Source organism: Schistocerca nitens, chromosome 1, assembly GCF_023898315.1.
Source record: "Schistocerca nitens isolate TAMUIC-IGC-003100 chromosome 1, iqSchNite1.1, whole genome shotgun sequence".
NCBI lineage: Eukaryota > Metazoa > Arthropoda > Insecta > Orthoptera > Acrididae > Schistocerca > Schistocerca nitens.
Genome location: NC_064614.1, coordinates 188,718,823 through 188,790,911, shown reverse-complemented (window position 1 = coordinate 188,790,911; position 72,089 = coordinate 188,718,823). Strand labels below are relative to the sequence as shown.

The 72,089-nt window shown below is 42.3% G+C and overlaps 1 protein-coding gene across 2 annotated transcripts; it reads right to left on the bottom strand.

The window, feature by feature from the left end:
• Positions 1 to 29,091: 29,091 nt before the first annotated feature.
• On the bottom strand, positions 29,092 to 55,183 carry LOC126234955 (shematrin-like protein 2). 2 transcript variants are annotated; one of them, XM_049943697.1, is made up of 5 exons: positions 55,051 to 55,183; positions 37,860 to 37,976; positions 33,519 to 33,626; positions 33,326 to 33,485; positions 29,092 to 29,221 (listed from the first exon to the last, which is right to left on the bottom strand). In XM_049943697.1, exons 1-5 carry the CDS (start codon positions 55,112 to 55,114, stop codon positions 29,206 to 29,208), a joined length of 465 nt encoding a protein of 154 aa, XP_049799654.1. In that variant the 5' UTR covers positions 55,115 to 55,183; the 3' UTR covers positions 29,092 to 29,205. The 2 variants fall into 2 exon arrangements, with proteins under 2 accessions (XP_049799654.1, XP_049799662.1); XM_049943705.1 differs by having other exon boundaries at positions 33,326 to 33,501; positions 33,544 to 33,626.
• Positions 55,184 to 72,089: the final 16,906 nt, after the last annotated feature.

Here is a 72,089-nt window from a genome sequence, read left to right as displayed (position 1 = left end):
CAAGTGTGGGCGTGAAGGGGACCCACTTAATATTCACAAAACATGTGAGCACAGGCTTCAGTCTAGAACTGCACTTTCACCTCCAGCACACGACATTTCCCCTACAGCCTTCTGAGCGACCCCCCACCACTGCCGCTGTCACCACTCTTTCCCAGCAGACTGCGCATCTAGTGGCCACGGCATTTTGCGAGCACTATACTTACTGCTTTGCACTTATTAAAATAAAGATAGCCCAAAAACAGTACACTATATTAAAAGCTTCTAAGTTTTTATCTTTGAGGACAGTTGCGACAGGTATTACAACAGAAAATACACTCCTGGAAATGGAAAAAGAACACATTGACACCGGTGTGTCAGACCCACCATACTTGCTCCGGACACTGCGAGAGGGCTGTACAAGCAATGATCACACGCACGGCACAGCGGACACACCAGGAACCGCGGTGTTGGCCGTCGAATGGCGCTAGCTGCGCAGCATTTGTGCACCGCCGCCGTCAGTGTCAGCCAGTTTGCCGTGGCATACGGAGCTCCATCGCAGTCTTTAACACTGGTAGCATGCCGCGACAGCGTGGACGTGAACCGTATGTGCAGTTGACGGACTTTGAGCGAGGGCGTATAGTGGGCATGCGGGAGGCCGGGTGGACGTACCGCCGAATTGCTCAACACGTGGGGCGTGAGGTCTCCACAGTACATCGATGTTGTCGCCAGTGGTCGGCGGAAGGTGCACGTGTCCGTCGACCTGGGACCGGACCGCAGCGACGCACGGATGCACGCCAAGACCGTAGGATTCTACGCAGTGCCGTAGGGGACCGCACCGCCACTTCCCAGCAAATTAGGGACACTGTTGCTCCTGGGGTATCGGCGAGGACCATTCGCAACCGTCTCCACGAAGCTGGGCTACGGTCCCGCACACCGTTAGGCCGTCTTCCGCTCACGCCCCAACATCGTGCAGCCCGCCTCCAATGGTGTCGCGACAGGCGTGAATGGAGGGACGAATGGAGACGTGTCGTCTTCAGCGATGAGAGTCGCTTCTACCTTGGTGCCAATGATGGTCGTATGCGTGTTTGGCGCCGTGCAGGTGAGCGCCACAATCAGGACTGCATACGACCGAGGCACACAGGGCCAACACCCGGCATCATGGTGTGGGGAGCGATCTCCTACACTGGCCGCACACCACTGGTGATCGTCGAGGGGACACTGAATAGTGCACGGTACATCCAAACCGTCATCGAACCCATCGTTCTACCATTCCTAGACCGGCAAGGGAACTTGCTGTTACAACAGGACAATGCACGTCCGCATGTATCCCGTGCCACCCAACGTGCTGTAGAAGGTGTAAGTCAACTACCCTGGCCAGCAAGATCTCCGGATCTGTCCCCCATTGAGCATGTTTGGGACTGGATGAAGCGTCATCTCACGCGGTCTGCACGTCCGGCACGAACGCTGGTCCAACTGAGGCGCCAGGTGGAAATGGCATGGCAAGCCGTTCCACAGGACTACATCCAGCATCTCTACGATCGTCTCCATGGGAGAATAGCAGGCTGCATTGCTGCGAAAGGTGGATATACACTGTACTAGTGCCGACATTGTGCATGCTCTGTTGCCTGTGTCTATGTGCCTGTGGTTCTGTCAGTGTGATCATGTGATGTATCTGACCCCAGGAATGTGTCAATAAAGTTTCCCCTTCCTGGGACAATGAATTCACGGTGTTCTTATTTCAATTTCCAGGAGTGTAGTAATAAGAAACGCTGAAATGGAAAGAAGAAAAAATGGGTAATGAAAGAGATTTATGAAAGGCTACTGAGACGAGTGTTGTGTCTATGTCAATTAAATATCACGTGTGTTTGTGAAGAGACAATAGAATTCTATGTGTAGTTTCCCATTCGCACTATCTTCTACCCGTAGTCGATCCAATACCAAGTGGACGGTTTACCACCAATATGTGTCTTGTATACAGTAAATCATTCGGGCGCTGTGTTTATAGAAATGTTCAGTTGCCCTTCTCTACGGCACGCCGTGATCCCTCTTAATTCGAACATAACAGAAATGAATAGCAAAAAATGTCATTTAGACGAGGTAGCAACTACATCATGTAACAGCAGTGTAACTATAGCTTCAGCCAGCCTACTTACTCGATCTGAAACCAACAGAGTACTTATTCCTTCTATGCCTCAAATAATTTATTTCAGGAGACAGGTTGGTTGGTTGGTTGGTTGGGGGTATAAAGGAACCAAACTAGAGGGTCGTGAGTCTCCAGGAGACAGGTCCTGAGCATAGAGACGGACTGTTCGTAGGAAATGTAGCAGAACAGCGTCCACTTCTTTCTGATACCGGTGGAGGTTATCGCGTCTTTAACATAACGGCCAAGTCATCCACTTTATTACAGCAAATCGCTTACAGAAAGATCAGACTCGTTAGTTGACTCAAGCTGCGCTTGTCCCCCTCTGGCTTGTCACGAACTTGAAGAGTAAAAGGCGGAGCAAAAAGCAGCAGACAAGTGCTGGTTTACTCCCGGTTGTCGGAGACAATAACCGTAAATTGAGGTGGTGCCCTTTTGATCTGTGCCATGAGATTGCCGTAACCGCAAACCACCTTCTGCAGCAGATTTGCCTCGGAAAATGAGATTCCTGCCCGTTCATTCAACTTGTTTATAATGTGCTATTGTCTTGCCTGTAACGGTGCTTACCGCAACACAAACGGTATTGAATGGAGATTCCCCTGCAAGTAGTGTTTAATTGCGCATTACCGCCAGTGGAGAAATGTTACCTATAGAACGTTGGCAGTAGTGTGAATATTTATCACTTTTTTTAAAAAAACTGAGTATCTCTATTGTTACTGTGGATTAACAAATCCGCGTTTGAGTTTGTAAAACGAGTATTTATAGCGCATTGTATCAGTTAACTAATAATAAAACCGTATTCTTCAATGTTAATTGACGAGTAGAGAATTAAGACAGTTTCGAGTTTTCTAAGAGGCACTCTTCAAAAAATTCATATATTTACGACATTATTTGAATTAGAACAACATGTTTAACGACTGGTCGAAATGTTTAGTTTACCTCAATGCTTTACAATCACAATGATTTGTTAAAAGCAAACCTCTCATCTTCGTTCTTGAAAATGAATCGCAAGCGACCGCGAAATAATGTTGCTTCCATGACAGATTTTTTAACACTGAGTTTGTATATGTGTTACGTAAGGAATTTCAAGACTTGAAATCTGATAAACAAGAAACGTACAACATCGTTCTGCGAAGTGTTAGACTATGCTTGATCGCAAGACATGACCTAAAATCTGAAGAATAAGTCCTGAACATTGATTAAACTCATCATAGTGATGGTTAGTACCATATACAGGTACACGGAAGGTGAACCTTATGTGCACAAAGCTTATGTTGACAGATATTCAGAATAAGGAGGAAAAACATCGATTGGCCAAAATGGCTGAATGACTGTAGATCAGGCACACTCTCAGATCACTGGTGTGGACTCTCGAGAGGATACAAAAATTTGGTCGAATAATTTCTCTATCTACACCTATGTGGGTACTCTGCAAATCACATTTAAGCGTCCGGCAGAGAGTTCATCGAACCACCTTCACACTAGTTCTGTATTATTCCACTGATGAACAGCGCGCGGAAAAAAAAAAAAAACGAAAATCTATATCTTTCTTTACGAGTTCTGATATCCCTTATTTTATCATGATGGTCTTCGTATGTAGGTAGGCGTCGACAAAATGTTTTCGTATTCAGAGGAGAAGAGTGGTGATTGAAGTTTTGTGAGAAGATCCCGCCGCAACGGGAAACCCCTTTGTTTCATATAGTTCAAGTGGTTCTAAGCACTATGGGACTCAACATCTGAGGTCATCAGTCCCCTAGACTTACAACTACTTAAACATAACTAACCTAAGGACATCACACACATCCATGCCCGAGGCACCCCTTTGATTCACTGATGTCCACCACAAATCATGTATCACAAATCGTTGAGTTTCACTCGATGACTTTGTGTCAAATACTACGGACTGTGACTTCTCTGATAGAAAGTCACAAATCCAGTCTGAGACGATATTCCACAAGAACGTAATTTAATTACAAGCTGCTTGTGAGGTATGGTGTCAAAAGCCTTTGGGGAATCTAGAAATACGGGATCAATTTGAAATCCCTTGTCGATAACACTAAGCACTTCGTGTGAGTGAAGAGTTAATTGTGTTTCACAAGAAGTATGTTTTCTATATCCGTGTTGACTGTGTGACAATAGACCGTTTCCTTCGAGGTAATTCATAATGTTCGAACACAATATATGTTCAAAAATCCTGCTGCATATTGACGTTAGCAATATGGGCCTATAATTTAGTGGATCACTCTTACTACTTTTCTTTCCGAAATGGAAACCCGGTAAATGGACATGCATATAGAAGAGCACGCTGAGATAGGGCTTTTCTAATTTTATACATAAGACTCCAGAAATAGCTGGCATTTAAAAGTTAGAGTGAACGGTAAAGATTACACTGGTATCTAAAAACCAATTTCCCACTGGAAACGACAACCAAAAATAATAAGCGTTCAATATGTTAAGAAATTACGATTCGAAATTTATATTGCGTGTATGAGTCGAAACTGTGTTTAAATTTATCCTCTGAACAAGTTCGTGATGGATCCGGAAGAAATATTATTCTTAAAAAATACAGAATAATAAAGAACGGAGAATAATCATAACATACTGCTTCAAAAATTAGAAAATATGTAATTGTGTCCATTCTTTTGCAAATGTGTAAAGAACAGACGCAGTTATGAACCCACAGCCACTATGAATCAGTCAAAACACAAAGGAATGAGCGATATTAGCCGTTAGTGGGCGTTGATCTAAATCTGTGGGGAAAGCTGAAAATAGGTGTCGGACATGTCCGCAAGGCCGACCGATGTGGCCGAGCGGTTCTAGGTGCTACAGTCTGGAACCGCGCGACCGCTACGGTCGCAGGTTCGAATGCTGGCTCGGGCATGGATGTGTGTGATGTCCTTAGGTTAGTTAGGTTTAAGTAGTTCCAAGTTCTAGGGGACTGATGACCTCAGATGTTAAATCCCATAGTGCTCAGAGCCATTTGAATCATGTCCGCAAGATCAAACACAGTAATGATCCTGTAGCCCCTATGAATCAATGAGGACACAAATGAGTGAATGAAATTAGCTGACAGCGGGCACTGACTTAAAAGAATAGTAAAAGTTGAAAGTTTGCGCCGGACCGAGATTCGAACCCGCGAATAATGAGGACAATGGTCAAGGGGCACTACATCTGTAATGAATGGATAAGTTGAGAACTTGGGTCTGACGGGAGACTTGCGTAGGTAGTTCGCGCACTGCTAAGACTACCGTGTTCGGATGACGCAGTGGTCAGCGCATCTGCCTAGCAACCACGAGACCTGGGTTCGAATACTGGCCTGGTACACATCTGCAACTTTTCCAATTGATTTAAATCAATGCCCAATAGCAGCTGGTGTTATTCAGTCCTTTGTGTCTTGAAAAGCTTGAGTCCGGAACCGCGCGACTGCTACGGTCGCAGGTTCGAATCCTGCCTAGGGCACGGATGTGTGTGATGTCCTTAGGTTAGTTAAGTTTAAGTAGTTCTAACGTCTAGGGGACTGATGACCTCAGATGTTAAGTCCCATAGTGCTCAGAGCCATTTGAACCATTTTTTGTCTTGAAACAATTTATTTGTAAGACAAAATACTGTTACACAAACCATTTCGAATAACATTTCAAACCATTGACGTATAGTTTTCTCTGAAAATGAAGAGACTACAGTGAAAAAAACATACAGCATAAATCATAATCAAAAATAGTAGTGAAGAACCTTCAGCAATACATTACTGTTTATTATTTTGAGTAAACTGTTTGATAACACACGTCGATATTCATTATATACTCTGTCTAAGCAGTTTGGCCTGGGCAGAGCTTAGTTTACTTCTTTTATCTGAATATTCCGTGGACAATAAGTGCGATGTGTACACACACACACACACACACACACACACACATACACACACACACACACACACACACACACACACACACACACACAAACACACACACACACATTGTGCTCTTACATATTCATAAATGTTTCTACGCAGCTGAAGGAGTTGTCATCAGGTATGATTTCCGTTTACGTTTGGAGTTAATTTTATTTTCTACCGAATTATACTTATGACAGTGTTAGTGGTCAAAGATTTTTTGTCTATAAAACTCACTTTTTATGCGCCACACTAAGTCAAGTGTTCTGTAACTAACTTAATCTGTTTGTTTCATATGGACTCCAGAGTTTAGTAACTCATCACTCTAACATTTTTTGATATTTTAGAGTTGTGACTGATTATGAACAATTATGAGAGAAGTAAAGTATTGTGAGACTGATGAAAGAATGCTCAAGTCTACAAAGAGCTTCTGGAGTTGACATCATATAATATTACCTTTATTCCACCCTTCTATACAGCAAACGCTTTGCGAGTTACCTTAGTTACATACAGAGCAATGTCAGCAAAGAGGCTTGATGATGAACATAAAAGACGTAAACATAGTTAGTTAGTTACCTGTTCCATAGATAATTTGAACGGATTTTTTATCCAAATGATACGCAATGGGTCAGTTTACGGATGTATGTAAACATGATTAACTTCACTGGATGGCTACATGCTGGCCATTACACGTTCCTAAATTGCACAATGGCTTAATTTAAAATTAATGAACATATTGTTTTTCGGTGCTACACATGCATCTACACTTGAAGCTAGGTTTTTATAGGCTACCATATCTCAAATAAAAAACAGACGTCGTTTCAAGAACAGAAGTGGTTTCAAGTTTAGCTTAAAACTTGCTTTAATACTTGTCAGACATTTTATGTTACTGGGAAAAATGGTCATACATTTTGTTGTTGCATACTGAGCTCCTTTCAGGGCAATTGACAGCTTTAATAATGAGTAAAAAAGGTCATTTTTTTCTTCTGGTGTTTTATATATGGACGTCCCTATTCTTGTCAATTTGTGCTTTATCTGTTACAAACTTCAGTTATAGATGTTGTGAAGGTGCAATGAAAATACTTAACTGCTTGAGGAGTTAATTACTGGTAGTCTTTAAGCTAAAGATAGCATTTAATGGATTTATTTCGAAAGTAATTACTTTAAACACCTCTCGAAAAGATATTACGGTGAATTTCTTAAAATTGTTTTCGCACTGGTATTGGTACTTCTGGTGTGTGGCAGAGAAGTGAGCATCAGAAAGCGGTGAGAAGTAGGAGGCTCCATAGCAGTGGTTCCCAGCCTGCGGGTGATTATTCCTCTGAGGCGAACATTTAATTTCCTGAGCACTAAAAACAAAAGGACTCAGTCGTGTTTCTATCACAAAGCTAAACTATTTTAAAAGATAATTATCATTATCATTACTTCATAAGACTGTAATACTGATTACATAAGTTCCCAAAACTACATTGTTTTTCAAATAGCAGCATTAACGTGAGACACAATTTGGTTACATCTTTTAAAATTAATGTATGAACATATCTCCCCAACATATCTACCCACTACACATATACTTCGTGATCCGTACTATCTGTTACAGTAAAACTGAGACATATACCTCACATATCCTTAAATGTCTCATCAAAATGACTTTTCCGTGTTGCAGGTAGTTTCTGCAGTGAGGGAGCGAAGAAAGGAAGGAAGATTATGGTTTAACGCCCCGTCGACATTGCGGTCGTTAGAGATGGCTGGAAAGCTCGGATTGTTTCAAGGATGGGGAAGGAAATCTGCCATACCTTTTCAGACGAAACATCCGGGAATTTGCTTGGAGTGATGTAGGGAAATAACGGAAAGCCGAAATCTGGACTGTCGGACGCGGATTTGAACCACCGTCCACCAGAATGTGAGTCCATTGTGCCAATCACTGATGGGTGTCGTTCGGTTTCCAGCAGTGGAGCAGATGTTGTTTCATTATCCACTTCGCAACAGATGGACGAACTAATTGACAGCACAACGCAACAGCAACTAATTCCTACTATACTGCTGTAGGGTTTACACTTATTATTATTATTATTATTATTATTATTAGTGGCAGTTGTCAGACACAAACTATTGGTAGCTTGAAGTCTTCCAATGCCTGCCAATTTAGAAATAAGGAGTCCAGGAACCAAATGATGTACAAACAATAAGTTCTTCTTCTTCTGTAGCGCTGAAGTCCATAATGAACCTTGGCCTTTCCAACGAGCTTCCGCCATCCATCACAGTCACATGCTACCCTCCTCCAGATTCTGCATCCGAGCTTCCGTACGTCTTCTTCCACTCCATCCAGCCATCTTGCTCGAGGTAGACCCCGCCCTCTTTGTCCTCCTAGACTACCAAAGAGAATCTTCTTTATCACCTCAGACTCCTCCATTTTTTCCACATGACCTGCCCATCTTATCCTTCCTGATCGTATGATTTTTGTTACAGGAGCATCAGTATATATAGTGTACAGTTCTGCATTGTACCTCTTTCTCCATTGTTCTCTCTCATACACAGCGTCAATTATTCTCCTCAAACCTTTCTCTCAAATCCGTTCGAGCAGCCTTGCATCGGTTTCCGTCACGGGCCATGTTTCTGAAGGGTAAGTGAGAACTGGTTTAACAAGGGTTTTATAAACAGTGAATTTTGATTGGCGCCTGAGGAATCTTGACCGGAATAAATTACTCACGGTGAAATATGCCTATTTTGCTGATATCAGCGTAATCTTAATTTCAGTTGAGATGTCATTAAAGCAAGTAACTGTGGAACCAAGGTACTTGAAGCTATCAACTCTTTCAAATGTGTATCCATTCACACTGAAAGTTGACGGCATATTAGGTTGATACGCTTTCCCATAGGTCATGTATGTAGTTTTATCTTCATTTATCATAAGACCTATCTTCTTACTTGCTTGACTTAGGCTGTAAAAGCTTCTTTCAGTGCTGGTACTGTCCGTGCTATGATGTCTACGTCATCTTCATATGCTAAAATCTGCACTGACTTGTTAAAGGTAGTCCCCCTAGTCTGTAGGCCTACTTCCCTAATCACCTTCTCGAGTGCTACATTAAATAATTAGCATGCTAAAGCATCTCCTTGACGCAGCCCATTTTTATTTCCAGGGTTCAAATGGTTCAAATGGCTCTGAGCACTATGGGACTCAACTGCTGAGGTTATTAGTCCCCTAGAACTTAGAACTAGTTAAACCTAACTAACCTAAGGACATCACAAACATCCATGCCCGAGGCAGGATTCGAACCTGCGACCGTAGCGGTCTTGCGGTTCCAGACTGCAGCGCCTTTAACCGCACGGCCACTTCGGCCGGCCTATTTCCAGGGGTCTGAGTAATTTCCTCGAACTCGAATGCAGCTTCTTATGTCAGACATCATCATTTTAACCATTCTCAGGAGTTTTCCATGCATCCTCATCTCCTGTAAGGTATGAAACAACTGGTTCTATTGACGCTGTAGTATGCAGCCCTAAAGTCAATAAAGAGGCGGTGTGTTCCAATTCTGTATTCAACAGTTTTCTCCAAAATTTGGTGCAGGTTGAAAATCTGGTCTACTGTTGACCTTCCTCGTCGAAATCTGCTTTGGTATATTTCAATTTCTTTATCCACCTGTGGGAGTAGCCGATGAAAAACAATATTAGATAACACCCCGTACCCTAGGTTCAGAGGGGTGATTCCACGATGGTTTCTACACTCCATTTGGTCGCCCTTTTTTATGTATGCCCCATAATATTCCTGCATTCCATTCATTTGGCATCCTTTCCTGTTTCCACATAGGAGTGACAAGTTCGAACAGAGATTGCTCTAATGTTGCTCCTCCACATATTAGCAATTCTGCAGGAATGCTGCCAGTGCCGGGAGCCTTATTGTTCTTCAGTTTCCTTAAAGCTTTTTTAACGCCCTCTAACCCTGGGCCATACAGTGGCTGTTCATCACCCAATCCTTGCTCACAATCATTAGAGATATCCTCTGCTTGCTGTATCTCTCGATTCAACAGGTCATTAAAGTATCTTCGCTATCTTTCCAGATTCTGCTATTCTCACTTATTATGTTTCCTTCTTCACCTCTAATGAAGCTGGTTATTGGAGCAAATTATCTTCTTCCATCCAGTGCACACATTTTAAGTTGTGTTGCTTTAAATGGGCCTGCAGATTACGGATGAACCAAGTGCCGCTAGGGATATAACTGGTGCACAGAAAGAATATTTTGTAACAAGTGTCCACCGTCTTTTCTGAGAGGGTGTTGTAGGTAGCAATCGTGATGCTCTGAGATCTGCTTCACTATTCTAAAGGGAAAGTTTGTCAGATATTAGCGGTAGCAGTTGTCTCATTAGTTCTTGGTTTAATAAAACGTGTATAAAACTAAATACCGTTTATCTTTGGTCATTTTAAAAATATCAATGAATATGAATTTAAAGACGGTGGTAACAACATTGAAGATGACATGTCCATTTTCAATTCTGGAAATAAAGGAATAGTTCTGGACATTTTAGAAGAAACTGAAATATATTCGAGTAGTCAAGTAGACAAATAACTTATAATAAATGAGGAGATTTCAAGCAGTCGTAAGTTGTTCTTTGATTTTTCCAATAATTTACTTGCAGACAGGAAAGAAAGGATAATGGTGTCCATCCATCTATTCTTCATTTTAACTTTCTTAATGTTTTATGGAATTCTTAATGATGACTTGTCACTTTTTTCAGTGAATTTTTTTTTTTTTTTGCTTAAGTAATATTGCAAACGTTGAGATGAATGTAACAGTATGTCTGTTCTATAATATCTGCACTACTGCACCGTGATCCACGGTTGACTTTCTTGCACAACTGTGGCGCTAAAAACGAAACAGTTATTTTAATTAATTTTGGTTTATTGAAAAACTAGTCTCTTAAATAACTTTGTATTAGATGTGATGCCCTCTACTGAAATTATAAACAAATCATACACAGTGTGGTGTATACGATACTGTTGTAAGTGGTATATCTTGTACTATTACACCGTTTTTGCAGTTGACCTTCTTTCACGTTAGTGCTGATTGAGTTTTTTATTACTTAATATTAAATTTCTATTTTATATGTCATCAGAAGTGCTGCCATCTGGCAATACGAGCTTACGATATTTCTCTGCTAGCGGTGCACTGACATTGTAACTGTAGTCAGCTACTGGTAGGGTCTAATTACTGCATACGACAGCAGATGTTTTGCTTGACACTTGGACGGTCATTATTCAGCGTCCTTTCAGTGCATATAACGATCCTACATGGTATGTATGTACACTGATCAGCCAAAACATTATGACCACTGCCCATCGTAACGTCGGATGCAGGCACGTGACGAGGTAACAGAAGCACGTAAGTGGAGCTGACACGGACGGGGGATCACCCTACCGAAGATATGGGCTAAAAACTGGGAAATCGGTGGAAATGAGCAACTTTGACAAAGTGTAGGTTATTATTATGCAGATCCTGAGGACGAGTATCTCCAAACCGGCGAAGCAGGTCGAATGATTACGTGAGCATCTACGGAAAGATGTAGGATAGTGAAAATACCGTTGGCGCTAATTGGTGGGACGTCCACTACTCTAGACAGAATGTGGGGTTCTAAGACTTGACTGCTCCGTATAGTGGGACAGATGGTGATCTGTGGCATCTCTGCCGAAAGAGCGCAATGCCGTTGCACGACAAGTGTTTCTGAGCACCAAGTTCATCGTACATTGTTGAACATGGATCTCCGCAGCAGACCAACTTTACGTGTTCACATGTTGACCCAACGACGTCGTCAGTTACGTTTGCAGTGGGCACGGGACCACTGGGATTCGACCTTCGACCAATGGAAAGCTGTCGGCTCTAAGCTACATTAGATCGATGGTCGTCTCCATAAGCATAGCCATCGAGGTAAACGGGTGCTCAAAACGTGCAGCGCGTCACGGACGTAAGCTGGTGGGAACAGTACTACGGGAGACATTCTCCTGCTCTTGAACTATGACAGTAATCAACGACACGCTGAGAACTGCGAACTACCTGCATCCCTTCATGCTTGATGTCTTCCTTGACGTCGATGTCATCTTCCAGCAGAATAATAGTCCGTGTCTCGGAGCCAGAACCGTGTTACTGTGATTTGAAGAGCATTATAGTGGACTCACGTCTATGTCTAGGCGACTAAATTCACCTGATGTAAATCCTATGGAACCCATCTGGGTCGCTATCCGGCGTCGTCACCTCATGCGCAAATCAGCGGCCCATTATTTACGCGAATTACATGACCTGCGCGTAGACGTCCAATACCACATCTCCACAAACCTACCAACAAACTGTCGGATCCATGATACGCAGAATCAGTAATGTATTTCGTTCCATAGGCACACAAACAAGCTATCAAGTAGGTGGTCATAATGTTTTGACTCATCAGTGTACAGGCTCTTCAGAATTGTGCACAATTAATTTTATTTGAGATTTATATAACCTCATTTTTTTGTTGAAGCTGTATTGGATGATGTCATTATACGATCTTTATTATTCCTTACGAGATCATTTGATGATGGGATATGCCCAAAACGCACCATGAACGCAATAAAAGATTCAATACCATCTAGATCTATTTACTTTCTCAAGTTACCAGCATTTTTCAATTCACTTTCATAGTTACTGTTTGAATATCAAGAGCTAAAATGGAAACACAGTTCTAAGCAAAGAAGGGAAACCAGAAAGATGAAAGGAGTATATAGAGGCTCTGTACAAGGGCGATGTTCTTGAGGACGATATTATCGAAATGGAAGAGGATGTAGATGAAGATGAAATGGGATATGTGATACTGCGTCAAGAGTTCGACAGAGCACTGAAAGACCTAAGTCGAAACAGGCCCCGGGAATAGACAACATTCCATTAGAACTACTTATACCCTTGGGAGAGCCAGCCCTGACATAACTCTACCATCTGGTGAGCAACATGTATGAGACAGGCGAAATACCCTCAGACTTAAAGAACAATATAATAATTCCAATCCCAAAGAAAGCAGGTGGTGACAATACTAACACGAATTCTTTGCAAACGAATGGAAAAACTGGCAGAAGCCGACCTTGGAGAAGATCAGTTTGTATTCTGTGGATATGTTGGAACACGTGAGGCAATACTGACCCTACGACTTATCTTGTTGTTGTTGTTGTGGTCTTCAGTCCTGAGACTGGTTTGATGCAGCTCTCCATGATACTCTATCCTGTGCAATCTTCTTCATCTCCCAGTACCTACTGCAATCTACATCCTTCTGATCTGCTTAGTGTATTCATCTCTTGGTCTCCCTCTACCATTTTTACCCTCCACGCTGCCTCCAGTACTAAACTGGTGATCACTTGATGCCTCAGAGTATGTCTTGCCAAACGATCCCTTTTTCTAGTCAAGTTGTGCCACAAGCTCCTCTTCTCCCAAATTCTATTCAATACCTCCTCATTGGTTATGTGATCTACCCATCTAATCTTCAGCATTCTTCTCTAGCACCACATTTCGAAAGCTTCTATTCTCTTCTTGTCTAAACTATTTATCGTCCACGTTTCACTTCCACACATGGCTACACTCCATGCAAATACTTTCAGAAACGACTTCCTGACACTTAAATCTAGACTCGATGTTAACAAATTTATCTTCCTCAGAAACACTTTCCTTGTCATAGCCAGTCTACATTTTATATCCTCTCTACTACGACCAACATCAGTTATTTTGCACCCCAAATAGCAAAACTCATTTACTACTTGAAGCGGCTCATTTCCTAATCTAATTTCTTCAGAATCACCCCATTTAATTCGACTATATTCCATTATCCTCGTTTTGCTTTTGTTGATGTTCACCTTATATCCTCCTTTCAAGACAGCTGCCGTTCAGCTGCTCTTCCAGGTCCTTTGCTGTCTCTGACAGAATTACAATGTCATCGGCGAACCTCAAAGTTTTTATTTCTTCTCCAGGGATTTTAATACCTTCTCCGAACTTTTCTTTTGTTTCCTTTACTGCTTCCTCAATATACAGATTGAATAGCATCGGGGAGAGGCTACAACCCTGTCTCACTCCCTTCCCAACTATTGCTTCCTTTTCATAACCCTCGACGCTTATAACTGCAATCTGGTTTCTGTACAAATTGTAAATAGCCTTTCCCTCCCTGTATTTTACCCCTGCGACCTTCAGAATTTGAAAGAGAGTATTCCAGTCAACATTGTGAAAAGCTTTCTCTGAGTCTACAAATGCTAAAAACGTACGTTTGCCTTTCCTTAATCAATTTTCTAAGATAAGTCGCAGGGTCAGTATTGCCTCACGTGTTCCAACATTTCTACGGAATCCAAACTAATCTTCGCTGCGCTCGGCTTCTACCAGTTTTTCCAATCGTTTGTAAAGAATTGGCGTTCGTATTTTGCATCTGTGACTTATTAAACTGATAGTTCGGTAATTTTCACATCTGTCAACACCTGCTTTCTTTGGGATTGGAATTATTATATTCGTCTTGAAGTCTGACGGAATTTCCCCTGTCTCATACATATTGCTCGCCAGATGATAGAGTTTTGTCAGGACTGGCTCTCCCAAGGCCATCAGTAGTTCTAATGGAATGTTGTCTACTCCCGGGGCCTTGTTTCCACTCCGGTCATTTAGTGCTCTGTCAAACTCTTCACGCAGTATCATATCTCCCATTTCATCTTCATCTACATCCTCTACAATTTCCATAATATTGTCCTCCAGAACATCGCCCCTGTATAGACCCTCTATATACTCCTTCCACCTTTCTGCTTTCCCTTCTTTGCTTAGAACTGGGTTTCCATCTGAGCTCTTGGTATTCATGCAAGTGGTTCTCTTTTCTGCAAAGGTCTCTTTAATTTTCCTGTAGGCAGTGTCTATCTTACCCCTCGTGAGACAAGCCTCTACATCCTTACATGTGTCCTCTAGCCATCCCTACTTAGCCATTTTGCACTTCCTATCGATCTCATTTTTGAGACGTTTGTATTCCTTTTTCCCTGCTTCATTTACTGCAGTTTTGTATGTTCTCCTTTCATCAATTAAATTCAGTATCTCTTCTGTTACCCAAAGATTTCTATTAGCCCTCGTCTTTTTACCTACTTGATCCTCTGCTACCTTCACTATTTCATTCCTCAAAGCTACCCATTCTTCTTCTACTGTATTTCTTTCCCCCATTCCTCTCAATTGTTCCCTTATGCTCTCCCTGAAACTCTGTACAACCTCTGGTTCTTTCAATTTATCCAGGTCCCATATCCTTAAATTCCCACCTTTTTGCAGTTTCTTCAGTTTTAATCTACAGTTCATAACCAATAGATTGTGGCCAGAGTCCAAATCTGCCCCTGGAAATGTCTTACAATTTAAAATCTGCTTCCTAAATCTCTGTCTTACCATTATATAATCTATCTGAAACCTTGCAATATCTCCAGGGTTCTTCCATGTATACAACCCTCTTTCATGATTCTTGAACCAAGTGTTAGTTATGACTATTAAATTTTCGTCTCCCTTCACTACCTGAATAATTTCTTTTATCTCATCTTACATTCCATCAATTTCTTCATCATATTCAGAGCTAGTTGACACATAAACTTGTACTACTGCAGTAGGCGTGGGCTTCGTGTCTATCTTGGCCACAATAATTCGTTCACTATGCTGTTTGTAGTAGATTACCCGCACTTTTTTTATTCATTATTAAACCTACTCCTCCATTTCCCCTATTTGATTTTGTATTTGTAACCCTCTATTCAACTGACCAAAAGTTTTGTTCCTCCTGCCACCGAACTTCACTAATTCCCGCTATATCTAACTTTAACCTATCCATTTCCCTTTTTAAATTTTTTAACCTTCCTGCCCGATTAGGGATTTGACATTCCACGCTCCGATCCGTAGAAATCCCGTTTTCTTTCTCCTGATAACTACGTCCTCTCGAGTAGTCCCCGCCCGGATATCCGAATGGGGGACTATTTTACCTCCGGAATATTTTACCCAAGAGGACGCCATAATCATTTAATCTTATCTTAGAAGATAGATTAAGGAAAGGCAAGCATATGTTTCTAGCATTTGTAGACTCAGAGAAAGCTTTTCACAATGTTGACTGGAATACTCTCTTTCAAATTCTGAAGGCCGCAGGGCTATTTACAATTTGTACAAATTCCAGATGGCAGTTATAAGAGTCGAGGGTCGTGAAAGGGAAGCAGTGGTTGGGAAGGGAGTGAGACAGGACTGTAGCCTATTCCCGATGTTATTCAATCTGTATATTGAGGAAGCAGTAAAGGAAACAAAAGAAAAGTTCGGAGAAGGTATTAAAATCCCTGGAGAAGAAATAAAAACTTTGAGGTTCGCCGATGACATTGTAATTCTGTCAGAGACAGCAAAGGACCTGGAAGAGCAGCTGAACGGCAGCTGTCTTGAAAGGAGGATATAAGGTGAACATCAACAAAAGCAAAACGAGGATAATGGAATGTAGTCGAATTAAATGGGGTGATTCTGAAGAAATTAGATTAGGAAATGAGCCGCTTCAAGTAGTAAATGAGTTTTGCTATTTGGGGAGCAAAATAACTGATATTGGTCGTAGTAGAGAGGATATAAAATGTAGACTGGCTATGACAAGGAAAGTGTTTCTGAGGAAGATAAATTTGTTAACATCGAGTCTAGATTTAAGTGTCAGGAAGTCGTAGCTGAAGGTATCTGCATGGAGTGTAGCCATGTGTGGAAGTGAAACGTGGACGATAAATAGTTTAGACAAGAAGAGAATAGAAGCTTTCGAAATTTGGTGCTAGAGAAGAATGCTGAAGATTAGATGGGTAGATCACATAACCAATGAGGAGGTATTGAATAGAATTTGGGAGAAGAGGAGCTTGTGGCACAACTTGACTGGAAGAAGGGATCGTTTGGCAAGACATACTCTGAGGCATCAAGTGATCACCAATTTAGTATTGGAGGAGGGCGTGGAGGGTAATAATTGTGGAAGGAGACCAAGAGATGAATACACTAAGTAGATCAGAAGGATGTAGATTGCAGTAGGTACTGGGAGATGAAGAAGATTGCACAGGATAGAGTATCATGGAGAGCTGCATCAAACCAGTCTATGGATTGAAAACCACAACAACAACAACAGATCACACCATTGAGCCAGTTGCTACATATTACGTCCATTTAACATTAAAAAATAACAGCTTTCAAGAAATTTTTTGTTCATTTAAAAGTTCAGTTTGCTCAAATGCTGATGACTCGGTGGAGGGGGCAGGGGAAGGGCAGGGGGGATATTACCCAACAAGTGTTTACACTGACCGCTAATGGTCTCGTGTATGGTGGGAATCACAGCCGTAGAGTGAAGCCTTTGTCGGCGCCGGAGGTGCCTCCAGCTGCGCAGAAGGTCACGGCCGCAGCTGACGCGGCGAGTGAGGCGCCGCGGCCTGGAAGTTCATCAGCCCCAGCCTTGGCCCTCCTCTCGCAGAGACCAGAGACCGTGGCCTCGCCGGCTCTGCGCGCCCGGCCGTCTACCGGTTCCGCGAGCAGCCTTGAGCTTACTGCGCGCAGCCCGGTAATCACGGAAGCTGCCGCGTAATTGCGAGGTGTGCGTACTGACGCGGAGGACCCTGTTCTTCCCCGCAAAGGACTCATTTAATAAACGCGATAATAAACCGTGACTTGCACGAATTGGCCACTTTTTACCACACATCTGTAGCTCCTTCACGTTTTTTTGTTTCTTTTATTCAACTTTTTTCAACGATCTCATTCACCATCTCTTATGAAAACGTTACTCAGAACACCACTACTCTTGTTAATTTATCATACTAAAAGTGTTAAAAAGCCATTATACAGGGTGGACAGAAACAGTCTGGAAAGGTTGTAAGGGTATTCAGGATAGGTTGCGCCGAGACATAATTGTTAAGAAGTGAATTCTACACGTTGCACCGTTTCAAAGTTATTTAGGGTTGAATTTAGTCAAGCAGGTCGTTGTATACTCAAATTCAAGTGGCTCACCAGGGACAGTGTCGCTAAACGTGTTGTTCTTCGTTTGGTTTCCTGAAACCTAACAAGAGAGGGATACAAAAACACGACATGGGCAGTAATAAGGATCGAAGCCCATAAGGATTCGAAGCCCGAGTCAAAAGCTGAGCAGTCTCGTGCGCTATCATTTATGCTATAAGAAAAAGATAATAAATGTACCTGGCGGGCCGGTTTAATTGGCGCAAGTAACGGCCTGTCTGCTCGACCTCAGTGCGAAAAGTCATAGGATACCTTCCAATATCGATTCAGACCTCCTTTTTCCCAGCGTAGTGGGGCAAGTCGATGTGGTGCGGACAGGTCGTTGGAAGACCCCTCCAGAAATACTGCACGCTGTCTCTGCAGCCGTCCATAACTGCGAAAGTGCTGCTGGTGCAGGATGTCGTGCAGGAACTGAGCCCTATTATGTCCCATACACGTTCAGTGTGATTCGTGTCGGTGATCTGGTTGGCCAGATCATTCTCTCGAAATGGTTCAAATGGCTCTGGGCACTATGGGACTTAACTTCTGAGGTCATCAGTCCCCTAGACTTAGAAAGTACTTAAACCTAACTAACCTAAGGACATCACACACATCCATGCCCGAGGCAGGATTCGAACCTGCGACCGTAGCGCTCGCGCAGTTCCAGACTGAAGCGCCTAGAACCCCTCGGCCACACGGCCGGCCGTTCGAAATGTCCAGAATGTTCTTCGAACCAGTCACGAACATTTGTGATCCGGTTACATAGCGCATTGTTTTCCATAACAATTCCATCGTTGTGTGCAACATAACGTCCGTCCAAGTAGCCGAACATTCAGAGCACCCAGTCCATTCCAAGGAAACACAGCCTACAACATTATTGAGCCACCACCAGCTTGCGTAGTGCCTTGTTAACACCTTAGGACAACGGCTCCGTGCAGTCTCCTCCATCAGCGCATACCAGCTGAAACATGGACACATCTGACCAGGCCACGGTTTTCCAGTCGTCTAGGGTCCAACCGTTATGGTCACGAGCCCAGAAGAGTTGCTGCAGGCGATTTCCTTGTGTTAGCAAAGGTACTCGCGTCGGTCATCCGCCGCCACAGCCATTATCGCCAGATTTCCCCACACTGTCCTGGACTACGTTCGTCGCGCGTCTCATATTGGTTTCTGCGGTTATTTTACACAGTGCTGCTTGTAAATCTCTGTCTGACAACTCTACGCAAACGCCGCTGCTTCCAGTAGTTGTCCGTGCTGAGAAGTAATGCCTGAAATTCGGTATTCTCGCCACACTCGCTAGGCTATGCCTCGCAGAATAACTCATTCGCTAACGATTTCACAAATGAAATGGTCCATACGTCTAGCGCCAATTGCCACTCCGGGTTCAAAGTCTGTTAATTCCCATCGCGCGACCATAAGCACGTCGGAAACCTTTTCGCATGAATCACCTGAGTACAAATGACAGCTCCGCCAGTGCATAACCCTTTTATAGCCTACCTTGTGTACGCGATGCTACCGCTATCTGTATATGTGCGTATCGCTATCCCACAACTTCGGTCACCTCAGTGCCATTATATTTTAACGTTATTTGTTTATAGCTAGCGCATGTTGCGAAAATGAAGAAAAGAAGATTACAGCTTAGATTCCTGTCGACGTGGAGAACGCTGGTGAAGCAGCACTAGCTTAGTGGAAGGAAGAAAGCATAGAATTTAAGGCTTTGACGAACCGTCGACGACGTGGTCACTAGAGTATAAGCAAGAGTTCTTAAATTAAAAAAAAAAATATGTTTCCATTTCCAATTTATGAACTAGATTTTGTAAAAGTAAGAAGCTACAACAACAAAACAAAAAACACTTGCCGAGACACGCGGTCAACGGCGTGATCGGATGTGGGCGCCGGGTGGAGCTGCTACTCAGACTTACTAGGGTCCCATACACCGATCACTGCGGCCAAGAGGCAATAAATGACCTACGGTAAGCAATCAGGTGGTGGGTCAGTAAAAATAAGCAGCAAGTGAAAAATAAAAATAAAGTTCGGACTGGGGAAGGATGAGGAACGAAACCTGAAGTGTCCCTTTCAGTGAACCATTTGACCTTTGCGGTTTTGGAACACCTGAATCAAGATGTAACTGAAAAATGTAAACTGCCGCTACCGAAAAATGTCACAATTAATAAAATATTGCGGACTGTTATGCCGTGATCGAATGGATTTCACATTCAAACCTAATATTTCCTTCCCATCTGCGGTGGACATTTCCAAGGGCGATCATATCTTCTTTGAATCATTCACACCATTACTTGCTGCTGTGATTTGCGAGCCAGGGTGTGAATCGGACATTCAAGGAGATACGACTCCTCTTGAAACTGTCCTCCGCAGATGAAGAAGTAATGTGGTTTTATATTACGTGTAATCCGTCCGACCACGGCATATCAGCCCGGAATATTTAATTAAATGTGGCTAAATCAAGATGACTGAACGGGGTTTAAACTGCTTTCCTCTTGATTGTGAGACCAGTGTCTTACCACAGCGATAGTTCGCTCGACTTAGACAAGAAGACAATTTCAGCAAACAAGTCGTTACTTGCTTCAGATGGTTTATAGGAAAGACGGTAAATGTATATCATCACATCTGGAGGGCATTTGAATCTTTCAGAACCGAAAAGCGAAAGGTTTTCTCGCCCTGTATCACATATTCCGGATGAGGTTTCAGAACATTTCGGCAGCAGAGGTCTTGGAAAGAATGAAGTAAAATGGTTAGAAATTTTATACTTTCTATAATGATCTGCTGTTATCTCAACAGCAGCAGAAAATGGTATATGGGGAGAAGGATTCATTATGAATAGGAAGATAGGGCAGAGAGTGAGTTACTCGGAACAGTTCTGTGATAGGGTTGTTTTCATCAGAATCTACAGAAAACCAGCACTGCCAACAATCGTTCAGGTATATGTAACAACGTCGCAAAGAGAAGATGAAGAGATAGAGAAAGTACATGAGGATACTGAACAGCTAATTCAGTACAAAACCCAGATGAAAATCTAATACTCATGGGAGACTGGAAAGCGATTGTAGGGACAAGAGTGGAAGAACGGGTTATGACGGAATATGAGCACAGAAGCAGGAATAAAGGGGGCGAAGACTAATTGAATTCTGCAATAAATTTCATCTAATAATAGCAAATACTCTCTTCAAGAATAACAAGAGGAGGTGGTTTACTTCTAACAAGTCTGGAGGTACGGGAAGCTTACAGTTACAGTTAGATCTCTGAGGCTATAGATTTTGCAATAGTGAACAGCTCAATTAGCATTTCAATTGAAGAGGAATGGTCACCCCTAAAAAGGGCAGTCACAGAAGTTGGAAAGGAAAACATAGATACAACGATGGTAGCTGAGAATAAACCTCGGGTAACAGAAAAACTACTTCAGTTGATCGAGGAAAGCAGGAAGTACAATAATATTCAGGATATAGAAATACGAGTCACTTAGTAATGAAATAAACAGCAAGTGCAGGGAAGCTAAGGCGAAATGCATGCAGGAAAGATACGAAGAAATCGAAAAAGAAATGACTGTTGGAAGAACTGACTCAGCATCGAGAAAAGTCGAAACAAACTTGGGTGAGATTAAAAGCAAGGGAGGTAGCACTAAGAGCGCATTGGAAATTCCTCGGTTAAATGCAGTGGAGAAAACGGATAGGTGGAAAGAATACAAAGAAGATCTCTATGAGGGCGAAGACTTGTCTGATGACGTGGTAGAAGAGGAAACAAGAGTTGATATAGAAGGGATAGTGGATCCAGTATTCGAATCTAAATTTAAAAGAGCTTTGGACGAATTAAGAACAAATAAGGCAGAAGGGACAAATAACATACCACTGGAATCTCTCAAATCGGTGTGGGGATTAGCATAAAAAAGAAACGGCTATTCACGTTGGTTTTTAGAATGTGTGAGACCGATTACATACCATCAGAATTTCGGAAAAACGCCATCCACACAATTCCGAAGATAGCAAGAGCCGAAAAATGCGAGAATTTTCGTACAGTCAGCTTAACAACTCATGCGTCCAAGTTGCTGACAAGAATAATATTCAGAAGAAAGGAAAAGATTTATGTGTTAGAAGTCGATCAGTTTGGTTTTAGGAAAGGTAAAGGCACCAAAGGAGCAGTTCTGACGTTGCGGTTGATGGTGGAAACAAGCAAGATTGAAGAGAAAGAAATATACCTTCATAGGATTTGTAGATATGAAGAAAGCGTTCGAGAATGTAAAGTGATGTAAGAAGTTCAAAATTCTGAAAAATTGGGATAAGCTTTAGGAAAAGACGGATAATATAAAATATGTACGAGACCTAAGAGGAAACAATAAGACTGGAAGACCAAGAACGGGTTAAAACGGGTGTAAGACATATATGTAGCCTTTCGCCCCTACTGTTTAATCTACAAACCGAAGAAGTCGAGTCAGAAATAAGAGAAAGTTGTGTGAAACGATATCAGTGACATGATTCGCTGATCACTGCTATCCTTAGTGAAAGTGAAGAAAAATTACGGAATCTGTTGAATGGATTGAACAGTCTAATGAGTACAGAATATGGACTGAGAGTAAATCGAAGAAAGATGAATGCAACGAGAAGTAGCAGAAATGAGAACAGCGAGAAACTTAATACCAGAATGGTGATCACGAAGTAGACAGGTTAAAGCTACACATGAAGCAAAATAACTTATGATGGATGGAGGAAGGAGAACATAATAAGCAGAATAGCGCTGGCGAAAAGGGCACTCCTGACCGAGAGAAGGCTGTTAGCACCAAACATTGACCTTAATTTGAGGAGAAGTTTCTGAGAATACCCGTTTGGAGCACAGCTTTGTATGACAGTGACGCATGGATTGTGGGAAAACCGGAACAGTAGAGAATCGAAGCATTTGAGATGTGATGCTACAGAAGAATGTTGAAAATTGTTGGACGGATACGGTAAAGAATGAGGAGGTTCTTCACAGAATTGACGAGGAATGGAATATATGCAAAATACTGACAAGAAGAATGGACAGGATGATAGGACATCTGTTAAGACATAAGGGAATAACTTTCATGGTACTAGAAGGAGATGTAGATGGTAAAAACTCTGAAGAAAAACTGAGATTTGAATACATCGAGTAAATATTTGAGGATTTAGGTTGCGAGCACACTGGAATAGCTCAAGTGGAAAATAACACTTCCTATTTAAATTTCTGCATCCTACACTGTTGGCAGTTCTGTGTAGGTGGCAGTTACGTGATTTTATTTCGGTGATTACAAAATGGAGTAGAATGTATGCACTGGGTAGCCGAGGAAGCTAATTCATGGTGATTCGGTCAAACAAGTAAATGAATTTACTAAACATGCTGCAATTTACTACAGGGAGCCTGTGTGTCAGAATTCTCATCCACTGTGCGCAACGGCGTTACGATAGAAAAATGAGTCACGGAAAAGAGGATTTGGTGTTCTGTTGGACTGATGATAGATTCTTATACCTATGGTCTGGGTTCGATTCTCACTTCTGTCAATAGTTTTAGATAGGGAGAGAAAGATTCCATTCTCTTCTGCCTACACCAAGCGAAGAAGATATAATGGCAGTGTGGTCTGAAATTCACATTAAACATGATATTCCGTCTCTACCAAGTAGATGTTAGGTTGAACCACAATAAAGTCTGGAGTGGCGACATATAGAAACTCTATCGCTAGTAACCTTATTTATAGTAGTTTTTCATTTCTAGTGACAAAACAAACGCTATGTAGGGTCACAGGACACTTATTCCATCTTTTATCTGAGCTTCTGTATGTCGATAAAATTGGTTCTGAACTGAGAATGCAACTCAGACCGCCCTTAACGCGGAATTTGATCCCTTCGTGACAATACAGCTCGGCTACAATTTGTTGTTTGTCCAAAACTGAAGATTCCTCAACGTCTCCACATGTTACACGTGAATGGGTTCGTATCCTGGCCCGGCACTAAAGATTTAATTATGTATTATCAAGCTCTATCATGAGAACACCTATCTGCTGGTGGATAATAATTTCGATTTTTTATGTATTTTCATTCGTTGTCAACACTAACGATATCTGACGTTTCTGACTCCCAGTGAGACACGGAACTATTTGCGAGATCACTGTAAGTTCAAGATGTTATTCCGAGCTGCTGGTGGAGAAACATTCGGTAGCTGACGACTCTTTGTGTGTAGTCTACAACGATATGTGTGGGGCTCTATTCTCAGTGAGCACTGAACTCTTCGTCATATTATTTCTAGTTCAAACATGCTCACATGTCGATGCTGGTGCAACAAACCCATATTTAACGTTCGTTTTCTCTAGAATATAACTGCGATAGGTGCCGGGTTGGAGTCCTGGAAAGGTAAAAATTAATGTTTCGTCTCGTCATTTCAGTTAAAACATCTAGCTGCCGCCGAGAAAATCCGATATGTCACAGTTGGTTGTGCTTCGATATGCATCCGATTAGGTTCTGGGTTCGAATCCCTGTCCAACACAAAGCTTTACCTCACGGCATTTCAAGTAATTTACTTGTGAAGAAGTAATATTTAACATCTCTCGTAGTTCGTTAACAGGGACAATAGATGCTGGGTAGGAGCTCGCGTCCGTTAAAAAGTTTGCGTTATGTAATTTAAAGTTGATATTTGCTAACTGATACTGTCTAAAATCGAGGTATATCACTCTCTGTATGTCTAATCAGGAATGACTGTTAGTTTGCGTCAGTCACGAAATCTTTGCTTAGTCTGCATGACCTGGGTTTGTATCCATATGCAGAACGAGACGGTTCGTCGTGTCATTTGAAGTTCATACATATTCTCAACTAGCTGCTCGTGGATAACTTAAATTTTTAATGTCATTTTGTGTTAAATAATACGTACGGTATGTTACTTTGAAGAGGAAATCATGAGTACGACGAACTTACTACGTGCATTACCTATCGGACGTAATAATGAGATTGGTAAAATTTCAGGTATGTCATTTATTGTAATAAATGTGATCTTACAAGCCTTAAGGACAGTCTTATCTGTGATAAGGTGTTCCCTAATATTTGTAGCATCGTGGTATTACTTTACATCTTGAGTTACTGCGGTACAGAACAGTGTTTTCTAGTGGTGACTCACTGGAACCATTTTCAATAGTCAAACGACTGTACCAAGGAGCGATTAGAGGACCTGCTAGACAGCTGCGTTATGCCGGTTGCATGCGAATCAGGCGAAATGCAATTCAGGTCGTTCGGATACTTTTGAGCATGACTGTACATGCATATCACTATTTGACGGCCGCTTACTTCTCCAATGTACAAGAGTGAAATTATGACCTCTCGTATTAATAATGGTGAGTATGATGGCATACACGATGATAGGCACTTAGAGCATTATTTTAGGTTTTATACCGAATAGACTGGAAAATTATTGCTATTATTTCTTCGTTATTATGGTGATTTTCTACACTCGGGCCAATCTTGAAAATAACGGGAAGCAGATCCCATTTGAGAAGAGTAAGACAACAGATGCTCATATTTACAGATCAATATTGCAAGAATATTGAGAGTAAACCAAAGAAAAACTACAATAATGGAAAAGTGGGATTAGTGATAAAAAGCACATCAGAACTTGAGAAAATGTAGTAGACAGAATGAAGGAAATACTGCCACTTTGGAAGAAAAATTGTGCATGATAGACGAATGAAGAAATAGATAAGAAACTGGCTAGCACTAGTGAAGAGAGCATTTCGCGCTAAAAGAAATCACTGATATCGGACATAGGCCTGAGTTTGAATAAATTTCTGGTAATGTACTCCGGGAGCACAGAATTTTATGGCAGTGAATCTTGGGCCATAGCAAAACCGGAAAAAGAGAATACTCTCAATGCTGGAGGTTAAGTGTTACAGAAAGATGATCAATATTAAGTGGAGTGGTCTGATAAGAAATGAGGAGCTATTTCGCTATATGGTGGATGTGTGAATACCACTATCAGGAAGAAGGAACATGGTGATATGACATGTGATAAGGTCTCACAGTACAGTACTACAGAAAGCTGCAAAAGATAAAGAGTGTATAACTATAAAGGACGTTGGATGCAGATTCTTCTCGGAGATGCAGAGGTTGTCACAGCAGAGGAAGTCGTCGCGGACCACATTCAGATGTAAAATGATGCAAGACTGTCAAACTTTTTCTAGATTGGATGCCAATGACGTTCGCCGAGTAGGAAGAAGATTGTCCCCCAAAACTAATCATCGATTCGGAACCCAACACGTTTCGTATACGAATGCTTCTCTATCGCGAACAGAGGCGTAAATGTACTTCATGTTGATCTATATTTCCGAACGCCTTCGGTAAGATATCACTCTATCGATTGCTAACGAAGCTGCGTTTGTAGGGAGATCTTCCAAGCACGTGAGACTGAACGCGTTCGCCAGATGCAAAGGCAACATTTTGTTGCTCCTAGAAAACTCCATGGGGCCTGTGATAATCTGCATGTAAGTAAGATGTTGTCAGGAAGTATTTCCGCTTGAAATTGTTTTCCGACGCTACTGCTTCTGCTGAAACAGAATCTCCATTTCCGGAATGTGCGTTTTAACAAGAGTACGAGAACTGGATTGATTTATTGATAGGAGGGCAATCTTAAAGTCAAAAGCACGTATGAACGGTGTGAAAGCGTGTATTTCTTTGTGTGTCTAAGTGTAAAATCGATTACCTCTTCGATGTCTGTTGCAATATGCCTACCAAAACCACGGAAGATTTCAGTGAAAAAATGAAGTATGTGTGCAAGTAGGAGAGTCTTAAAACCACTTTGACGATTCAAAAGCGAACATAATAAGTGCGACAACGTATCGTTTGCTACTTTAATTTTCGTTAGCTTGTAGACCATTGGTTATTGTGTAAATCAAAAATTTCCTGTTAAAAAAAAATCCGCTTGAACCCTCTGTGTCTAAAAAGAATGTTTCTCGAAAAATTCTTAAAACAAGATCGTACCCGAAGTGTAAAATCAGGTATGGCTTCAATACTTGTTCTGAACATAGGGCTAGTAGCTGTGTACGTGACAGCTGCTTTCTGTTATTAAATCAGTTGCAAACAATACGAGTTTTAACATAAATAGCAGCGAAGTATTCATACACACTAGCCATAAGATTTATGAAATTCAAAACGGTTATGCCTTTTAAACACAGTTTTACATACATTAAGTTGGTTACCCAAGAAACAGCTCTGAAGCTGCTAAAAGAAACGGAAAATAGATATTGTCTTCGTAAATGTTCATAAAGTTGAGAGGTGTTAAAAGATAGTTTTTGTGCAAAACTGTAAGGCAGTTCTGAAGAATTTCAAAATTGTAATCACGTCACCACGAGAAATCTGTTGTGTGGACAATACTCCTTATTGGCAATTATTTTCGATGACGCTGTCGCCTTCTGAGCAACGTAGATCATCAAAAGAGCAATTACGTGCACAGAAAGTTCCGTGGAGATAAGTACGAACAAGTAAGTCGTGTGATACATTAAATTTTGGGAGTACATTCACAGATAATTTATTTATTCTTCTAATATTTCGATCGTATACATCTAGTCCATCTTCAGAATGAGCAGACAATTGACGCTTTCCTTCGTTTTAAACCAAAGATACACAAGCGCCAGAGACGTTGATCCGCGGAAAAGACTCGTATGCATAAACTGAATCTGAGGCTGTGTAGTCGATCCCTATTGGGATATCGATCTTTGATCTGTAGGGTAATGTTTGTGAGGTTATTAAAAGAAGTGCAGGATTCCATGATTTGCGATTCCAGGATTTACCTAGGTTTGAAATCTCTACCTCTGTTAATTAAATTCGTCATCAAATGGAATTAAACTGCTTCCTTCACCACTGATTCAAGAAGATGAAGTCGGCTCTATAATTTCCACATTATAGTCAGGATATAGCTCTTTTAAAGTCCAGTATAAAGAGGCTTGGCCGGAAACCTGATGCAGCCAGTAGAATGCAGAATGATTTCGTGCCAGCATATTAATATAATACGCACCCGGCATCAGTAGTTTCGGAATTACGTTAACACCCTTTGTTGTCGGCTTACTTTGAAGACGAAAGAAATTATGCGGCCAAAATATTAGAAGAAGAAATAGTTTCTGCGAATGTTCAGCGAAAACGTGATGATGCACGTAAAGCAAGTGACGCGTCTACCGTAGTGGGTATAATGGTTCGTCTATCACGAGAATAATCAATACTCTTCAGCAAAGAAAGAATTCAACTGACTGGATCAGTCAGAGTTACGCCCTGACTCTAAAATTCCTATCAATTACAACGCTAATATTAAAATTTGTAGTGGAAAAACTTGCTAAAACACACGTAAATTATTACGCTTCGTCTAATGCAAATCTGTGTAAAATCTGTGTAAGATCGGAATTAGAACCCAGACTTCCCGCTTTTCTTTGTCATCTTAAACAGTAGCACGGTCACCGATGCCTCCATCTGTTACATTGGAACAAACGCAGGTGGTTCTGCATACTGGAAATGCATTTAATTCAATTAATACTCACCGTTTCCATCAATTGCATGTCGGTAACTTCAGTTCATTTCGGACAAGTTTATTTCTATACATTACCTAAATTTAATATCATCATTTGCGCAGCAAAAGTCGAGAGGCATATTTCACAGATCTTGTAGGTTGTTTTCTAATATCTAACGGCTTTTGAGAAGAATAGGTGAAAGCCTTACTTACCAGTCATCTCTATCTATCTACTTCCGATTAGTATATATTTTGTACCTGGGTACATTGACGACTTTACTTAGCAAGCACCGTGTTGAGGAGATGTCATTGCGTTTGCGACTGAAATTCTGATCGAGCAATTGTGGAAAGTACACTTTTGTAACAGTGTAATTTTTTTTAATTAATGCTGAATTTGCACCAGACTTTCAAGCAGCTGTGTTATCCAATTTAGTGTTCATATTTTCTGCTGAATGGGTGGCTTTCCATTCGTTTTTAGTACTTTTTTGCAAGATTACACTGTATACGATTTTAATTTTTCAAAAGCTTAGTATATATAATTCTTCGTTTTACCATTATATATCCAGAAATATGTTTTTGACTTTTCTTATATGATTAAATATGCAAAAATGAAAAGTAGATATTTTTATTTTTATATGTTACAAACACATGTAAAACAGTGATGCACTGGGATGACATCCAGGAGAGGTCGTGTCTGGTAAGCTGCGTTCCATGACAGACTTCTTATCTCCTGCCACCCCTGAGGAAAAAAAATACGTTATTGATTCATTTTAATACTGGGTTTTAATTGTATACATGAAACGCCCTTGTAAATGGAGATATAGCGGTCGGTTATTCAATTATTTTAGGTTTTCAGGTAAATAAATTAGAGTTGTTTTTGAACTGACTCTCCATAGTGATAGCAAATCCTGAGATATTTCGCAGAAGAACAGAGAAGACTGGCCATTTTACTATAGAGTACACACAAATTATACAGACATTACGCTGAAATTACCGTATATATATATATATATATATATATATATATATATATATATATATATATATATGTGTGTGTGTGTGTGTGTGTGTGTGTGAGAGAGAGAGAGAGAGAGAGAGAGAGTGAGAACGAGAGAGAGAGAGAGAGAGAGAGAGAGAGAGAGGGGGGGGGGGTCGAAAAATAAGGAATTAAAAAGATTAAAAAGCGAAACTGTAAAAGCACTTCATATGTTGTACAAAGAGAAGGCGAAAGAACAGACACCACATGTATCTGTTGGTAGTATCGACACACTGGTCCACCTGTTGTAGTGCTCAAAGGTGCATGACCACTGGATTCCTCGCTGCGTAACATAAGATCATAAAGAGCATCGAAGGACCATCTGTGCGGAACAGCTTGCTATTTACGCTGGTGATTGTGACAATTCTTTGTCGAAAATCGTCACAGGCCATGAAAGATGGGTACATTAGATCGAAATGGAAACAAAACACAAGTCCATGGAGTACCGTCACGCACCTCTGCTGCGAAGAAATAGTTCAAAACCACACCATCAGCAGGTAATGTCATGGTGACGGTCTTCTAGGACTCTCAAGGGGCAAGGGGTTATTCTGTTTGATTTCTTCCCATACGGTGCAACGATAAACTCTGAAGTGTGTTGTGCTACCCTCAGGAAACTGGAAAAAAGACTTCAGTGTGTTCGGCACCCACGAAACTGCAGACGACCTTCTCCATGACAACACAAGGCGTCACACAGGTCTGGACACGCGAGAAGAGCTCACAAAATTTCATGGGACTGTTTTTTCTTATCCATGTTACACCAAAAACATTCCGAGTTTTATCTGTTTGCCCAATGAAGGATGCACTCCGCTGGAAGCAGTGCATGTATGTTGGTGAGGTTACTGATCCAGCAAGGCGTAGGGTGGTACGATGTGGCCATACAGGCCGTCCCAGTAAGGTGGCATAAGACCGTCTCTCTGAAAGGAGATTATGTTGAAAAATAAAATTTCGTAGCCAAAAGAATGGGGAACAATAAGGTGCATAGGAATACTGAGTAAATCCAACCTGCTTTCAGAAAAAGAAAATCAATATCTGCTACCTGTTGAACGTCCCTCGTACAACTGCCTACATGGCGCAACGGTAAGAACTCTAGAGGCAAAATTAGACTCGTTACAGAGCTCACAGAAACATTTATGCCATCATTCGTCCCGTGGCCGTATGCGAATGGAGTGGGGAAAAGCGTAATAAGTTGTACAGTGGGAAGTGCACTCTGGCAAAGCACATGATTGTGGTTTTCAGAGTGTAAATGTAGTTACTGACAGCTGTTTATGGAGTTCTTTCTTCTGCTCCAGAAAAGGCCACTCAACTTTAAACATTGTAGGTACCTGAGGCTGCTGCCGCTTGATTGGTGAGAGTAGAGTTGCGCTCTACGAGAACTAAGGTTCCATAGTTTTAGTACAGTATATAAATGACGTAGTAAATGGTAGGATTACTGGTAGCACTGTTAGTATAGGTAGGGAGAGAAACACAAGTGAATATACGAGAGAGAAACTGGGAGCCGATGAGTTCTGTTTGCTTTTTGTTTACTTGTATGTCTTGCATATAATTATAATCGCACGTTGTTCAGTGTTACTCCATTGTGTGTTATTTATCTCTTTATAACTAAGGGAAATTAGCTCATCGCTTAACTTACGCGATTTCATGCAACCAAAGTAATTACTTTTAATGCAAGTACAGTTTACACTTAAAAACATAAAAAATCTTTATAATTACTGTTGTTATTTTGTACTCATAGGAACGTCCTTCATCATGATCAAATAAAGAGTTACTTGTTCTTATTGATAAGTGTGAATGTTGTTTATGTTTAGCAGAAACAAGTTTTACGAGGGCTATTCGGAAAGTAAGGAACGATAGGTCACGAAATGGAAACCACAGTGAAAATCAAAACTCTTTTATTTCCAACGGTTAGCTACACCTTCCAGCTTCTTCTCTACACAGTCGCCGCTCAGACTTAGACATCTGTCGTAACCTTGTACTAACTTTTCAGTTCTGTGTCAAAATATTGTCTTCGTAGCCAGTGGTTCATTTGAGCAGAGATGAACTTCAGGGGTAGCCAATTACGGGCTATATTGCGGGTGATCAGACACTTCCCATAGAAAACGCTGCAGGAGCATCTTCATTGCCCCTACAGAATGCGGCCGAGAACTGTCGTGTAGAACCTCACGACAGTTATGTTATGTGGATTGCATAGCTTCAGGCGAAATATTTCGCCAGGCCCTCATAATTGGCGGGAGACGCTAATTTCAAGCCATCTTTACGTTCTCACTGTGAGCTCAGAACTGAAAAGAGCGAGATAATGTTATCGAGGGATGTACTAGACTCTGTGCCCAAAGCATCTGTGCATTGCTTCATCAGATTTTCACTGTATTTTCCATTTCGCGACCGATCGTTCCTTACTTTCCGAATAATCCTAGTTATAAGCTCAGGGAGTATTGAAGCAGTTTGATATGTTTTTCGAATCTCTAATTTTTTTTGCTTCGCGTTACAAATCAACAGTTTTTAAATAAAACCAGAACTAAATATACACAGTTTCAATACAGAGCGAGTCAAAAGTCCTTGGACACCTTCATAAGATGTAAGATTAAAGGGAAAACGGAAATCTGATGATGGGAACATAGGTTTGACGTGGGGCTGCAACTTTTGGAGCGAATGTCATTCATGGCTGCCATCTTGAAATCCGCCATTTTGGATTCAAGTCATTTTTTTTAATGGGAAAGGGGGTGTATGATACAACAAATAACACTCGCTTGAGCTCTGGAATTTAGTGGTGTAATTTGTTTTTGTCTATCTTGAACAGTTTAGAAGTTATCAATGTTCAAATTTGGAGAACTACCTTCATACCGATTGTTACAACACCGGTTCTACGTGTTGCCCATCCCATGCAAAGCACAACTGTAGTCGCCGCAACCACTCTGACTGCACACGGAGGAGAGTGTCTCCTGCAATTTGGTCACAGGTGTGTTGTATGCGTTTCCTCCAGGTGACATCTTAAGCAGATAGTGTGTGCTGAGAGCATCTGTTATTTGAGGCACCTGGAGGAACGCATACGACACACCTGTGACAAAATTGCAGGAGACACTCTCCTTCCTCCGTGTGCAGTCAGAGTGGTTGAGGCGACTACAGTTGTGCTTTGCATAGGATGGACAGCACGTAGAACATGTGTTGTAGCAGTCGGTATGAAGGTAATTTCCCGATTTTGAACATTAATAACCTCTAAACTGTAAAAGATAGACAAAACAAATTAAATCACTAAATTCCAGAGCTCAAGCGAGTGTTGTTTGATGTGTCATACACCCCTCTTCCCATTAAAAAAAATGACTTGAATCCAAAATGGCGGATTTCAAGATGGCGCCCATGAATGACATTCACTCCAAAAGTCGCGGCCTCACATCAAACCTATCTCCCCATCATCACATTTCAATTTTGCCTTTAATCTTCCAACTTATGAAGGTGTCAAAGGACTTTTGACTCGCCCTGTATTGCAGTAAATACTGTTTATTTTTAAGTAACAGACAGGAACATAACTGTGTAGAGCAAAATCGTTGCATGGACTATGCGGTGCTTTATGTATTCTCACTTTGTTTCTAGATGGTTCAACGCTCCCAGTTTCTTGGGGAATCTAGTAAGGCATTGCTCGCATATGCAGACAAAGCGATCGAAAGCAGATAACGCCCGACAGGTACGCAACACACCTAACATACAGGTAATGCGGGTAGGACATTAACTGGCCAAGTCGATTTACAAAACTACCGTTGTGTACGCTTACTGTATTACTACTTATTGTGCGGTAGCTAGGTGGGAGAGACTTACCAGCCGCCAGAGGAGGACTGGCTGGAAGCCTGGCTGGAGGACTGGCTGTAGGAGCCGCCGCCGCCGCAGGTGTTGCAGCCACCTCCGTAGCCGCCGACAGGGTAGCCTCCACCGTGGCCTCCGTAACCTCCGGGGTAGCCTCCACCGTGGCCTCCGTAACCTCCGGGGTAGCCTCCACCGTGGCCTCCGTAACCTCCGGGGTAGCCTCCGCCGTAGCCGCCGTAGCCACCCTTGCCGCCGAACTTGAACTTGGTCGGCGAGCGAACAACACGGACATGACTGCTTTCAGGGGCCGCGACATCTGCAAGAGGGCAACATTTGTGTCAAGTGGATGCGTAACATCTAACTTGAGAAAGGGAATGAAGAGCCTGGAAATCTTGAACTGGTGCCTTCTGTAAAACTGCAGACATAATGAAACACTGTACCGGATCAGGAATCAGTTTCTTTCAGTTTAATTATTCGCTTGTTCTTCTCTTCCTGATTCTGATCCTCCACTATGATGCTGAACGAGTCAGCTTTAGAAATACAGAACACTTTCTCAAGACATACACACGCACAAACCATACACATACTCACGCAAACACGTACCATGTCATCACTCAGAAAGTTTCCTTTGTGGTGTGAAAGGATTTATCAAGAAGATCCGATTTCAGTTTGAGTTTTATATGACGTTAATCGTATTTTTCATAGCTCGTTTGCGAGAACCATCTCTCAGGAAGTGAGACAATGGTATCCTTTCATATTTAATATATACATAAATGACGTCTTAAAGAAATGGCAGAATAAAGTGGTGTATAGTTGTAAGCTCAACAACGACATTATAAAACACTCCTGATCAAATAATTTTCGGGGCTCGGCAGATAAATTACATAGAGAAATTTGGTCTCTGTGTAAGGTAGCAAATGATTATATTAATGATATGACAATATCTAAAGATGAAAATACAATAGTGACTCTCCATTGTAAGGAGCATTTAAGAGCAAAAATAACAATTGATAATAAACCTCTGGAACAAATGAATACTATTAAATACTTGAGATGTGAGATTTCATATATTACGTATAATGATCAAGAATCAAGTTACAAAAATTTCAACAGTTGTTACAAACCATAACCGTACTCGCCTCAAAATTTAGAAAAGAGACTATGCTACAATTCTATAACGTGATGGCAGTACCATTGCTATCGTATGGTTCAGAGACTAGAACCGTAACCACCAGTCAACGAAGGAGGACTGAAACAGCACATAGGAGTCTCCTAAAACTACTAGCTGGTCAGAGATTCACTTATCGGAGAAAAGAATAGCGTAATTAGAAACGAGCTGGTTGTCAAAAGCGTACTTCAGAAAATAAGAGGAAAAAAAGGGTATGAACGCATTCAGTTGATGGAGAATGAAAGAATACGTAAATTGATGTATAGATACACACCTCAAGGAAAGCAAATGTTCGGTGCACCAAGAACAGATGGAAACATCGATAGGTGTCTGCTTGAAATTGGAACAGGCAAGGATGCCTAAACCAAAACTGGATGTGATGATGATGATTAAATCCTTTACATGACTGGATAAGTGATCAAAAATTTTTGTGTGGCTGAATACTCTAAAGCTGAGAGCTAGATAAAGTAAGTTATTTCTCTGTCTAGAATCATATTAATGAATGTTATTGATATTTAACTATTACCAACTTTTCACCACAACTCATAAGGCTGTGGGGTTGTAAATATGCGCCTTTGTTTAGAAAGCTGTCAGTAAGAGAAACTATAGTGGATGCCACTTATTATCATTATCATTCTCTCCTAACAATGAGGTACTCTGTAAATGATACTATAAGGCACTAGTTTACTAAAACACGAATCAACGTATTGACATTTGCTTCTAAAAAAAATCTGATGTTATCCATAGCAGAAGAGTTGCACAACTTAGACGGTCAAGAAGATCTGTAACATGTAACTTCGATTTCAGTTTATTACACTAATCAACAAAATTTAAACTTTTTCTGCATCTGGTTTGTAAATGATTGGATTTACCAAATTTTGGGGTGTTGAATTCACCGGTAAAATCATTTGTTTTCTCTATCACGTCACGTTTCCTAGATAAATAGCAAAATGAAAATAGTACTGGCAAAGATTAAGAAATTGAAACAAACAAGAAATACATATTCACAAATGTGGAACTCAATACTACTTAATATACACATATCGGCATGACGCCAATAGACGGTTTAAATTAGTTCACAACATATATTTAACTGCAGTGCTCTTTGGTATTTGAAAAACGTGACAACCATACTCTTCTTTCGTTTGCCGCCGTTACATCACTTTCCGTATCAGGACCCCAGCAGTTGTCACCCAGAATCGGAGTTTTCAAGTCACCTTGATAATGGTGTTCCATCGTCGGTATATCTTAGGCAAATCATTCGATCTGATCATCGCTTACGGCTCCCAAATTTTCTATAAAGAAATCAAAGTGGGAATTTTATGTGACATCCTACACACCATATTCTTGTAGCCGTGTTGCAGATCATTCACAATGAAAACATATTTATCATCTCCTCAGTTGCCCAAAAAGCTCTTCACAGTTTATCTGAAAGAGGACCAAGCAACTATTTCTGGGTCTGCTACCGTGGCTTCATCTCGGAACACAGGAAATTGCACAGTTGACATATTTCGATATTTTATCTCATGTCTATTTCTGTTTGAATTCCATGCAGTATTTATGAGACAGAAGTAATATTTTTAATTATGATCTTTAGGTTCACACTACACCACTGAAATAGCAAATGGCATGGGTCGGCGTTTTCCTTTCAACCATTCGGTTAAAGTGGTAGTACAGGTTATACAGGCAGTGTCAGGCAAAAAACTCTTACTTTATCACCATCAGCCCAATCAAAATACAGTATATGTCCCATATTAAGTAAATCAGTGATTGGTTTCCTTTGATAAGTTTTCCACACACCTAATAAAATCTGATGGGATGGTTTATAACAACTAAGATGTTCGCCAGTTGTCCTTTTTGCTAATTGTAATTTTTAGACTCCACAAAGTTCCACTGTCTTTCTCGAGAAACACTCACTGAGGTAGCAAAAACTCGGAGTATACTGCTGGGCCGAGATTTCTTAGATTCATGGTGCAGTTCTCAGGATACTAGCTTTAGTATCTATACTAGCTTTAGTATCCTGAGAACTGCACCATGAACATTTCAACATGAACTAGATCATAAGGTCTATTTCACTCTATGGATTATCTTGACAAGAGGTGATCTATGTTTGGATATTTATCACAACTACCATCTTCTTTTTCTTTATTAGACATCCAAACGAAAGAACAGTAAACAGAGCATTACGTAAAATAAAAAATTAAAAAGGAAAAGCTTTTAATATCTAAGAAATCTTATGTACTGAACATTTTGAAAGTTAGATTCGGATACTGCACACCAAGATACGAATCAATTGAAGTATGACATCCCAGATGCGAAATGACTGTTGAGATGTTGTTGTTGTGGTCTTCAGTCCTGAGACTGGTTTGATGCAGTTCTCCGTGCTACTTTATCCTGTGCAAGCTTCTTCATCTGCCAGTACCTACTGCAACCTACATCCTTCTGAATCTGCTTAGTGTATTCATCTCTTGGTCTCCCTCTACGATTTTTACCCTACACACTGCCCTCCAAAACTAAATTGGTGATCCCTTGATGCCTCAGAACATGTCCTACCAACCGATAACTTCTTCTAGTCACGTTATGCCACAAACTCCTCTTCTCCCCCAATTCTATTCAATACCTCCCCATTAGTTACGTGATCTGCCCATCTAATCTTCAGCATTTTTCTGTAGCACCACATTTCGAAAGCGTCTATTCACTTCTTGTCCAAACTATTTATCCTCCTTGTTTCACTTTCAGAAACGACTTCCTGACACTTAAATCTATACTCGATGTTGACAAATTTCTCTTCTTCAGAAACGCTTTCTATGCCATTGCCAGTCTACATTTTATATCCTCTCTTCTTCAAGCATCGTCAGTTATTTTTCTCCCCAAATAGCAAAACTCTTTTACTACTTTAAGTGTCACATTTCCTAATGTAATTCCCTCCGCATCGACTACATTCCAGACTGTTGAGTATTGTTGTAAATACGAACAGCCAAGAATTTAGAACCTTCTCTTTCATTTACTGAGTTACCCACACGCATTATTTTTAATTTTCAGGTCACGCCTTTCTCAGTAGAGAATAGCATTTATGGTGTTGTATCCAATTTCAGTGACACTCCACTTATTTTTTCAACCGATGACGCTTCCCCATTGCCTCGTTAGCAAATAGAACGATTTCTATTTCTTGGATATGTTACGGAAAATCACTTACACATAACAAGAACGTAATCGGACCCAAATGCGACACTTGTGGAATACCTATTCTGAAGGTGCTGTTTCGTTGTGGTGCACTCCCTCGAAGCTAGATCGCAGCCTTTCGCGGACAGCGCGCTTCCCATCTGAGCAGTCCGAACACACGAATTAAAGGCTTCCATTTGTACTTTAGAAGGCACTCACCTTGTGCAGGGTACAGCGAGTGCAGCAGGAACGCCCCCTGCGGCTGCTCCCTCACGCTGCGCAACTCCACGTGATGGTGGGCCGGCACCGCCACTGGCTGGTAGACGAGAGCGGCGCCTGCAAACAAGGCACCTCCCACTCACACCTCTCTCACTGCCAGACCACTCTTATAGGCTAAGTAGTGACACTGTGGCAGCTCGACACTTCTCTGATACCCTAAACCAGCATGACTGGCCGTAGACTCAGGTACGAACTTGCAAAGTTCGCAGAGAGCGATACAACACACAGTGAATACACACCCAATGAATATACATCGTTACATAAATGACAAGGTACAAATGTTGTGGAAAGTTCTTGTGAAATCCGTATAATTCAGGACTGAAGGAGATTATTCACCGAAAAGCAGAACCGTTGAGTTGTCGGTAAATCTAGAGGGGGCACAGGTTTGTGTATGCATGTGTGTGTGTGTGTGTGTGTGTGTTTACTCTAGCTCGTCACAGTGTTACTCCGAAAGCTAGCAAACTTTCCTTCTTTTATGTGACCCCATCGATAACTCAACGCTTCTGCTTTTCGGTCAGTGGTCTCCTGATAAGGTACAAAGGTAGTATTTACGCATGTAACTTAAATATTGTAAGTAGGCTGTTTAGGTTTTTCTGTTTGTAACGTCACCTAGCGCTCTGTATGTGAATCACTGGCTGTGCTGTGTGCAGTCTGTGGCTGGTGGGCATTGTTGAAATAGCCGCTATAGTAGTGTTGGGCAGTTGGCTGTTAGCAGCGCGTAGCGTTGCGCAGTGGGAGGTGAGCCGCCAGCAGTGGTGCATGTGGGGAGAGAGATGGTTGAATTTTGAGAGCGGACGATCTGGACGTGTGTCCGTCAGAGACGGTAAATTTGTAAGACTGGATGTCATGCACTGATATATATATATATATATATATATATATATATATATATATATATATATATATATAATGACTTTTGAACACGATTAAGGTAAATACATTGCTTGTTCTCTATCAAAATCTTTCATTTGCTAACTATGCCTATCAGTAGTTAGTGACTTCAGTAGTTAGATTCTTTTATTTAGCTGGCAGTATTGGCGCTCGCTGTATTGCAGTAGTTTGAGTAACGAAGATTTTTGTGAGGAAGTGATTCATGAAAGGTATAGGTTATTGTTAGTCAGGGCCATTCTTTTTTAGGGATTATTAAAAGTCAGATTGCGTTGCGCTAAAAATATTGTGTGTCAGTTTAGTGTTGATCAGAATAAGTAAAGAGAGTAATGTCTGAGTACGTTCAGTTTTTCTCAGCTATTTGAAAAGCAAATAATGTAAGAGGTTCATCAGCACAGTCATTCATAAATTTTTCTAAGGGGAAGTTTCAGTATCACTCATACTATTCTTGCTCAGATGAGCCGATGGGTTTCTGGCGACAGGCGATAGCGATTCTTACTTCCATCTTTGATCGTTGTCCCTGTGCCTAGTTCTCTTTGCGTCTTTGAGGCAGGCTATTTATGGTGGCGCGCGTGCGCAAGTCAAGGCATGAGCCGAGTCAGTCTGTGACGTGACGTGCTTCCGATGTTCTCATTATGGGGAGTTGGCGACACCATGTCACGGGGCACGGCCGTATGCCGCGAGGACCAGTTGAGTTGGAGCAACGAAGGAGCATGGGAAGCTGCCGGAAAGTATTAAAGTTGTATTGACACGGCTGGCCAGTGGTGACCAGGATTCGCTAATACCTCGAGAGCTATGTCGATGGATGGCGTGTGAATCTCACATGAAGAAGAAAAAATTAATCGCCAAGCTTTCGTGGATGTTTCTTCCTATATATAGTGAATATTATTGTGTGCTTAAGGTCTGTTGACTGTTGCAGTTGCTCATGCTAGTGGGCAGCAAAACATTTACTGCGATGGTGGCGAGGCGAGTTATGTTCTGGAACGGCCATGAAATTTTCTAAACTGGCTGGAAATAGCGCCCCGAATTATGTAAGTTTAGATTTGGTGCTTAGTGGCACGCTGAAGGTAGTTGGTTCACTTGAACGTCATTTCTTAATTTAGTTATAGATTTAGAATTTTCTAGTTTTACCAATTAGTGGTAGTTGTTGTTTATTAATAATTTCTTGTGTGTATGGATTGTCACGTTAAGTACTTAGTATCTATATCTTTTTTTTTATTTAAGGAAAGCAAGCTTCTTAATTTTGTTCAGGGGTTAACTTGTAATATGCTTATATTAAGGTATTGCTTTTCTATACTTACATTTGTGTAGCTTGTATATACTACAATGTGTCTGCCGCTCATGTTTTTCTGTTTTCAGAAACGTGTATACTGGTCGACGTGAGCAAACCTCGTCCTGCGGGCTTGCAGTGTGACGGAAATCTCAGTATTTGAATTCAGGGCCGTCCGGACCGTTAACGCGCGATTTCTCTATTCCATTCAACGAGAGGCTTATTTTAGGCATAAGATTTTCTACTGCCCAAAGCTGAGTATCAGTTCACCCTTTGAATCGTTTGTTTGTGAAATCGTAGTAGATTAACGTTTGCTCACGTCCATCACATGTTCATCAAATTGATTTTTTTGCCTTAAGATTGCATAAGTGTAAAACTGAGTGAGTAAATTTATGAACATAAATACACACAAAGGGCAAATTGTACCCTGGCTGTGCCTATCCCTAAGTTGCATATTTAAATTATTTAAGATTTGGTGATATTGCAGTATGACTATTGCAAGACTGAAATACCTCCTGTTTTGCAAGTTAATTTAAGTGACTGCTTCCATTACATCGAAAAGCTTAATTCCTGTATAACATTTTTAAATGACTATATATTTGAAGCTGTTTCTGTGCTCTACAATTCTTTGTACTCATTTTGTGCATTTTAAATACTAATTCTGGATAGGGCCTTGATATGCAAATATTGTTAATTCGTTATTGCTGCTGATGAATTCATGAGTATGTGTAATCAATAAAGAAATGTTGCAACTACAAACAGGTTGTGTTACTGGTATACAAAGTTAGATTGTGTAATCGCCACACCATCAGAGACTGAATAAATTATGTACAAGCGGTCTTCGAATGTATTTCATATTATTTTAGGGTTGGGTTGTTTTATCCACTTTTGTGGAAGTTTACGGGTTCGCATCTGCTCGAATGTACGTATGGAACAAGTCCTCCTCAGCATCTGTAACACTGATATTTTCTTATTTATTATCCTGTTTCGAGGCGAGTGGTCTCACGTATGATGAGTATTGGAGACTAAAATAGTTCGTGTCGAAACTAGTTATGAAATAACGTAGACTGCATAACTTAAAACATATTTATGTTTGAGAGGTGCTGAAACTGGTTTCTATGCACACAGATACAGAAACGCTGGCTATCTATTAATAATTAATATTTGTTTAACGCGCTGATAATGGCCAGGATTCTATGAGCTGACTCTATAGGTCAACGAGTAAAAACTGAAGTTAAGAGGAGCATTCATTTGATTTATGTATTTTTGTTATCAATCCTGCGACTCGTCTGATTCGAACTGCCCTGATTTCCTCACCTCAGCCAGTCTCTTCATCTAACATTAGCGCTTGCTCTGAAAGTCCTCAGTTGTTTGTTGTGCACATTCTAATCTCTCGGTATCTTCTTTACAATAGACAGGACAGCCATAACTTTCTTCAAGTAAGCTGAAATATTTATTAAGATGGACTTTGAAAAGCTTCTTTCGAGGAATAAAGAAGAACGAAGTGTCATACACAAGGAAGCTTCATTCCCACAGAATGTTTCCGGTGTCTTAAGAACGGCTCTACTTTTCTATGTTCTGAGTTTGGGATGGGGAACCAACCAAAAATTTGGCTAGATGAGTGCAGAAAACTTCCTACAACACCCATTCCGATCGTAGCCCGGCGTGCAGGGTCGAACGCCTGCGTCTTAATCTACATGAGCAGGGGTTGGATGACAAATATAACAATAGCACGAATAGTGTTTCTGGCATTTCAGTAGAATGAAACCGAAACAACACAGAGCCAAGTTGTATCTTCAGTCTTTCTTATTTCATTTTTTTTTCTTCAGATAATGCGTTGTTCAGCCTTTCCAAACATTTAAATTCACAAAACACGCATATAAAAATCTCAACACTGCGTTCCGGCCAGTTTTATTCTGGCAAAACTTTAATTACATGCCACCGTGAGACAGAAGTATTCAGACTCCATTTTGAATAATACCGAAAGCTGAAGATAATTGTAGGACTTTTCTGGACTTTACTCATCAACTTGCGCCATCTAGTGTGTGCTGGCCCGTTACATTTGTTACAGGCGTAATTCACTTTCCTTATAACTTGCGTTCTTCCGTTAGAAACGACGAGACAACTTAAGAACCCAGTAGAATCAGAGAATATGTGATTTTATTACACTTAGTGTAATTATTCGAATCAAATGTAGAAAGAACCTGTCAGTATGACCTCACTTATCAGCATGATGTTACACCCGCTGATTCGGTTGCGAAGGGTGTCCCAAAGTCGTTGTATCCTCTCCTGGGGCAAGCTGGCCGATGAATGTAACTGGTCTTTGACATCCTGATTACTGACATAGGGACTGAGTTCATGTCCGAGCTGGTACCGTACTTGTTCTACCGGGGACATATCTGCCTACCTTGCTGGTGACTGGAGTACCTCAACATCACACAGACAGGTCGTAGACAGTGTGGGCCAGCATGGGAGATAACACCTGAGCATTCGTTCCCTCAATCACTACCAATCGTGACATGGAGTCGTACTCCACGGCTCTCCACAAAGTGATGCCAGGACTGAAAGCGCTGTACCTCTCCAAAACTTTGGAACAATAGGACTACCTTCCAGAGTAAGATACGATACGATATCGCATTTATCTGGTGACACCGGGAAACGATTTTCGAGCACAATGTCTCCCATGTACGGCGATATACGTAATGGATGTACGAGTACAAGTTGTAGACAAATGATTGACGACATATGGAAGTTTGGGTCTGGCCTTGAATCGTGCTCGGATAGCCAAATGGTAAGGAGGCCGCTTGTGATAATCGGGAAATCCGGGTTCTAGTCCCTATCCGACACAAATTTTGGTTGTCGCAATACCATCATAGAGCTGATGGTTGTTCATATTCGCAACTGCGAATTCCTTTCATGTCTTCCCAGAGTGTCCTAACTTCGCCGATGATGGTTATCCGTGACAGTACAAGGCAGCGATTCATCTATGCGACACTGTCCATACTACCGGGCACGTTACCCGGTCATCGCACCACTCAAACAGCTGTTTTTTATGTTGTGGCGTTAATTACAATCACGCATGAGATGGTAAATCCCTAGTCTGATTGCTATCTCCGATCATAGGAGTGTGATGATAGTACGAGGGTTACCCTAAAGTAGTCCACCGCATTTTTTTTCTCAGCCGAAAACAATGCTGCGTATGCGAAACGTTACGTATGCATTATTTGGAGTCTCCTGAGTGAGTGCGCCAAGTTTCCGTCGGTTCCGACGGATAGCGTAGCTGCAGGACAGTTTCAAAGTGGCGTCTGTATGTAAGTTACAAACAACGTGCCATCATTGAATTTCTCTCTTCAGGGAAAGAAGCTGTGGGGAATATTCACACAGCGCTTATGAAAAGTCTATGGAGCATCTACTGTCGAGGGCGGTTCGGCGGAGCTCCACAGTTTGCAACGGTCAGGTAGACCATCCACGGCTCTCACACCTGACATGTTGCAACGAGCTGACGTCATTCGCGAGTACAAACGCATTACTACTTGGCAGTTGGCGCTGTGTCTGTCAATGAGCAAAGTGTGGATGCAATTATCCCCCCTCTCGGATATTCAAACCTGTGTGCAAGATCGGTCCCGCGGTGTCTAACGGTGGATCACAAACCGCACAGAAAAAACATTTGTCTTGATTTGTTGCTACGTTTTGTAGCTGATGACGAGGCCTTCTTGTCCCGGATTGTGACAGGTGATGAAACTTAGGTTCACCATTTTGGGCCCTAAGCAACACACAGTCGATGGAATGAGGCCATTCCCACTCCCCACAGAAGAAAAAATGCAAAGCAATTGCTTCCGCCGGTAAGGTCATGATCACCGTGTTCTGGGAATGTGAAGGTGTAATTATCATCATTAACTCAAAAGCATATGTCAACACCTTAACAAAACTCAAGACGCGCTTCCGGCGACTTCGGCGCCACAGCAACCCAGGAAATATTTTGCTGCAACACGATAACGCCTGGTCCCATACAAGTCTGAGGACTGCTGAACACATCGTAAAACAGGGTTGGACTGTGTTACCCTATCCACCCTATAGCTCTGACATAACCCCCTCGGACTTCCACTTGATTGGGCCATTAAAGGACGTCATTCCTTGAAGACATTTTGAGACGATGAGGAGGTGATTCACACAGTGAAGCACTGGCTCCGCCTCCAGGACGAGGATTGGTACCGACAGGGCATACACGCCCTCGTTTTGCTCTGCAGGAAGGCCCTAGAACGGGATGGAGATTACGTGGAAAATCGCGGTGAACGCACATTGGAAGCGTGTGTTCGTCATCGCCAAACTGGCGTATCACCCGGCGTGATGGTATGGGCTGCCACTGGTTACACGTCTCGGTCACCTCTTGTTCGCATTGACGGCACTTTGAACAGTGGACGTTACATTTCAGATGTGTTAAGACCCGTGGGTCTACCCTTCATTCGATCCCTGCGAAACCCTACATTTCAGCAGGATAATGCACGACCGCATGTTGCAGGTCCTGTACGGGCCTTTCTGGATATTGAAAATGTTCGACTGCTGCCCTGGCCACCACATTCTCCAGATCTCTCACCAATTGAAAACGTCTGGTCAATGGTGGCCGAGCAACTGGCTCGTCACAATACGCCAGTCAATACTCTTGGTGAACTGTGGTATCGTGTTGAAGGTGCATGGGCAGCTGTACCTGTACACGCCATCCAAGCTCTGTTTGACTCAGTGCCCAGGCGTATCAAGGCCGTTATTACGGCCAAAGGTGGTTGTTCTGGGCACTGATTTCTCAGGATCTATCCACCCAAATTGCTTGAAAGTGTAATTACATGTCAGTTCTAGTATAATATACACTCCTGGAAATGGAAAAAAGAACACATTGACACCGGTGTGTCAGACCCACCATACTTGCTCCGGACACTGCGAGAGGGCTGTACAAGCAATGATCACACGCACGGCACAGCGGACACACCAGGAACCGCGGTGTTGGCCGTTGAATGGCGCTAGCTGCGCAGCATTTGTGCACCGCCGCCGTCAGTGTCAGCCAGTTTGCCGTGGCATACGGAGCTCCATCGCAGTCTTTAACACTGGTAGCATGCCGCGACAGCGTGGACGTGAACCGTATGTGCAGTTGACGGACTTTGAGCGAGGGCGGATAGTGGGCATGCGGGAGGCCGGGTGGACGTACCGCCGAATTGCTCAACACGTGGGGCGTGAGGTCTCCACAGTACCTCGATGTTGTCGCCAGTGGTCGGTGGAAGGTGCACGTGCCCGTCGACCTGGGACCGGACCGCAGCGACGCACGGATGCACGCCAAGACCGTAGGATCCTACGCAGTGCCGTAGGGGACCGCACCGCCACTTCCCAGCAAATTAGGGACACTGTTGCTCCTGGGGTATCGGCGAGGACCATTCGCAACCGTCTCCATGAAGCTGGGCTACGGTCCCGCACACCGTTAGGCCGTCTTCCGCTCACGCCCCAACATCGTGCAGCCCGCCTCCAGTGGTGTCGCGACAGGCGTGAATGGAGGGACGAATGGAGACGTGTCGTCTTCAGCGATGAGAGTCGCTTCTGCCTTGGTGCCAATGATGGTCGTATGCGTGTTTGGCGCCGTGCAGGTGAGCGCCACAATCAGGACTGCATACGACCGAGGCACACAGGGCCAACACCCGGCATCATGGTGTGGGGAGCGATCTCCTACACTGGCCGTACACCACTGGTGATCGTCGAGGGGACACTGAATAGTGCACGGTACATCCAAACCGTCATCGAACCCATCGTTCTACCATTCCTAGACCGGCAAGGGAACTTGCTGTTCCAACAGGACAATGCACGTCCGCATGTATCCCGTGCCACCCAACGTGCTCTAGAAGGTGTAAGTCAACTACCCTGGCCAGCAAGATCTCCGGATTGTCCCCCATTGAGCATGTTTGGGACTGGATGAAGCGTCGTCTCACGCGGTCTGCACGTCCAGCACGAACGCTGGTCCAACTGAGGCGCCAGGTGGAAATGGCATGGCAAGCCGATCCACAGGACTACATCCAGCATCTCTACGATTGTCTCCATGGGAGAATAGCAGCCTGCATTGCTGCGAAAGGTGGATATACACTGTACTAGTGCCGACATTGTGCATGCTCTGTTGCCTGTGTCTATGTGCCTGTGGTTCTGTCGGTGTGATCATGTGATGTATCTGACCCCAGGAATGTGTCAATAAAGTTTCCCCTTCCTGGGACAATGAATTCACGGTGTTCTTATTTCAATTTCCAGGAGTGTATTTGTCCAATGAATACCCGTTTATCATCTGCATTTCTTCTTGGTGTAACAGTTTTAATGGCCAGTAGTGTAATTCTCATTATGTTCAATAAAGAATTTTTAAAGAAAAAGTATGCGGTGCATTACTTTCTGAGCAACTCTCCTATGTTTTAAGGAGTCCATTAAGTGTTCTCGGATGACAGAAGCACATGTAAGAGGGTATGATATTCTTGATGTACAATATGACGATCTTCCCTCGTGGTGATCCGATATGGTCGACTATACCTGCCCTCACGTTCTCATGCAGGCCAACATCGTGATACTGTAACATCCGAATGGCCTCCAGATCTAGATACAACACAATTCGACCAGCTGGCCAAATGTGGGCACAGAACGAGGCCCCCCCTCAAGCGCTCCCCCAGACGAGTTCGCATCATCTCCCTCGCAGTGGTTACTCAACATCTGACACTTTTCACTCTCGCCGCGCGATCTGAGGCGCCTTGTCACGGTGCTTGCGGCCTCCCCGTCGGAGGTTCGAGCCCTCCTTCGGGCAGAGGTATGTGTGTTGTCCATAATGTAAGTTAGTTTAAGTTAGATTAAGTAGTGTAGGCTTAGGGACCGGTGAACTCAGCAGTTTGGTCCCATTAGACCTTACAACAAATTTCCAAATTTCACTCCCCTTATACACCTTAACAGTGCTGCCAACAGCACTAAACACGAACAATTCAAATATAGTGTGGCTACCATTACATCTGCCACGGTGAATTGCAGCTCTAATCGTTTACACAACCACTAATGGTGTGTAGCTGTACGAAGTTACGTTGACATCCAACCGCGCCTTCTATGTGCTTTTTCTCAGATAGTGTTTTCACCGTTGTCAGCTAGTCGACCTTGCTGTTATACCTTTATCACTCTTCTTGTTGTTCTCTCCACAGACGTTTAAGTTGTTTGTAGACTAACTATTCTTTATGTCGCAAGTTACTACTGACACTCTCCTAGCAACAACCGTTCGTTTCTTAAAGTACCGTTTGCTTCATAGACGTGTTATGCTGAACTTACACAGGTAGTATGTAGTTTCTGCAAAGCTCTTAGCGTCAAGATAAATGTAAGTAACTCACTGTTAATCATAACTTTGCTACAGAAAGCGAGCCACATCTCATCCTCCAGCAAAATGCAACTAACTGCGCTCGTAACATGTGGTAATAGTGTGGCAACTGTAGTATTGTTTACATTATTGATACTGCTGAATACGATGTTAGAAGTTTGAAGTAACATAATCATTTGTAAATATATTCTCAAAACATTCACCTGTCACGTCGTAAACGTAGCAGAAGCCAATGGAAATACTATCTTGACATGCACAGTGAAACACCGCTGGAAATACCTTCGCGACAGGATTTACGTCACCTGCTTGAAATTCTAAGGACGGCGCGATTTTGGATTCCGCACATTCGTGGGGCTCACAAGAGAAGAACCTCATGTCAGTAAGTGCCTGAAGTGTCTATTAGCCATTGGAAGATACTACGTGAGCAACTGATTCACTATACTCCTCTCGTCTGTATTTAGTTCACAGACGAAAAAAAGGTACAAATAAGTAAGTGATCTTAATGGTAACACAGACACAGTTTCAAGCAGAACAATGTGCGATTGCCAACTGGACTTCGAAACTGTTTGGTGTTTTTGATCCATTAATTTATTAGTAATTTAATAAATATGTTAACTGCCATTGCACTCCTTTGACTCCTGTTGTACAATAACGCTTAGTGTACAAGTTTGTATTTTTTTACAACTACTAGTAGTTTACAGATGCCTTATTTTGATAGCAATTTTTTACTCGTTCTACCCATTTATTTTTCCATTAAGGCCTACACAAGGCTAGTTTCAATCCCGAATGTAGGGAGGTCCCTAATATCTAACACAATGGTGCTCTATCTAATCTGAATCAATAAATACATAACTAAATCAGCAACGCTATACAAAGTACCTATCTGACGAACACTACTGAGCAATTAATACAATTAAAATTGATTATAAGAATGAAAAAGGTTATTATATAAATGAACGGTGCAGGAAAGCAATCTCATTCGTATGAAATTCCACTGCACTATGCAGTAGAACAACTCATTACTACTGCAGAGTTTCAGTTTATTCACTATGACAGATCTGTGGATTAAGAACGATTCCCAAGACGTATGGCAGAGAGCATTTCGAACTTCAGATGCTACTGGAAAATGAAAAATTAAAGCCCTGTGTGAATGGTCCTACGTGAAGGGTATTTTGGATTCACATATCTTACAGAATACTCATGTTTGTATGATGATAATTACAGGGTTTCTTTTCTTATGGAGTTTATTTAGACAGCAGCTTTAATTTTCTTTCATAGACTGCTGTAACTAAGTGCAGGACACCGGTATTGCGATAAAACAGCTATAGAAATATTCAGTATCATGCTGGGTACTCTCTGCGCCAACAACGAAAAAGGAAGGAAGATTATTACTTTAAGATCCCGTCGATGACGAGGTCGTTAGAGACGGAATACAAGCTCTACCTGTACAGGGAAGTGGATGGAAGTGGACTATGTTCATTTGGCTTGCAACCATTCCTGAAATTGCCTTAAGCAATTCAGGGAAACCACAGGAAACCTAAACCGTAGACTCGATGGTAAACTGCACTCCAATCCACTTGAATGCGAGTCCACAGCGCCACATCACTCGATAACAGTTTAGATTTAGCGCTACAGAAACATTAGTAATATTCGGCGATGCTCAAAGTGATATTGGGGCAGAATGAATACTTGAAACAGCTGTTATTAAATATAAACCGGTTTCACTTGCGTCTTTCCACACTTACGAAATATTTTATTTTTACAAGAAATTTCAGTGTTTCTTGTTTATTAAATGTTTGCAAACAATAAAAAAAAAGGCGTGTGACGAGGGCCTCCCGTCTGGTAGACCGCCCGCCTAGTGCAAGTCTTTCGATCTGACGCTGCTTCGGCGACTTGCGCGTCGATGGTGATGAAATGATGATGATTAGGACAACACAATACCCAGTCCCTTAGGATTGACAGTCCGTCGCGCTGACCACTCAGCTACCGGGGGCGAACTTCGCAAACAATGTGAAGTATGTTGACTTCAAAGGATCACGAAGCTACATTCTATTTTATGAGAATCTATCAAATGCCAGAGAGTACAAAGCTTTCTTGCCGCTTTTCTACGAAAAATCTCTGCTCCGTTCCCACAGGGTGTATGCTGTAGTACTGGTGCTTGCACAATAAACAGTAAGGCTTACTGCCTCGCGAAAGTGTTAGTTGTCGTTGTCGTTGTGGTCTTCAGTCCTAAGACTGGCTCGACGAAGTTCTTCATGGTAGCCCGTCTTACGCATGGCTCTACATCTTTACGGAACCACTGTGTTCAAGTCTTGGTCTCCCTCCACAATTTTTATCCATATATTTCCTTCCATTACCAAACTGGCAATTCCTTGATGTCCCACTATATGGTATATCAACTAATCTCTTCTTTTAGTCAAGTTGTGTCATAATTTTTTCTCCAATTCAGTTCAGTTCAGTTCAGTATTCGATGTATCCACCTAATCCTCAGCATTCTTATGTAACACCACATATCGAAGACTCCTATTCTCTCCTTGTCTGAATCGTTGCGTACAACGTTATAGCTATTAGCTTTAAATGTAAACTCTTCATCGCATGAGAGAGACTTGAATATCCAACTGGGCTGGTAGTGGTGTCCTGCTCAATCACAAGCTATCCTAGTACGTTCACAAAAAATCGAAACAGACCAAAATTCCTAACATCAAAGCTTTGGCTAGTTTTCTCACTCGGGCACCCAGAGTTTTTAACGAACTGGGTTCAAGACGTATGTTTCTACAGGAAAGTTTATTGGTTCGTTCGAGACTTCCACATTGGAAGGGTAGAATAAGAATTCAGAATGTCAAGATTTGATTAATCTGAAACTTTGGGACGGGCAGTACGAGTTTGAAATGTCACCATATGAAACGATGTAGATAATAGTTTTTAATACTAAAAGTACAATTAGTAGTCATTTATCAGTTTTATTCACTCTACATTCCAGACAGATATGTCGAATATTGATGCTTGATATGTTTATGTGATGTATTTTCCACAAAGTTATTCTAGAGTAACTGAAATTTTCAAACTTTTCCGTTCAGTATAACATTTTGAATCCCTCGAAAACGATTTGTACTGAGCGGCAGACGTGCAGTATTTGTTAGCAACTCAATTTAAACACAATAATGTCAACAAGCAGAACAAAGTTTTAGAATCATCACTTTCAGCACTGTCTCATCCTTTTCATAGCACTCGTTATTTATTCGCCCGCGCTCCTAAGAGCGTTTTATCTCGTGAACGCCACGAGAACGTTACGTAATGTTCTGTCTGCACAGGAGTTGTAGGATACCACGGTGTGCGCTATAATGCCAAAAAAATCATATCTTTAGGGTTTAATACTGTGTTTCAATGACATTGTTACAAAAATGGAGTAAACACATGGGAGAACGTACTTCTTTTCATTTGTGTGTTTGTTTACTTCAGCTTTGACACGTAAATAAACAAAAAAAGGTAATTTCGTTGTTTCTCACTAATTAAAGTAATCTTAATTTCCAGTAGCTACAGTTTTGCACCCAACGGGTAACACAACGAAGGTTTCTCACAAGTGGGGCTTTGGTGAAGATACCGCTTTTTTTTTCTACATGTACACAGGCAGTTAATACACACACACAACTCTCAAGCGACGGAGCTACTCATGTAAATAAAGACGCATAAATGTAATGGAAACTAAGTCAATGATGAGGCATGTTTTCTCCATCCATGGACCACTATGGGTTAGCCTGAAGGGGAACAATCGGAGGATAAACATGAAACTGGGTCCTTAATTCAGAGGGAGCTGGCTGCTGTCACGGGGAATATTGGTGCTTCTCCTGTACTTGTGATCTATTGATACGATCCTGTTCATTCGAGGATCTTACAGAAACTTTCTAGCAGATTAAAACATTGTGCCGGAGCAGGACAGGAACTTGGAACCTTTGCTCTCCCGACTGAGCTATATAGACGATTAAATCACGCCATCACATCTCTACTCTCCCTTAACTTCAAAACTTCACATAAATTCTCCTATATGCTCTGCGAGATTAGCACTTTCAGAAGAAAGCTTCGCCACAGCTCAGGGCTTTACGCAAAACCATGCTAGAAATGTGGTAAAACGGAAAGGTAAGCCGGCCGGAGTAGGCCATGTAGCCTCAACACCACCAAGTCGAGCTCTCAGGCCAGGCTCCGACGTTGTATAAACTCTTTCGATTCTATATTTGCTTCCATCATAACTGTTTACTTAGACGTGAGGTGGTACGCATATTAAGAAATTGTACTCATAAGCTGCTTCTGATGCGCTATAAGCTGGCATATAGTTCCCACGCGGCCGTGTTTACACTGCAGAACATTACATCAATATATCGTGGCTTCGAGTAGTGTCGAATACTTTATAAAACACTATATTGTTCCATTAAAAAACGTCTCAATGTCTCGGTTGCTGCAAGAGTTATGAGGCTTATTCAACATTACGAGCCGCCCCCTGCGTACTATAATTTTCCGAAAGCCTCGTTTCGGTATTTTGAATTTTTGCCGAAATAAAATGGCTGTTAGCTTTACATGACTCCGGTTTCAAAATTTCGCAGGTTTCTCACAGATATTTTCTGAATATTTTAGTATGAGGGAGCCGTGGTCTCCTTAATGAGGTACTCCATTTCGTTCCATTTCTTACTTCCACTTCCTATATGCTCTGGAAACATCTGCACTGCTGTGTAAATGTCCAATGCATGCACTACGTATCTTGCTTGGAAACAAACTTGTTCGAGTAGTCGCTTCCTACACTTGGCGTTGTCGACATTAATGCACACTTTATTCCTCGTCCTTAAGCTTGCATTCAGTACAGCTCGGGTCCGTCTGGAGTTTATTTTTCCGACAGTGTTAATTGTACAAAAACAATGACACGCAACAGTATGGACAGGTTTACTACTCAACCACGATATTACTGTTGTTGGGCGTTATCGGAAACGCCCAGTGACGCTACAGTACCTAAATACAGTGACGACTAAGGAAAACGCATCGCACTGCCAGTTCTTAGGTCGGTTGACGATATACCATCTTTCTGTACTACGTGCTGACTCACAATTAGCCTGCCGAAGCAGTCTCACTCCCAGGTGGAATAATACTGTGGTTGTCCAGTATGCAACGCGTGCGTGGTTTCACTGAGTGCAACAGAAAGGCTGTACAGCGAAGCTTCACTGAGCTGTTCCAGCAGGAACGGGGAGCGCGCCACACTGCCACACCATCTGTAAATAGGCGCCTACGAGGATCGGATCATTCTTTGTGCATATTTCAGGCATTTCCACTACTGCGAAAGTATTTTCACGGAAACAATGATGATTGTGGTAGAAAGCCAAACAAACCGCAGGTAATTCCCTTATTGCTCTGTAACAAGGCACTAGAGAACACGGGGCCCTTACACCAAAATACAAGTCACCCGGATAACTGGATTTTTGTAGTTTTTTATACTTACGGCACGTTAAGTTCAGTACTTAATCATCAGGCAGCTGAAGCAGTTCGATGCAACTCTCAAATATTATGGAGAAAATCGACTTTGAAGTTTGTGAAGGAGATACAATTCACCAAAGAAAAGGCTGCATGGGTCACCCGGTAGCGGTAGAGATGGGTAGTTGGTTAATCAATGGATCACTGGTTCCAATGTCTCTATGGTCTTTTTCTTTACGTTTATTCCTTCCGTTCAATTCGAATACCTTCATCATTTAAGTATAAAATTCATCAAATGCTAGTTAACACATATATAATTATCATTTTTTATAAAAAATGCACGTTTTCGTGTTTATAATAACACTTTGCACGCATTGGAAATATAAATTCTTAATTATCGATATTCTTTAAAATATTATCAAAAATTTGTACTGGTTTTTAATTTAAGCAGTCTTTGTTAATAAGAAAACTATTGACCTTGTATACGATATTGTTAATAAGTTTTTATAAAATTCGATGTTTTCTTAGTTTAAACAATCTTTTTTAAAATATCAGTAATTAAGAATTTATATTTGCAATGAAAACTTTAACTGCAGCAATATCTAATTAGAAACGACAATGTGCATATTTTTTAAAAAAATGACGGTTAAGTATATATTAACTGACATGTAATTTATTAATTTTATATTTAAATAATGGTTAATTGTTTGTAATCGTATTATTCTCCAACGCTACCGACAGAGCCACGCGGCCAACCCTGAAAATTGCTTTATCTTTAGTGAATTATAATTCCTCATAAAACTTCAAAGTCGATGTACTCTAGAATTTTTGGGAGTTGAGTCGAGCTGCTTTTGGTGATTAATAGTAGAGCTCTGAAATTGGCGCATCATATATGTAAAAAATTACAAAAATCCGATTGCCTGTTGGTCTCCTCGCCAGAAATTCTCTCTGAAAAACGTCTGATCCATACACACAAAGGATGAACGAAATTCGCACACACAGACGTCACAGCGTGATACCTTGCACGCTAACAGTACAAAAATATCTCTTACAAAAATTCCGTCCCGTGCGTATTTCGGCAGCAAATTAAGGTAAAAGGAAGACAAACTGGCAAGACTAGTCACTTGTCCGACAAGAATATTAGTACAAAAAAAAAAAGACTGCATGACATCGTATCTGATTTCTTTGATTTTGTACTACGGCAGTTGTACTACAACTATCAGCTCGTATACAAAAGACGTGCGATTATTTAGTGCTAACACAGAGATGAGAGTACAATCGTTAACACTTTCCCACTTAAGTGTGATCTTCAGTGAATCCATGAAGAGTTCTCCATCGGTCTTGGGCGCTGCAGCCATTGACTGTGCAGCTAGTCCCGGCGGGACTGATGACCTTAGCAGTTAAGTCCCATAAGATTTCACACATATTTGAACATTTTGAACATGAAGAGTTCAGATAAACATGATCCAGCGAGTCGCTATTAATTTGGAGATCCGGGGTGGTCGCATTGAGCATTTGCTCTGAATGGTACGTATGTTTTATGAAAGAACGTGCTGTGACTAACAGTCTGTTTAAAATATTAAAACTAGTCGCTCTCACGGAATGAAGTAAGTACGTTTAACATCTCAACATTCATAACTTTCGTAATTACTTCTGAGCTATGAGAGGTACCATTTTTGACTGATTAATAGTCTTCACGATTATATCTGACATGTCCAACCAGTAATTGGTATGTTCAACACTAACAATAAGATCTAGTTGTAGGATACATATCGTTTAGTAAACTGTGTGTACTACGCAGATAAATATTAGACAATAAAAATTTAGTCATGCATCCGGACTCGAATTCGTGAACGCGAGAGTTGTAACGCAAGAGTCTACCCACTGGACTAGATTGGTAGCGTGCCTGTATTTATACAATGAAGATTCTTCTCGGACATCGGATTAGAGTATCCTTTTTTGTTCCGAAAATATTGTAAGAGACGTTCACGTATCGTAAATTTGAAAGGGATCGCGCTGTGGTATCCGAGTGCGAGAATTTCGTTTAATAAACCAATCGGAAACGGCAGTAGCATCGAGCTGGAGTTGGTTGAGTTAGAGAAATTGTCTGAAGCTTACAAAATGATATTGTTTGAGAAGAGAGCGAAATGACTAACCTGCCATCTCCAGGACGAAGAGGCCGAGGGCCAGAGCGGCTACCACTCCTTGGAGACTTGCCATCGCTGCTATGTCCGCCGTGTGTTCCCACGTGCGAGTGTGCCGCGGCCATCCGCCGGCTGCCTTTATACCGCCTCACCGCCGACCCGCTACCGGTTGGGGGCGGTTCAGTGGAGCGACCGCCCTGCCCCCAGGTTACGGTCGTCGGCCACGGCTGCGCCGGTTCTTGACGCCAGCCATCTTCAGGAGATGGCTACGGATCCTGACCTTGTAGTCGGCGTGGAGACGCCTCCGGCCGTGACGTCATACGAACCCTCAGTGTGTTTCACGGTCTTCATGTGTGACCACCGAGACCGCTATGACGTGGAAGGCTGCAAAGCTGACGGGTACTCCTAGGGAATTCCAGGAAATGGACGGAATGTCTGAGCCTCTGCCAGAACGTCTGACAGTTCGACCGTTTCCCACCAACATAATGGACAATTTTTTTGTCCGTACGTGAACTTAGAGCCAACGAAGCTAGCGTGGCAGTTGTTGCAGAGTATCACAAGAACTGAGTGGTAAGCATCTTTCACTGTCAAGTAGAAAGCCGTCGTTCGACCCCCCGCGCTAGTAAGTGATACAATTTTGTCACTTCCTCGTTTCTTTTGTTTTCCTGCAGGTATACGAATCTGTTATCTACACTATTGGCCATCAAAAATGCTTCACCACGAAGATGACGTGCTACACACGCGAAATTCAACCGACAGGAAGAAGATGCTGTGATATGCAAATGATTAGTTTTTCAGAGCATTCATACTAGGTTGGCGCCGGTGGGGACACCTACAACGTGCTGACATGAGGAAAGTTTCCAACCGATTTCTCATATACAAACTGCAGTGACCGGCGTTGCTGGTGAAACGTTGTTGTGATGCCTCGTGTAAGAAGGAGGAATGCATACCATCACGTTTCCGACTTTGATAAAGGTCGGATTGTAGCCCACCGCGATTGCGGGTTATCGTATCGCGACATTGCTGCTCGCGTTGGTCGAGATCCAATGACTGTTAGCAGAATATGGAATCGGTGGGTTCAGGAGGGTAATACGGAACACCGTGCTGGATCCCAACGGCCTCGTATCGCTAGCAGTCGAGATGACAGGCATCTTATCGGCATGACTGTAACGGATCGTGCAGCCACGTCTCGATCCCTGAGGCAACCGATGGAGACGTTTGCAGGACAACAACCATCTGCACGAACAGTTCGACGACGTTTGCAGCAGCATGGACTATCAGCTCGGAGACCATGGCTGCGTTTACCCTTGACGCTGCATCACAGACAGGAGCGCCTGCTATGGTGTACTCAACGACGAACCTGGGTGCACGAATGGCAAAACGTCATTTTTTCGGATGATCCAGGTTCTGTTTACAGCATCATGATGGTCGTATCCGTGTTTGGCGACATCGCAGTGAACGCACATTTGAAGCGTGTATTCGTCATCGCCATACTGGTGTATCACTAGACGTAATGGTATGGGGTGTCACTGGTTACACGTCTCGGTCGCCTTATGTTCGCATTGACGGCACTTTGAACATTTTAGATATGTTACGACCCATGGCTCTACCCTTCATTCGATCCCTGCGAAATCCTACATTTCAGCAGGATAATGCACGACCGCATGTTGCAGGTCTTGTACGGACCTTTCTGGATACAGAAAATGTTCGATTGCTGCCCTGGCCAGCACATTCTCCAGATCTCTCACCAATTGAAAACGTGTGGTCAATGGTGGCTGAACAACTGGCTCGTCACAATAAGCCAGTCACTACTGTTGAGGAAATGTGGTTTCGTGTTGAAACTGCATGGGCAGCTGTACCTGTACACTCCATCCAAGCTCTGTTTGACTCAATGCCCAGGCGTAACAAGACCGTTATTACGCCCAGAGGTGGTTGCTCAGGGTACTGAGTTCTCAGGATCTATGCACCCAAATTGCGTGAAAATATAATCACATGTCAGTTCTAGTATAATATATTTGTCCAACGAATAGGCGTTTATCATCTTCATTTCTTCTTGGTGTAGTGTATTATTATGGTGTACTGGAATCCCGGGTGAAACTAAGCTGCGGTCAGAAAAAAAAGTGTTGCATTACGTACTGGACCCTCCTTGTAAAACGGGTCATTAGTTTTCCTTTCTTAATGACACTAAACAGAAACATTCACAACAGTCGCAAGCTAAAACGTGGATGAAAGCAAGTTCAACCGTTATGATCGCGTTCCGATTTTAAGTCACTTACTTAGACGATCCCTTTGAAAATGTGACAGCCTATTTCCTTCCAATGACTCAGAGCTTGTGTTTCACCTTTGACGATCCTGTCGACGGCACATTAAACCCTAATTTCATTTATATTCTTTTCCTCCGCTCCTTCACAGAAATCCAAATTACTAACTGGGCAATTAGCTACAAAGGAAAAAGGCAACACAACAGTTCCTTCACCTTGTGGCTGAAATTCACTTTCTGTCCTTGTTTGCTTCCTAATATATAATTATGGAAATACAATTCTGACTTGAGCAAGCGCCAATGTCTTGATGTTAAGAAGAATTTGTGTTTGCTTAATTGGCAGAACCGTATCTGCACAATTATAAAATAATATATATAAATGGAAATAATCGGTAGAAACAGAAAAGGACATGGACTCTGTCGGATGTAAGTAGCGTGTAAAGGCATCATATTGTCGAAAGACATCATGTCACTCCCCAGCTAGGGTCTTTTTGATGGCTGTTCCTAAGAAATAAGAATTACTAAGACAGTGCCTACTTCACTGTAGCTGGTAAATTTGTGGAAGCGATACAACTCTGTGGTTACTTGTTATGTCACGTCTCGAACCATGTAATTGTAACTTAATCGCATGTTATATACTACTAAAGTGAAAGGCGCTTCCCGCTTTTATAGTCACTAAATAGTCGATAGTTTAAAAACTTGCGTGTTGCCACAGACATGGTAATAAGCTGCTACAGAGACTGTGATGCGTGACGCCGTCAATTGCCCAAGTCGACAGTTAGTGACGAAGTTGTGAAATGCAAACGTGAATGAATAAGAACAGATAAACCGAGACCAATCAGGCCTCAAGTACTCCCGATCAGGGAACGTCGAGCATTGGGAAGAGCGGCTGTAAAACTCTTGCAGTCAGCGGGAGGAATTACCACTCATGTTTCTTAGTTTTACCAGTAGTCCACCTAGCACAAAGACGGTGCGCATTGACGCAGGGGGTTAATAAAGAATCGAGCGAGGTGACGGAGGACACTGAACTCGCCAATCGGGAGAACGACGGCTCAAATCCGTGTCCGATCATCCTGATTTAGCTTTTTCGTGATTTCCCTAAATCGGTTCAGGTAAATGCCGGGATGTTTCTTTTGAAAGATCACGGCAGACTTCGTTCCCCAGCCTTCTCTAATCCGAGATTGTGCTCCAGTGACCTCGTTGTCGACGGGACGATAAATACCAAGCTTTCCTCCTCCTCTTTGGCCAGTGCCTAGATTCCGAAAGTACCGATAATTCGAAATCCAACTTGTGCGTTCTCACATGACATCCCGAAAGTCAAGGGCCGACCTAGTCAGGTAGATGCAGTACGTCTTGACTTTCGTAACATCATTTGGATCGGTACCACAGCAGCGCTTATTACGGAAAGTGCTGTCATATAAGGTCTAAAACGAAATTTACTATTGGATATTCAGTCAATGCACAAATAAGTGTGTGTAACAATTTGTAAGGATATGAAAGGGTTCATTGGCAGGTTACTGGTAAAATTCAGGCAATCCAAGAAAAACACTGCTTACAAAACAGTTGGGCCTCCCATCTTAGTATACTGTTCAAGTCGAACCCATACCAAATAGGATACTGGACGTACACAGAGGGGCGTTACGAATGATCACAGGTTTCTTTTCCTCATGGCAGAGCGACACACATATGTTGAAACACATAAACTGGCAGACCCTTTAAGGCAGATGATAGTATCTCACAAAAGCCAGATTATAAAGTACAAAGAACCAGTATTAAGTGAAGAATTGTAGATATTCTTCAGTCCCATGCTAAGCTTTCTCATAGGAACACTAAGACTAATTAGAGCAGGCACAGAAATGTTTAAGCACACATTCTTCTCATCCTGCGTACACAAATGGAAATAGAAGAAACTCTTGCATGTGGTACCATGCCAAGTATCTTCTGCCTTGCACTTTAAATTGATTTGCAGAGTATGTACGTACACATAGACGTAAATAGCGTCTTTGTACTGTTCTTCATTGTGTCCTGCAACCACGAACACTAGTTGCGTATCGGGCAAGACCGCATAACTAAACCTTTCCACACTATACTTTTGTTCACATACGACTAATAACGTTAGAGATTAGACCTGGAGCATGACTTAAGGAGAAAGAATGTAGATCAGACTTTACTTTTCTGTCGAAGCAATCTTATTGGATGCTGGCATTGGGCCAATATGGAAAAAGTAATCAGACGTGCCCTTGTTTAAGGAACAGATCAAGCGTCGGTTCTTAGTGATTTACGGAAAACGCGAAATACCAAAAACTGGCTGCCCACCTCATCATCGCATAATACGCTCGTGATAATCTGTCGGAGAGGCGAATTGCAAGCGGAAGTCTTTGGCGTCATTATGTTGCGTTTATCAGTGAGGCGTGAAGCAAGAGAGAGAAATCTGTCTAAGTGTATTAGGTTGTCGTTTAGGAAACCATAAATTAAAAATGGAGGTAGATTTTAGGTGTCTTTTGCAATGCTGGAAAGAGCAAGGTTTATCCAGCGTATCCTTTATTCCTTCTCACCACACCAGAAATATGTGCACCTCTAGCAGAACAACCACCGACATCGAGGTGATAGAGATGGTATGTGTCTAGGAGAGGCTCACGGATAAAAAACTCGTCCCACGCCACAATTCTCATTTTTGTGTGGCAAACGAGTCAGCTGTAATCGCTCTTCCTGTGGATTACGTAAACAGAGCCTCAAGTAGCGAATGTGATGCACGTGCGCGCCGTATCTGCCAGCCGTGCGGTTTTTATTTAACTGCAGAAGGTGTTTCCTGACATCACTACCTCGTTCTCGAGTACACACTTTTTGTAGTAGTTTATGTACTACCTCGTGTTTTCTGTAGAATTTACTATGCATTTATACTTTCCAAGAATGTCATGCATGTTGTGAAAACATTCGTACCCACAAAACCAATAACTTTAATACGATTGCGTGTAGTAACACTTTTCAAGATCAATATGAACTTCTTGGGTACAGAATTGTGCGCGTAGAAGTACAGAAATGTGTTCCATAACCGACCATATGTGCTGCTCATTTTGTTATACGAATTATAGGTGGCAGCGTTCGTAATCACTGAAATGAAGTTTATAAGAAAAACTGTCATCCACATGTAAATGTTTTAGCGCACCTCGGATTCCGTTCTTGCTCTTCCTACCTCTGTTTCTAAAATTTTTGTGAAACATAAAGTCCGCTTGGCAATAAGGCATATCCATTCCAGAAAAGATTCATGTTCTATTCAATTATGGCCTTTCTGAGCCATCTGAAAGGAAGCCCGAAATAATCTAAAACGCAGAAAAACTAGTATCCCCCAATACAACTATGATACATCAGTCGCCGTAACCATCACCTGCCTGGCAGGAAGGCGTTATCTGCGACAGTGCACCTTCCACAAGTGGCCAACTACAAGAAGATACATAGCCAACGTGTGTGACTGGTAGGGCTCACCTTTACTGCGCTGCTGAAGCCTGAGAACGGGTCCACATTGTTGAGTGGTACTTAAGTAAATAAATTAGTGAAATCAAAGTGAACTAGAAATTAGGATATAAATGAAAAACTTGGTTTAGTTTAGAGAGTTACATACTGGCATTCAGCGGGCAAAACAGCAGAACAGAAGAGACAATGACCATGAAGTCAGCGAGTTCCACATAGGCGGGCGCTGTCGATTCAGCCGTCAGGGCATCGCCCGACCGGCTCACGTGTTTCTCAGTTGTCGTATGTGAGCAAAGGCCCTCGCCTACATCCCAAGAGCCAATGACCGACGTAAAGAAGATTCTTCGAGAAGCTTTTCAACGTGACAGAAGAGGCAATGACCGGCTCACGTGTTTCTCAGTCGTCACATGGGATCAAAAGCCCTCACCTACATTCCAAGAGCCAACGACCGACGTTAAGAAGATTCTTCGAGAAGCTTTTCAACGTGACAGACGAGGCAATGACCGTGAAGTCGTTCACCTCCAGTAAACTGAAGTGAATAAATACGCGAGACGCAGTGGGCCAGACAGATGAAGTCGGAGGAAGTCAGATGAAGACGGAGACGGAGACGAAGACGGAGACGGAGAGAAGAGACGAAGAAGACGAAGAAGTTTTCAGTCAGTTTCGGTGCTGAAGACCGTCATGCAAGAAGAGACTGCATCATGCACAGACGCACCAAGTCCGCCGCTGTAATGGAATAGCAAGCAGCAGCCGCGGGCCAGAAGACAGAAGTTAAAAGGTATTTGAAGTCTGATTTTTACGTACCCGGGTGACTCGTGAGGACGGGAAGGAGACGGCCTCACCTCAGCAGTCACCTGTGAGCTGGGATGAAGACCTGACAGCCGAAGACTGGCAAGCGGGAGTCCGTGGTTCCAGTCCGGGACACTGGCCTTGCCCCGCCGCGCCGCTCCGCTGGTCGACGCACAACACACGCGGCCGCATAGAGAAGAGAAACACTGGGACGCCACTCCCAAGGTATCATCCGACGCACGACTTCGCTCGCAATAATTAAACCGGCCACCTCGCGCTGCGCGTCTCCCGTCAACTGGGCGAGACAGCGACACGAGATACACACCGCTACGCGTAATCAGACGCCGCCGCCGCCGCCGCCGCTGCCGCAGCAGAAGACTTCACAAACGACACAGCTGCCGCTCTCCGAACCAGAACATCCCGTAAGATACAGTTGTACAAATCTTCAATAAAAGTTATCTTATGTAAAAATGATGTTTAATTCGACCTCATACCCGAGCCAAGGAAGAACCCACCCTGCCCACATGTTGTTAAGAGAGAAAAGTTAATTTATTTAATATTTTCACCCTGACAGAATGCTTCAGAATGCTCATCCTGACAATTGACAGCATCAAAAGAGAAAACCCAGTTACATTTAGTGACAGAAGTGTCACATTTAGTAACACAGCTGTTACATTTGGTATCAGAAGCCGTTAAAGTTGTTACAACATCTACACACGGCCACACGGCCACCTGACTCCACAATCACTGCTTCCTTTGTAAGTCACTTAGGATTCTGACTGCACTGCAACTGCTAATCATCATCTAATTGGTTATGAAAGTGGATTTGGTTTTCTTCGCTAGAAATGCAGCCAGTGAAATGACAGGACAGCTCCGATATGAGAATTCCGCTATGGTCATGGACTTGGCTATTTCCTTCTCAGGAATCGTTCGTAGTAGTTCGACAATGAATAATTTTCCCTGAAATCTGCGTGTTGTACGCGTACTACAGAAGTTAATAGCAATGATTTTAAACGCGTTGTTCCTGGACGTTGGTAGCAGCACGAATTCTACTGGAAGTCTCATTAACTAAATGGCGCTATAATGGGCAGGACCCACATCTTGTGTACAGCTTGTAGTTAAGTATGCCAGTGGTAGGGGATAGCAAATAACAGGGATTTTAAGTTCACTTGAGTACATGTCCTACTGATAAACACTTAGATGTTTAACAACGTCTTCTGTCTAGTGTCTTGAAACACACGGAATACGTGGTCTCCATTGGATCGTTTCAGGAGCATTCCTTAGGTCTGTCGCAGTGGTTAGCACACTGGACTCGCATTCGCGAGGACGACGGTTCAACCCCGTGTCCGGCCATCCTGATTTACGTTTTTCGTCATTTCCCTAAATCGCTCCAGGTAAATGCCGGGATGGTTCCTCTGAAAGGGCATGGTCGACTTCCTTCCCCTTCCTTCCCTAATGCGATGAGACCGATGACCTCGCTGTTTGGTCTCTTCCCCCAAACAACCCAACCCAACCCAACCTTAGGTCTGTAAACCTGAGAATTCTCCTCGATGATTCACACACGCGTGGCGAGGCCTTAGTGTACCTTTCGACCAGACCTTACAAAGAAAGTGTACTGAATTACTCAATGAATTAAAATTAAATCACAGAAATGTATAGAACGGGAAATTACGAATACAATGACTACGATTTGTGTTTGACTCCGTCATATTAAATGACATGGAAAACTTGATATGAACATTTCTCTTACAAAATAAATTTTGCTCGGGGTTCTGGATACAGCAATGTGTTACTGTGGTATATGGCCATTGGATGATAAGGCCGGATTAACTTTTATAGGCGCTAAGCAAATTATTAGAAAAAAGTCCCAAGACGCAGTGGCGCCTCAAGGAAAGAGAGCCGCTTAATTCAAACTGACTTCTTGGCTCCGCTGGCACGGAGGAAGACCATTTTTCCCGGTGTGCTCGAGTGATGACACTTGAGAATGAACAGCTTAATGGGGCTTAAAGTCACTCCCAACCCCACCACAGCAGGAGAGTTCGGCGCAGCCTCTACTGGTTCACTGGCTGCGCGGTTTTACTGGTGGAGGCGCATCACCTTTGCAGTGAGGGTAGCGGAGACACCCCCTCAAGTCCTTGCTGACGCAGGCTCCCGTCGATGCCGTCTGGTTTTGGATCATTCCTGAAAATTGTCTAGCAGCATATTTTGACCTCCATCATCTTTGAGTGAGGTAGTAATACGGTCAAGACGTGAGAAGATGCACTCAGTAATAAAAATCGTCGAAACTACGCTCACACACAGTCTGCTCTACGAGCTGAGACGCCAACGCATGTTTGGTAAGAGTTGCTACCCAGGCCGCCCTTTCTGTTCTAAAGTCATTCACTCTCATGGTCAAACAATGTTTCTCCCTGTTTCTCTCAGAGGTGTTTCATACACTTTTTGCCAGTTAGAACTCCCTGGGAAGTGGACGAAGTTTTCTTTGTTTTTTTTTTTCTTTTTGCATCCTTCCCTTAAAACATCACAAATCGCGGAAGGAAGCGAGTCCTACAGACAATTCGGTGTTGTGGCTTGGTGCTGTCTCAGTCTGTAAACCCAGCCTCGCATTCAATTTGTGTTTATGGTTCAAAATATAGAAAGAATAATTGACTTCGTGCCTCTCGGTTACTTGATTGTGGCCTTCTCCCTGTCCTAAATTCTGCAACACTTCTCGATTGAAACGCTGCCACGGTGAAGGAGACACGAAGGTCTTTCAAATAGGTTACTGCTTATTTGGAGAGAGCGGGGGGAAGTTAGGACAGTAGGTAGAATAGTCATCATCAACACTATTCAACCGCTTCATTTTGCCGACACTTTAACGTGATTCTATTGAGACATACTAACCTTCCATTCATTCAATAATCGCCTCTTGAGTTACCGACTCAATGGCAAACAACTTACAAAATGCCAACAGTAAAATTCGGAGCCGGTGGTGTTATGGTGTGGTCGTGTTTTTCATGGAGAGTCCTTGCACTCCTTGTTGTTTTGCGTGGCGCTATCACAGCACGGGTCTACATTGATGTTTTAAGCATTTTCTTGCTTCCCTCTGTTGAAGAGCAATTCGGGGATGGTGACTGCATCTTTCAACGCGATTGAGCACTTGGTCATAATGCACGGCCTGTGGCGGAGTGATTACACGACAATAACATCCCTGTAATAGACTGGCCTGCACAGAGTCCTGACCTGAATCATATAGAAAAGCTTTGGGATGTTTTAGAACGCCGACTTCGTGCCAGGCCTCAACGACTGAAATCGATACTGCGTTGAAAATACTTTCACACCAGAAGAACAGGGGAAAATGTCGAAGGTTCGTAAGGAAAATTTATATGTCGAACTGAGTTGCTCGTTGTTGCCAACACAGTTCGTCCTCAAACTCAGTTGTGCACTGCCTAGTCCTGTTGAATGAAGAGTGACGTTGATTAAGAAAATGGACTGGGGGAGCGAAGTTTACGTACGCAGCCAAACAACCTGGATTGTCTTTTTCCTGGTTTTGCCCAGACCATTTCAAGAAAATACTGGGGTGGTTATTTTTCAGGGCCATAGCTCATGCGCTCTCTCATCTTTACTCATTACGATGTAATGTTTCTTCTCTAATGACCTACACTATGTGATCAAAAGTATCCGGACACCCCAAAAACATACGTTTTACATATTTTGCGCTTTGTGCTGCCAGGTACTCCGTATCAGCGACCTCAGTAGTCATTAAAAATTGTGAGAGTGCAGAATGGGGTGCTCCGCGGAACTCACGGACTTCGAACGTGGTCAGGTGTCTGGGTGTCACTTGTGTCATACGTCTGTACGCGAGATTTCCACACTCCTAAACATCCCTAGATCCACTGTTTCCGATGTGATAGTGAAGTGGAAACGTGAAGGGACACGTACAGCACAAAAGAATACAGGCCGATTTCGTCTGTTGACTATCAGAGACCACCGACAGTTGAAGAGGGTCACAATGTGTAATAGTCAGACATCTGTCCAGACCATCACACAGTAATTCCAAACTCCATTAGGATCCACTGCAAGTACTATGACAGGCGGAAGGTGATCAAACCTGGATTTGGTGGTAGAGCGACTGCTCATCAGCCACACATCACGCCGGTAAATGCCAAACGACGCCTCGCTTGATGTAAGAAGCGTAAACATTGGACGATGGAACAGTGTAAAAAAGTTGTGTGGAGTGACGAATCACGGTACACAATGTGGCGATCCAGTGGCAGGGTGTGGGTATGGCGAATGCCCGGCGAACGTCATCTGCCAGCGTGTTTAATGTCAACAGTAAAATTCGGAGGCGGTGGTGTTATGGTGTGGTCGTTTTTTTCATGGAGGGGCCTTGCACTCCTTGTTGTTTTGCATGGCACAATCACAGCACAGGCCTACATTGATGTTTTATGCACCTTCTTGCTTCCCACTGTTGAAGAGCAATTCGGGGATGGCGATTGCATCTTTCAACACGTTTGAGCACCTGTTCATAATGCACGGCCTGTGGCGGAGTGGTTACACGACAGTAACATCCCTGTAACGGACTGCCCTGCACCGAGTCCTGACCTAAACCACATAGAACACCTTTGGGATATTTAGTAAAGCGGAATTCGTGCCAGGAGTCACCGACCGAAATCGATATCTGTCCTCAGTGCAGCACTCCCTGAAGAATGGGCTGCCATTCCCCAAGAAACCTTCCAACACTTGATTGAACGTATTCCTGCGAGAGTGGAAGATGTCATCAAGACTAAGGGTGGCCCAACACCATACTGAATTCCCGCATTACCGATGGAGGACGCCACGAACTTGTAAGTCATTTTCAGCCTGGTGTTCGGATACTTTTGATCACATGGTCTATTTTTGCCACCACCAGGAACTGAACTCTGAACTTCTTGCTTTTTAGGTGAGAATTAGGTATTAAGGGATATCATTCGCTGGGTCAGTGCGTAAGCTAGTTCAGTGTCCGAAATCTCCGTTCTGTTAACAGTATTCATACCCAAATATGATGGTTCTTGTAAATAGATCGCTAATGTCGGTCCACTGTCTGTATAGACTTCATTATCCCTTGATATGACTTTCCTAAATTTGAAGCTACACTCCGTAACCGCCTTATTTCTGTCACGGTATATTGATAATTTTTACTTATGGACCGCCTGAGAGCAATTGAATAAATCACAATTTTAGTGCCATACGCTTTTCGCCTTTATTTTCTGCAAGGCATCATCAGTTGCAGGTTGCGTGGACAATTTCTTACATATTACGCTCCAGTTGCATTTTTGGTGTTGTTGTTCTTCTTATGAATGCCAATTTGCGGCTTTTTTCCCACATTCCACAGCACTATGAACTGAACACTTGTTTCAATGCAATGTTTTGGTTTCTGTTCTTACTTACATAGAAGAATATACCGAACACAAGTGCCTACAGAAAAGATTTCCTCATAGCTAATTTATGATCGTTGTTAACAAATTCGTGTTTTTCAGAAATTATTTTCTTGCTATTGCTAGTCTGAATTTTATAACCTCCCTGCATCGGCCATCAACATTTATTTTGTTCCCCAAATATCAAAACCCCTCGACTACTTTTAATATCTAATTTCCTAATCTAGTTCTCTCAGCATCACCTGATTTAATTCCATTACATTCCACTAATCTTGTTTAGCGTTGTTGATCTTCTTCTTATAACTTCTTCTCAAGATACTGTCCATTCCGTTTAATTGATTTTCGACGTTATTTAGCGTCCTTGAGAGAATTACAACGTCGACGGCAAACTTCGGAGTTTTTATTCTTCTCCCTGAACATTAATTCCAATTCCGACTTATTTATTTATTTATTTACAGCTTGTTCAATGTACAGACCGAATTACATCGGGGACAGGATACAGCGCTGTTACACTTCTTTCTCAACCACTGCCAGCCATTCATGTTCTTCGACATTTATAAGTGCAGTTTGGTTTCTACATCAGTTGTAAATGACTTGCCGCCCCTTATATATCATCCCAGCTACCAACAGAATTTTAAAAAATGTATTCCAGTCAACACTGTTAAAAGTTTCCTCTAAATCTAAAAATGCTGTAATTATGAGTTTGCCTTTCTGCAAGCTATATATGTTAATATTCGTCGTAGGGTCAGCATTGCTTCACATGTCCCTCTACTGCTCCGGATCCCACAATGATCTTCGCCTAGGTCGGCTTCTAACAGGTTTTCCATTCTTCTGTAAATACCTTGTGTCAGTTTTTTCCAACTAAGGCCTGTGAAACTGAAAGCTAAGTAGTATCACACCAGTCAGCAACTGTTTTCTTTGAAATTGGAACTGTTACATTCTTGTTGTAGCCTGAAGGTATTTCGCCCGCCTCTTATCTCTTCCACGCCTTGTGGAATAGTTATGTCGAGGCTGGCTTTCCCAACGGTTTCAACAATTCTAGAGGAATGTCGTCTACTCCGTGAGCCTTGCATGGGTTTAAGTTTCTCAGTACTCTGTTAAATTCTTCTTGCTGTATCGTATCACCCATGTCATTTTCATCTACGTTCTCTTCTTTTTCTATAACATTGGGTGCATTTCCCATGTGTACGCCTTCTACGTATTCCTTCCACCTTTCTGTTTTGTCTTCTTTGTTTACTACATGCTTGTTGCCTGAGCTCTTGATATTCTTACAGCTCCTTGTTTTTTCTCCTAACGGCTTTTTATTTTTGCTACGTGCACAATCGATCTTTCCTGTACTCAAGCATACCTTCACACATATTACGCCCTTTCGGCACAGGGTTTAAGAATTTTTTTCATTTGGTGGTACCTTGATGCTCTTTAATTGTTACATTTTTGGTGCCAAGTATTTAGCCGTTTCTTACCCACAGAGACAGTTTCTTGGGAAGCAAGTAAGGTTTTCTCTCATTTTAGACACACAGCCAACCACTCAGCCCGACTTCCGCATCGAGAGAATAGTAGTGAGGTCACAATCTGTTGTGAACTCACTTTAGAGCCACTGAAGAAAGTTTTTGTAAATAGTATAATATTGTCAATGCATACAACGTACCTAGAAAACATTTTCTGAGAAGTTTCTTGGAAGTTAAAAATAGTGTCCTCGAAATGTTGCTTCGCGGAGTTGTAGAGAGCATCTTTGGCAAACAATCGAGGACAGGAACCCGTGACCGGAGACGTCATTCAATGCCGCTACAGAGCCTCGAAGTTTTAAGTGCCGGCGCTTGCTACTAGGCCACAAATTCGGCAGCAGAATTAGTTTTGTACGCTGACGGACCGTTGGCGGAACGTCTCGTGATGTTGTTTGTTATTCAGTGATTGCGACGGACAGCCACGACCGCCAGTGGAGAAGATGTAGTTGCCGTATAGAAAGACCTTGACTCCTACAAATGTGAAGGTCTGTTGCTTCAATGAATGACGATTTGGAAAGAAGTTTCCTCCCGTAGCTTATTTTCCTCCTGGTGCCCATTAAAATCTCCAGTGATTTTCGGTTGCAGGAGAAAGGCAACGGACCATCGCAATCATAGGAGCCAAGGTCTCTATACGCAGCTACTTCAATCTTCTCCACTGACGATTTTGTCAATCAGTCGCGATCACTGAATAACAAACAACTTTACGAGACATTATGCCTACGATCCGTCAGCGAACAAAGCCACGTTTGCTGCCGAAATGTTGGGCTAGTGGCAGGCACCGACGCCTATAACTTCTCTTTCGTACATGGGTTCCTATCCCCAATTTGTTCCTCGAGACACCCTCTACAACCCTTCGACGTTCCTCGCAATATTTCTGTGACATGCTAGAGGTACTGGTGTTTCATCGATGTGCTTAAGATCGCTATAGAGTGGCTTTAGACAGCTCTAACTCAACAATAATATGTTTTTCATATAGCGCAAGTATTCCCTGTGCTCATTTAGAAATGTCTTTAAATGTAAGGAAGGTATTCAGAAATTAATGATTATAGTGAACATGAAAAAATTGATTGCATCAACTGTTGTTGTTGTTGTTGTCTTCATTCCGGAGACTGGGTTTGAAGAAACTGTTTGGATTAACTGTTGTTGTTGTTGTGGTCTTCAGTCGAGAGACTAGTTTGATGCAGCTCTCCATGCTACTCTATCCTGTGCAAGCTTCTTCGTCTCCGAGTAACTACTGCAACCTACGGTATATCCTTCTGAATCTGTTTAGGGTATTTATGCCTTGGCCTCCCTCTAAGATTTTTACCCGTCCGAGCGGTTCTAGGTGCTTCAGTCTGGAACCGTGTGACCGCTACGGTCGCAGGTTCGAATCCTGCCTCGGGCGTGGATGCGTGTGATGTCTTTAGATTAGTTAATTTTAAGTAGTTCTAAGTTCTAAGGGACTGATGACCTCAGAGCCATTTTTTACCCTCCTTGCTTCCCTCTAATACTAAAATGATGTCCTACCAACCGATACCTTCTTCTAGTCAAGTTGTGCCAAAAATTTCTCTTCTCCCCAATTCTATTCATTATCTCCTCTTTAGTTAAGTGGTCTACCCACCTAATCTTCAGCATTCTTCTGTAGCATCACATTTCGAAAGCTTCTATTCCCTTCTTCTCCAAACCAGTTATCATCGTTATTTCCCATTCATACATGGCTACACTCCATATAAATAATTTCAGAAAAGACTTCCGGACACTTAAAACTATGCTCGATGATAATAAAACGCTTTACTTGCCATTTCCAGTCTACATTTTACATCCTCTCTACTTCGACCATCATCAGTTATTTTGCTCCCCAAATAGCAAAACTCATTTGCTACTTTAAGTGTCTCATTTCCTAATCTAATTCCCTCTGCATCACCCAACTTAATTCGACGACATTCCATTATCCTCGTTTTGCTTTTGTTGATGTTCATCTTATATCCTCATTTCAAGACACTGTCCATTCCGTTCAACTGTTCTTCCACTTCCTTTGCTGTCTCTGACAGAATTACAGTGTCGTCGGCAAACCTCACATTTTTTATTTCTTCTCCATGGATTTTAACTCTCACCCCAGATTTTTCTTTTGTTTTCTTTACTGCTTCCTCAATATATAGATTGAACACCATCGGAGATAGGCTACAACCCTGTCTCACTCCCTTCTCGACCACTGCTTCCCTTTCATGCCCTTCGACTCTCATAACTGCCATCTGATTTTTCTACAAATTGTAAATAGCCTTTCAGTCCCTGTATTTGAACCCTGCCACCTTCAGAATTTGAAAGAGAGTATTCCAGTCATCATTGTGTAAAGCTTTCTCTATATCTACAAGTGCTAGAAACGCAGGTTTTTTCCTTTCCTTAACCTAGCTTCTAAGATAAGTCGTAGGGCCAGTATTGCAACGCATATTACTACATTTGTACGGAATCCAGACTGATTTACCCCGAGGTCAGCTTCTACCAGTTTTTCCAATTGTCTGTAAGGAATTCGTGTTAGTATTTTGCAGTTGTGACTTATTAAACTGGTAGTTTAGTAATTTTCACACCTGTCAACACCTGCTTACTTTGGGATTGGAAGTATTGTATTCTTCGTGAAGCCTGAGGATACTTCGCCTGTCTCATACATCTTGCTCACCAGATGGTAGAGTTTTGTCAGAGTTGGCTTTCCCAAGGCTATCAATAGTTCTAATAGAATGTTGTCTACTCTCAGGGCCTTGTTTCGTCGTAGGTCTTTCACTGCTCTGTCAAACTCTTCTCGCAGTATCGTATCTCCATCTACGTCCTCTTCCGTTTCCATAATACTTCCTCAAGTGCATCGCCCTTGTATAGGACCTTTATATAATCGCCTTCAAATTTTCTGCCTTCCCTTCTCTGCTTAGAACTGGTTTCTCATCTGACCTCTTGATACTCATGCAAGTGGTTCTCTTTTCTGCAAAGGTCTCTTCATTTTTCCTGTAGGCAATACTCATCTTAACCCCAGTGATATATGCCTCTACATCCTTACATTTGTCCTGTAGCCATCCTAGCTTAGCCATTTTGCATTTCCTGTCGATCTGGTTTTTGAGACGTTTGTATTCCTTTCATCCTGCCTGGCCGGCCGGAGTGGCCGAGCGGTTAAAGGCGCTACAGTCTGGAACCGCACGACCGCTACGGTCGCAGGTTCGAATCCTGACTCGGGCATGGATGTGTGTGATGTCCTTCGGTTAGTTAGGTTTAAGTAGTTCTTAGTTCTAGGGGACTTATGACCACAGCAGTTGAGTCCCATAGTGCTCAGAGCCATTTGAACCATTTGAACCATCCTGCCTGCTTCATTTACTGCACTTTTATATTTTCTCCTTTCATCAATTAAATTCAATATATCTTCTGTTACCCAAAAATTTCTACTAGCCCTAGTATTTTTACCTAATTGATCCTCTGCTGCCTTCACTATTTCATCCCTAAAAGCTACCCATTCTTCTTCTACCGTATTTATTTCCCGCGTTCTTGTCAATCGTTCCCCAATGCTCTTTCTGAAACTCTCTACAACCCCTGGTTCTTTCAGTTCATCTAGGTCCCGTCTCCTTAAATTCCGACCTTTTTACAGTTTCTTCAATTTTAATCTACACTTCATAACCAAAA

Bases quoted from the DNA above. Each gene is read 5' to 3' on its own strand.
- LOC126234955 (XM_049943697.1), bottom strand. From the start codon at position 55,114: ATGGCAAGTCTCCAAGGAGTGGTAGCCGCTCTGGCCCTCGGCCTCTTC. The intron at 37,977-55,050 runs GTTAGTCATTTC...CCTTGTTTGCAG, and splicing joins CTTCGTCCTGGAGATGGCAG to GCGCCGCTCTCGTCTACCAG. The intron at 33,627-37,859 runs GTGAGTGCCTTC...GCCCTCTTGCAG, and splicing joins CTCGCTGTACCCTGCACAAG to ATGTCGCGGCCCCTGAAAGC.